Source organism: Ipomoea nil, unplaced genomic scaffold, assembly GCF_001879475.1.
Source record: "Ipomoea nil cultivar Tokyo-kokei standard unplaced genomic scaffold, Asagao_1.1 scaffold0146, whole genome shotgun sequence".
In the NCBI taxonomy this organism is placed as follows: Eukaryota; Viridiplantae; Streptophyta; class Magnoliopsida; order Solanales; family Convolvulaceae; genus Ipomoea; species Ipomoea nil.
The window spans coordinates 3,826,146-3,886,362 of NW_017616574.1; the positions used below are offsets into that span (position 1 = coordinate 3,826,146).

The window sequence follows — 60,217 nt, forward strand, 5'->3', positions numbered from 1 at the left end:
TGAATCAAGTTTTTATTTTTATCGGTCAATTATGTTTATCTTATAATGTGTTAAGATTGTTGTGTTTAGCTTTTTCCAACTTTAACTGTTAATTTGATATTCTGGTTTCTTTGTTTAATTTTATTCCTTAGCTTCCTGAGTTTTATTGATCTTTATTCTTTGACATTTTGAATTCTAATTAGCTTTAGACACCTTAAATTATCAAGTTACATTTTGATTCAGTTACTTCGGATTTAAGTTTATTCTAATCTTAATTATTGATATTATTTGTTTCTAGTACTTTAAATTGTTAATTTAATCAATTTCAATTTATTAAATTGCATCATATCAACTTCCTCTTGGGTTCGACCCTTGCCTTTGCACACTACCACTACACTGACTCGTGCACTTGCGAGGACATTATATATTTAAAATTGTCCAACAAAAATCTTGAACAATGGCCTCCTGACGAATGCCGAAAGAAATAGGAGAGGGCTGACAAACGACGATTTGTGTCCGCGGTGTGGAGAACAAGACGAAACGTTGGACCATATCTTTAGGAGTTGCACTTTCGCGGCAAGCTGCTGGAGCATGTGCCAAACGCCTCCGACATTCAACTCTGCGGCTATCGCTCCTATCCTATGTTGGATCAAAAGCAATTGCAGCATGCTAGGAGACGACTCTAGAAAGGGAAGCTGGACACTTGAATTTCCTTATGTGCTCTGGAATCTTTGGAAAGCACGTAATGATTTTATCTTCAATAACAATTGTATGCAGGCTAAAGATGTGGTCTCTCGGGCTTGCTACGAGGCGGAGGAAGTAGAGAGGCTCATTACCATCCACCACGGTGTTACTCTTGGTCGGCAGCTCTGGATTGGGTGGTCACCACCTGACCGAGGATGGCTCAAATTGAACACGGACGGAGCGCGAAAAGCAGGTTCGGGGCTGGCAAGTGCAGGTGGTGTTATTCGTGATCACACAGGCGCTTGGATTGTGGGCTTCATAACTAAGATTGGGCGTACCTCAAGTTTCATGGCAGAGCTATGGGGGCTGCGGGAAGGTCTAATCCTTGCAATCAACAGAAACGTTTCTCAGCTGGTGGTGGAGGTGGACTCCGAGGCGGTGGCAACAGTGGTTAAGGGAAACACGGTGTCACGTCCAGAAGCCAACACCATCCTCTTGGACTGCAAAACTCTCATGGGCAGGTTCAGTGCTTGTGCCCTCATTCACACCCTTCGTGAGGGAAATCGCTGTGCGGACCACATGGCAAACCTCGGTCAAAGTGGCAACTGGGGGTCCACGATCTTTGAACACCCCCCAGACGACGTTAGGCACATCCTGGAGATGGACAGCCGCGGCGTTGCAACTAGACGAATCTCCTATCCTTTCTGGGACCTACGGTCCCTACCATTCCACCAAAAAAAAACTAAAGAAATTGTATAGAACACATAAAGGTATTTGTGATTTTCAAATTATATTTATTTTTTATTTTTTTTTTGAATTTTTGACAATGTAGAAAATAAAGGAAATTAACAATTTATCATATGCAATATACATACTAAGAGTTGACAAATACATGCATTATTTTCATCATAGGCTATTCAAAAGGCTCATTGGGTAAAAGCTTAAGTTCATACAAATTTATTTTTAAAAGTAAAATAATCTTTTTTTTTTCACATAATGATAACTATTCTAAATATTTTTTTTTAAAGTAAAATAGTTTTGACAGATAGTAAAATAGTTTTGATAAATAATATAAACTAGACATTGTTAGACTATGGTTTTAATATATTATTTGTTATGTAGCTTATAATGTATAGTTGTGTATTTCTGTTAGAGATCTAGTCTTATGCCTTTTAGATAGCTCTCTCTCATGAGAGTATATGTGTAATCTGAATTCAGTTACTGAATGAATTAATCCTTTCCACACTCATCTGGTATCAGTTAGCCAATAGGATCCTGTGATTCAATCCTGTTTTGTTTTCTCTCTCTTCTCTTTTTCGACAATGTCACAGAGTTCAGAGCGTACACTCACCACCACCACCGTATCTTCCCCAAACACCAACCCCAATTCCCTCCCAAGTGCACATCATTTTGTGTCACTCAAACTTATGCACCGAAATTACCTTTATTAGAGAACCCAGATTATCCCGTTTTTACGTGGCCAAAGATTGTGGGATTCATCGATGGATCTCGGTCGTGCCCGTCGCCCGTGCTTGAGGTTTCCGCCGGCGACTCTTCGGACGGCACTCCTACCACCACCATTAACCCGGCTCATGAAGCTTGGATAGAACAAGATGCCTCCATCTTGTCTTTACTGATCTCTTCCATTTCAGAAGAGGCCATGTGGAGAACAACACTCGCAAACAACATGAAAATAAAGGAGATAGGGAAAGAGAATTGGGTTGCCTTCCAATAGCGCTTTAGTTATTGTCAGTAGCTAGACATGAGCATTCAGAGTCCTGCAACTCTACCCGTTCAACAATATGGGCTGAGGGTTCACCCTCAAGGTACTGCTTTAGTCTTTGCCCATTTACCTTAAATTTGTCACCTGTTTCTGGATTTTCAATCTCACAGGCACCATGAGAAAAATCCTCCCGTACCACAAAAGGTCCTGTCCATCTAGATTTTAACTTACCTGGAAACAATCTCAAACTAGAGTTGAATAACAAAACTTTCATCCCAGGTTCAAAATTTTTCCTCAAAATAAACTTATCCTGATAAACTTTAGTCCTCTCTTTATAGATTTTTTAGTTTTCATAGGCTTCATTCCTTATTTCATTTAATTCATTCAAATTCAATTTTCTTATTCCACCGGCTCTTTGCAAATCAAAATTTAGAAATTTAATAGCCCAATAAGCTTTGTGTTCTAACTCTACTGGCAAATGACAAGCCTTGCCAAATACTAACTTGTACGAGCTCATACCAATCGGGGTTTTGTAGGCTGTGCTATAAGCCCACAGCGCATCATTCAGCTTAATGGCCCAATCCTTCTGGGAAGGATTCACTGTTTTTTTCCAAAATTTCCTTGATTTGTCTGTTACTCACCTCGACTTGGCCAGAGGCTTGCGGATGGTATGGAGTAGCCACTTTATGAGTAATGCCATATTTTTTTAGAAGACCTGCAAAAAGTTTATTACAGAAGTGAAGTGGGTACCTTCATCGCTAATAATAGCTCTGGGTGTCCCAAACCTGGCAAAAATATCTTTCAAAAACTTCAAAACCACTTTACTGTCACTTGTCCTAGTAGCAACAGCCTCAACCCATTTTGACACATAATCAACAGCCACAAGAATATAATTATGACCAAAGGAAGTAGGAAAAGGCCCCATGAAATCAATACCCCAAACATCAAAGAGATCAACAACCAAAATATTTGAAAGGGGCATTTCATGACGCTTACTTATATTGACAGTCCTTTGACACATATCACACTTAGCACAAAATTAAAATGCATCCTTGAACAAAGTGGGCCAATAAAAACCAGACTGCAAAACTTTCAATGCAGTTTTCTTCCCAATAAAATGTCCTCCGCAACTTAAAGTGTGACTGTGATTCAAAATATTTTGCTGTTCAAACTCAGGAATACACCTTCTAATAATAATTTGATCAGGACAAATTTTAAACAAATAAGGCTCATCCCAAAAAAAATATTTTGCTTTGGAAAGAAAATGTTTTTTCTCTTGTGAATTTAAGTCTGGGTGAAACTGACCCGAGACTAAGTAATTATATCAAGGCTCTTTATTATGTAACGAGAGCAACTGTTCACCCGGAAACCTGTCATTGATAGGAATATCAAAATTAGGACACTTATTGGCTGCTTCGGGTAAACGAGACAAATAGTCAGCTACCACATTCTCGCACCCTTTTTTGTCCTTGTAACACCTTCAAATTTAATTCTCAAAACAAACTATAAACAAACTTACTAAAAATAGAAACTGTCAAAAATAGAATTCCCGAAGAGTGCATACCTCAATTTAGAAACTAAGTAACAATTCAACTTACAAAATAAATTAAGTCCTTAATAATAAATGAGGGTGAAACCGCCACATCTAATCTAACACTGACTAGATGTAATAATAGGCTTGGGTTTTATATTTTCAAAAACTCAATAATTTTGATACTTTTCCAAAATACATGTGGAGTTATACTTTTCCTTGTATAGAGAATTAATATTTATAAGTGGAGAATTAGCCAACCTCATCGAAATTCACTTAGAATCTGGACTAAAACCTATGTGCACACCCCCAGGGATTCCAAGCCACTGGGTAGAGTATATGATCCAAGTAGTCAAGCTTTCCTGCCTACCACCACTCAAACATTTTGGAAACTGGATCATAACCTAAGTGATACACCCTCATGGGATTCCAAGCCCAATGAGTAGTAATTAGTAATTAGTCCAAGTGAACAGTACTCACATTTACTGAACACCACACTGTACATTATTTTCTCAAAATTTCATTATTTCTCCACAAATAAATACTTTTCTCCAAAAATAAATTCTTCCTTTTTATAAGATATACTTTTCTCCAAAATATATAATTTCTCTATAATACATTTTTCTCAAAATATACAATTTCCTTCAAAATACATTTTCTCCACATGATTTGTCAAAAATATAATTATAGTACATAATTCAGTGGTAATACAATTTTAACCATACATCACACCAAAAATTTACCAAGCCATGTTCAATTTTAAGCATACATCACACCAAAAATTTACCAAGCCATTTTTCACACACACGGGGCTCGACACGTCGAAGCCCATTCTCGATAGCTCGAGAATCACCCCACACATTATTACAAAGCACTTGTGATCACATGAACATTATAACTCATACCATACAACACATAATTCGCATAAATAGAGCTTTGGAACAAATAGCTTTAGTAAATATAGTCATAGATATCATATTCATCATATTCACATTCACACAACATATACTATTTTCGGGAAAAGTAATTTTGATGAACATGAAATCTTACTTTCGAAGTCCAAAATTCCAATCAACTTAATTATATCCTAGTCATAGGAATCCCAAGATCATCACTGTACGTGTTCATCACCAACCACATCATCCAAATGGAGGTTCAGCAACTACAAATTTCCAGCATCACCGCCAGACTTAATCATCAATCCATTATCATTATAATCAATCATACCCTTAAGATCATCTCGTAATCAACAGAACATCATTAATCCACAATCATCTAATCATTATTATACTAATCATTACCTTATCATCAGAATATCATCATCGTCCATAATTTCTTCAAGATTATTATTCTTCTATTTCACAGACCGCCACCGCCATAATCATCATCAGCAGGATATATTCATCGATTAATGTATCAGGTATATATATATATATATATATATATATATATATATATATATATATATATATATATATATATATAGGCGAGTTCAGGTGTGACAGTGTCTTACGGTGCGGCGGTGCGGCAACACCAATAGTTCAACAAATATGCACCATCAACGTTAGGAAAATACACCACACAAAACAGAGTAAACAGAGCCCCGCATCACCAAACACACACCATTAGGTGTGAGTAAAAACACCATACACTGTTCGGAAATACACCATTGGGGGTGGTGAGTTATATGGTGTATTTTTTTGAGTCTGTTGTGTATTTTGTGATGTTTTATTGCATTTCACTGTGGTGTGTTTTCTTACACTGTTGGTGCATATTGTTAACACTGTTGGTGTATTCTGGAATTCCGTCGCACCGCCGCACGGGAAGACCCCGCCGCATTTGAACTTTATTCTATATATATATATATAGAGAGAGGAGTGATCACATGTGGCCATGTTGTTAGGTGTGGTCATATGGTCAATTATAGACCATTAGATTAGATAGATCTAATGAATCATATTAATCAAGATTTTTTCAGTATTTTCGCGCACATTCTTCTACCCAGCGAACTGTAAGGGTAAACTTGTAATAAAACACCGGAATAAGGAAAATCACATTGTTGTGTGTTTTATTACACTATTGGTGCATGTTGTCAACACTGTTGGTGTATTCTGGAACTCGACCGGTATAAATGGCCACTGTAATTACCATAACACGGGAATACACCATTGGTGTGTTTCACTGTGGTGTGTTTTATTACACTATTGGTGTATGTTGTCAACACTGTTGGTGTATTCTGGAACCCCGCCCGCTATAAATGGTCATTGTAATTACCATAACACCCCCACTTACTAAAACGCGCGAAAATCCTCAGAATTACCACAGCCTTTAGATTAAACTGATTCAACGACACAGATACGACCACACGACCACACCTAATAACATGACCACATATGAGCGTTTTTCTATATATATATATATATATATATATATATATATATATATATATATAACACGTACAGTACATAATATATATAAATCTATACTATCTATACTATAATACTATATATAATAACAAAATCCGTAAATTTTAACTTCCCGCCCAATTCCTAAAAAATCTCTATTCCCAATCAAATACATTGATTTCTACTTTTCCATTCGTACAATAATTCTGGGTTAAAATTATATTCTAAAATTATAAAATAATGTAATACAATTCCCTCTGTACATCTATACTATATATAATAACAAAATCCTGAAATTTTAACTTTTCGCCCAATTCCTAAAAAATCTCTCTTCCCAATAAAATATATTGATTTCTACTTTCTCATTCGTACAATAATTCTGGCTAAAATTCTATTCAAAAATTATAAAATTATGTAATACAATTCCCTAACTTCCCGCCCAATTCCTAAAAAATCTTTCTTTCCAATAAAATATATTGATTTCTACTTTTCCATTCGTACAATAATTCTGGGCTAAAATTCTATTCTAAAATTATAAAATAATGTAATACAATTCCCTTCTATACTATCTATATACATATAAAAGTCACTAATTTTCAGCCAATCAAATAGCTCCATTTTCCCGCCCAAACTAAACTACACCGTTTTGTATTGTTGTTTTTTTACTTAATTTTTATTCTTTAATCAATTGTTTAGCCGAAATATATAGCTCAATACACAGCATTTTGGCCATATTCTAAAAGTCATAGCAATTGCGTGTAATAACAAAATCCTGGAATTTTAACTTCCCGCCCAATTCCTAAAAAATCCTCTCTTGCCAATAAAATATATTGATTTCTAATTCCTCATTCGTACAATAATTCTGGGCTAAAATTCTATTTTAAAATTATAAAATTATGTAATACAATTCCCTTTGCACATCTAACTATACTATATATAATAATAAAATCCGGAAATTTTAACTTCCGCCCAATATTTCCAATAAAATATATTATTTTCTACTTTCCCATTCGTACAATAATTCTGGGCTAAAATTTTATTCAAAAATTATAAAATAATGTAATACAATTCTCTTTGTACATCTATACTATATTTAATAACAAAATCCTTGAAATTTTAACTTTCCCGCCCAATTCCTAAAAAATCTCTCTTCCGAATAAAATATAATGATTTCAACTTTTCCATTCGTACAATAATTATGGGTTAAAATTCTATTCTAAAATTATAAAATAATGTAATACAATTCCCTGTGTACATCTATACTTCTATACTATATATAATAACAAAATCCTGAAATTTTAACTTCCCGCCAAATTCCTAAAAAATCTCTCTTCCCAATAAAATATATTGATTTCTAATTTTCCATTCGTACAATAATTCTAGGTTAAAATTCTATTCTAAAATTATAAAATAATGTAATACAATTCCCTTTGTACATATATACTATCTATACTATATATATAATAAGAAAATCCTGAAATTTTAACTTCCCGCCCAATTCCTAAAAAAACTCTCTTTCCAATAAAATATATTAATTTCTACTTTCCCATTTGTACAATAATTCTGGGCTAAAATTCTATTCTAAAATTATAAAATAATGTATTACAATTCCCTTCTATACTATATATAATAACAAAATCCTGAAATTTTAACATCCCGCCCAATTCCTAAAAAATCTCTATTCCCAATAAAATATATTGATTTCTACTTTCCCATTCGTACAATAATTGTGGGTTAAAATTCTATTCTAAAATTATAAAATAATGTAATACAATTCCCTTTGTACATCTAAACTATATATAATAACAAAATCCTTGAAATTTTAACTTCCAGCCCAATTTCTAAAAAATTTCTCTTTCCAATAAAATATATTGATTTCTACTTTCTCATTCGTACAATAATTCTGGGCTAAAATTCTATTCTAAAATTATAAAATAATGTAATACAATTCCCTTCTATAAAATATATAATAACAAAATTCTGAAATTTTAACTTCCCGCCCAATTCCTAAAAAATCTCTATTCCCAATAAAATATATTGATTTCTACTTTCCCATTCGTACAATAATTCTGGCTAAAATTCTATTCAAAAATTATAAAATTATGTAATACAATTCCCTTTGTACATCTATACTATATATAATAACAAAATCCTTGAAATTTTAACTTCCCGCCCAATTCCTAAAAAATCTCTCTTCCCAATAAAATATATTGATTTCTATTTTTCCATTCGTACAATAATTATGGGTTAAAATTCTATTCTAAAATTATAAAATAATGTAATACAATTTCCTGTGTACATCTATACTTCTATACTATATATAATAACAAAATCCTATAATTTTAACTTCCCGCCCAATTCCTAGAAAATCTCTCTTCCAAATAAAATATATTGATATCTACTTTCCTATTCGTACAATAATTCTGAGCTAAAATTCTATTCTAAAATTCTAAAATTATGTAATACAATTTCCTTTGCACATCTATACAATATATAATAACAAAATCCTGAAATTTTAACTTCCCGCCCAATTCCTAAAAAATCTTCCTTACCAATAAAATATATTGATTTCTACTTTCCCATTCGTACAATAATTCTGGGCTAAAATTATAAAATAATGTAATACAATTCCCTTTGTACATCTATACTATCTATACTATACATAATAAGAAAATTCTGAAATTTTAACTTCCCGCCCAATTCCTAAAAAAACTCTCTTTCCAATAAAATATATTAATTTCTACTTTCCCATTTGTACAATAATTCTGGGCTAAAATTCTATTCTAAAATTATAAAATAATGTATTACAATTCCCTTCTATACTATATATAATAACAAAATCCTGCAATTTTAACATCCCGCCCAATTCCTAAAAAATCTCTATTCCCAATAAAATATATTGATTTCTACTTTCCCATTCGTACAATAATTGTGGGTTAAAATTCTATTCTAAAATTATAAAATAATGTAATACAATTCCCTTTGTACATCTAAACTATATATAATAACAAAATCCTTGAAATTTTAACTTCCAGCCCAATTTCTAAAAAATTTCTCTTTCCAATAAAATATATTGATTTCTACTTTCTCATTCGTACAATAATTCTGGGCTAAAATTCTATTCTAAAATTATAAAATAATGTAATACAATTCCCTTCTATAAAATATATAATAACAAAATTCTGAAATTTTAACTTCCCGCCCAATTCCTAAAAAATCTCTATTCCCAATAAAATATATTGATTTCTACTTTCCCATTCGTACAATAATTCTGGCTAAAATTCTATTCAAAAATTATAAAATTATGTAATACAATTCCCTTTGTACATCTATACTATATATAATAACAAAATCCTTGAAATTTTAACTTCCCACCCAATTCCTAAAAAATCTCTCTTCCCAATAAAATATATTGATTTCTATTTTTCCATTCGTACAATAATTATGGGTTAAAATTCTATTCTAAAATTATAAAATAATGTAATACAATTTCCTGTGTACATCTATACTTCTATACTATATATAATAACAAAATCCTATAATTTTAACTTCCCGCCCAATTCCTAGAAAATCTCTCTTCCAAATAAAATATATTGATATCTACTTTCCTATTCGTACAATAATTCTGAGCTAAAATTCTATTCTAAAATTATAAAATTATGTAATACAATTTCCTTTGCACATCTATACAATATATAATAACAAAATCCTGAAATTTTAACTTCCCGCCCAATTCCTAAAAAATCTTCCTTACCAATAAAATATATTGATTTCTACTTTCCCATTCGTACAATAATTCTGGGCTAAAATTATAAAATAATGTAATACAATTCCCTTTGTACATCTATACTATCTATACTATACATAATAAAAAAATCCTGAAATTTTACCTTCCCGCCCAATTCCTAAAAAATCTCTCTTCCCAATAAAATATATTGATTTCTACTTTCTCATTCGTACAATAATTCTGAGTTAAAATTCTATTCTGAAATTACAAAACTATGTAAGATAATTTCCTTTGCACATCTATATATATATATACTTTACTTTATATAATAACAAAATCCTGAAATTTTAACTTCCTGCCCAATTCCTAAAAAATCTCTCTTGCCAATAAAATATATTAATTTCTACTTTCTCATTCGTACAATAATTCTGGGCTAAAATTCTATTCTTAAATTATAAAATAATGTAATACAATTCTCTTTGTACATCTATACTGTATATATATAATAACAAAATCCTGAAATTTTAACTTGTCGACCAATTCGTAAATAATCTCTCTTTTCAATAAAATATATTGATTTCTACCTTTCCATTCGTACAATAATTCTGGGATAAAATTCTATTTTAAAATTATAAAATAATGTAATACAATTCCCTCTGTACATCTATACTTCTATATTATATATAATAACAAAATTCTGAAATTTTAACTTCCCGCCCAATTCCTAAAAAATCTCTCTTCCCAATAAAATATATTGATTTCTACTTTCCCATTCGTACAATAATTCTGGGCTAAAATTCTATTCTAAAATTATAAAATTATGTAATACAATTCCCTTTGCACATCTATACTATATATAATAACAAAATACTGAAATTTTACCTTCCCGCTCAATTCCTAAAAAACTCTATTCCCAATAAAATATATTGATTTCTACTTTCCCATTCGTACAATAATTATGAACAAAAGTTCTATTTTAAAATTATAAAATTACGTAATACAATTACCTTTGCACATCTATCCATACTATATAATAACAAAATTCTGAAATTTTAACTTTCCGCCCAATTTCTAAAAAATTTCTCTTGCCAATAAAATATATTGATTTCTACTTTCCCATTCGTACAATAATTGTGAGCTAAAATTTTATTCTAAAATTATAAAATTATGTAATACAATTCCCTTTGCACATCTATATCTATACTATATATAATAACAAAATCCTGAAATTTTAACTTCCCGCCCAATTCCTAAAAAATCTCTCTTGCCAATAAAATATATTGATTTCTACTTTCCCATTCGTACAATAATTCTTGGCTAAAATTCTATTTTAAAATTATAAAATAATGTAATACAATTCTCTTTGTACATCTATATTATCTATACTATATATAATAACAAAATCCTGAAATTTTAACTTCCCGCCCAATTCCTAAAAAATATCTCTTCCAAATAAAATATATTGATTTCTACTTTTTCATTCGTACAATAATTTTGGACTAAAATTCTATTCTAAAATTAAAAAATTATGTAATACAATTTCCTTTCCGCATCTATATATATATATATATATATATATATATATATATATATATATATATATATATATATATATATGTATGTATATAATTATATATATATGGGTTGTGCTCATTAATACATAATCTCCCGCTCATTAATACATACATATATATATATATATATATATATATATATATATATATAATAACAAAATCTTGAAATTTTACCTTCCCGCCCAATTCTTAAAAAATCTCTCTTCCGAATAAAATATATTGATTTCTACTTTCCCATTCGTACAATAATTCTGAGCAAAAATTCTATTCTAAAATTATAAAATAATATAATACAATTTCCTTTGCGCATCTATACTATATATAATAACAAAATCTTGAAATTTTAACTTTCCGCCCAATTCCTACAAAATCTCTCTTTCTAATAAAATATATTGATTTCTACTTTCCCATTCGTACAATAATTCTGGGTTAAAGTTGTGAAGTGTCAAAAGTTCGGCAATGCATAATTTTTGACTCGGTTGTCCGTTTTGGACATATATTTTTTTGAAATTGCGGTTTGTCCCACCAATTTCTAAAAAAAAATGCTTTATTAAATAGTTTTTAAGAAAATACTATGAGAACCTTCTGTTTTATTAATGAATTTTTAATTAAAAAATTGTCTCGTGCGTTATTTAATAATCTCTCTTTATAATTGGTTAGATTATTTAATTTTGGTGAATATAGAATTGAAGAATATTTAATTATTTTTATATTTTTATTGTGACTCACGAAATACAATACAAGAAAATTTAATTATGGTTATATTGTTATTGTTTGCCTCACGACCATTATATACTATCAAAACTTGAAAAGAAACTAATAATAATAATATTATAATAATAATATAAGTGGTAAAAATAATATCTTCAAATAATTAAGTGTATTAATAATAATAGTAAGAATATTAACGTAAGAATTATAACATAGAATAAATCGTAATAATTAATAACTATAGTCTAGGATTAAATTTGGAATTGTCAGGAAAGATATGCGACCTCTGGTGAAATTAACTCTTAAATAATTATATATCGATTTAAATATTCTTAATATATTACAACAATTTCATTCCGTGCATCGCACGGGTGTAAATACTAGTAATAATAGTAAGAATGTTAACGTAAGAATTATATTATAGAATAAATCGTAATAATTTATAACTATAGTCTAGGATTAAATTTGGAATTGTCAGGAAAGATATGCGACCTTTGGTGAAATTAACTCTTAAATAATTATATATCGATTTAAATATTCTTAATATATTACAACAATTTCATTCCGTGCATCGCATGGGTATAAATACTAGTATATATAATGGATATAATAATAATAATAATAATAATAATAATAATAATAATAATAATAATAATAATAATATAATAATAATAATAATAATAATAATAATAATAATAATAATAATAATAATAATAATAATAATAATAATAACAACGTATGCAAATATACATAATTAGGAATTAATGACATAATTAGTGATTAGGATAACTTACATATATATATATATATATATATATATATATATATATATATATATATATATATACTTATATAATTAGTCATGAAATAATGCAATAATAATAATATATTTAATTATGGATAATAATATATTCGGTAAGCTTTGGTAAGTGGCAATTATACAATATTCACATTAAGTTTAGAAAACTAGTAGGCTCAATATAATAATATGGATTTAGGATAATAGTTGGTCAAATTTGGAGTCCAAGGAATAGATTAAAATTAAGTAACAAGAATAGGACTATTTAATAAAATGAACTCCGTACGCACAAACGGTCCTCGTATAGTACTCAGAAATATGGGGTATCACACTCTACCCCCTTAAAAGATGTTTCGTCCCCGAAACATAACCACATAGTTCTCAAACCAAAATTTAAGCCAAAAGGTTTACTAAGGGTTCATACCACTTTAGAACTCCAATCCCTATATTCCCAAATTCAATACCCAAGCTCTTATTCCAAAATTCATAACTTAGGTTTCCTATATCCCAATGGTTCGTACCGCTCTGATACCAACTTGTAACACCCTCAAATTTAATTCTCAAAACAAACTATAAACAAACTTACTAAAAATAGAAACTGCCAAAAATATAATTCCCGAAGAGTGCATACCTCAATTTAGAAACTAAGTAACAATTCAACTTACAAAATAAATTTAAGTCCTTAATAATAAATGAGGGTGAAATCGCCACATCTAATCTAACACTGACTAGATGTAAGGCTCTAAACCATGACATTCAATCACCAACTTAATCCAAAAATTAAAGAAAGAAATACAATCTGGATCAACCACTCTAAAACATCATAAATGGAACAACTACTAAGTTCTATCGCGCGCTCTCATCCAACAACTTATTCATTCACCTGGATTCGTACAATCAATCACACACCAAATCGAGGCCTACGTTTACTCCTCCGCAAACTCTCCTTCTAACCAGGTTGAAGGTTCATATACACAAAGAAATCACATATAAACATATAATAATCATAGAAAATTTTACCCCAAGACAATTAAATAAACTTGAATTGATGACTCTAGATAGAAGAACGGAAATTGACGTGCATAAATTCTCTTTCGCTGAAGCCGGAAGTGGGAAAAAAAAACAAGAATGATTCGGCTCAAGATGATGATGAAGGATGGGCGGGTTTAACGAATTGGCTATTGATGAGGACGATGGGAACAATTAGATTACTACTTAAATACTCAACTAATAATTTGTGTTATAAATAATAATTCTAGTTGTAAGGAACTAAAATACTTAAAAGCTTAAATATAACATTAACATACATACATATATATACGAACTAATATGGATATACGTAACATATATATATATATATATATATATATATATATATATATATATATATATATATATATACTTTTAGCTGTACGGGACTAACCTATATTATACTAAAACTTTAAGTTTATTTACTATAATATAACACTTTAGTTTTAGGATTTAAAGATTAGTTTATTATATCATATAAGTATTATGGGTTTAGGAATAGTAATATGTAAGATTTTCCCTAATAATATATATTATATATTATATATTAGGGCCTTAATTAAGTGGTGCAAGTTGACTAGGCTTATTAAATGGTCTGGTTGGACTTAATAACTAGTAGTTGTTAGTCAACCAAACTCTGTGCCTAATATAACCTGGATTGATGGGATACAGGATTATGGATGAGATAGCACATTCAGTTACGGTACTCAGACCGCTTAGTAGATACCGATACACCATCTAGGGTTCTGAGTCAGGTCTGAGACAAAACAGGGTTAACGGTCTACCGTTAAGAGGCAACACAACAGAAACATCAACTATGGCTGGAGATCAACACGGCTACGCTTCCGCTATCATACGAGGTCAGGTTTCTCGTATACTAATATTCAGTATAGTTAGATTATTGTATATCTAACATTTGGTATCAGAGCCTATATAATCTCTGCCTGGTTAATTGTTTTGCCTAAAAACAATATTAATTTAATATACATCATAGTTTTTGTATATGATTTTTTGGACTGTTGAAAATTATTTTTCAGCATAATTAAACACAATTTTTAATTTCCTTTGGATTTCTAAATTATATACATACATCGTGACTTTTACTGTTTTTCTTTTCGCCGCCAATTTTTTGGCCGGGAAAAATGGGGGCCGAGACACTGGTTCGAGATGCACTTCGCCGGCGACCGGTTTTCTGGTGAGGACGGTGCGATGACGGCGACAAGTGAACGATTCTCCAGGCGCTCGTCGGCCGGTTGTGGCGTTGCGATGAAGACGCCGGCGACGGCCTGATGTTGCTGTCTTGGTGTCGGCTCTCTCTCTCTCTCCCTCCTTCAGTAACACCGGATTCCGTTGGGTGTTTCGTGGAAGCTAGCCGGCCGGAGATGCTATAAAAGATACGGCGGCTTTGGAAACTTGATGCAGTCTTCCTGCTTCCTAATTTCGTTGGGTCTTTGCCGGCCAAAGATGCGTACAGATTGGTATGCTTCTTGCAATTACCTTTATTTTTATTTTTTTCTTACCATATATTTTATTTGCCAATCATTTAGTAATTGCATATTAATTTGGTAAATGGTATTATTTACTTTATTATTACCATATTAATATTACCTAATTTAATATTGTATATTATTAGCAAATGGTAAGTGTATGGTAATTGCTTGTTTTTGAATGATGCCCTTCAGTTTTCTTAATTTTGGCATTGAATTCATAACTAAATTATTATTCAATTTTTAGCAAATATTAAGTTTTAAATTTGCTATTTAAATTTTAATTTAATATTGAGGTTATATTAAATTGCTTTAAGTATATTGCAATTTATGTATGATATATGTGTTAATATGCAAAATTCTAGCATGCTATGTATATTCATAAATTATTATTGTTATAATTATACATTCATAAAAACATGCATTAAGGTTGAATTTGTCATATTATTAACTCATAAATTCATTATTAAAATATCATTCAATTTTGGATCCTTAGGTCAATTTTAGATATTATGACCTACTAAAGTAGCTTGTTTGGTTTCCCTTTAATTTGAGCACATTTTAGTTTTATGTGTCTCTGGGACTTTAGAACCTATTTTGAACAAGCTATTTGGGACCTATCTTGGGTCATTAAAGTATGAATCCCATCTTGATTTATATTTAAATAATAATTGTAGCACTTTTATTTGATTATAACATGTTTATTAAGTTTTAATTATTACTAACTACCATATTTTGGTATTACTCGTTGATAATAATATTAAGTTTGGGCCTATTTCAGTACTTTGACCATTTTTATTCATGTTATAATTCACTTGGGTCATTGAGGTTTATGAGCCTAATTTGAATGATTAAGTGCTATAATTATTGTCTCGACCTGTTTAGAGACATTAATGATTTGAGGATTTAATTCTTATTTTGGCCATTAAGAATAATTACAAACTATTATTTAAGTTGATTAATTTTTTAATCTATCAATAGTTTTTCAGGGCCTTAATAATAATATTAAGTCTTTAATTTTATGGCAAAAGCAATATAGTTGGTATATTGTCTGTAAAAGTGGTAATTTGGTTATTACCTTAACTTCAGTCTCCCTAAGTATCATAATGTCATTGTTAATTATTATGTGGTAAATTGAGATTTGTATTTGACATCCCTTAATTACAGTTTTTCCTTTATTGTAGTTATTATTAATTGGCATTATTAATTACTGTTATTAAGTTTAGGGGCTAATCTCATTTTATTACCTTCAATAATAATTATTATTTCATGGTAATCTGCTATATTTGGTACATTGGCATGATTACCACTTCATTTTACATGACTATTAATGTTGGTAATTAAGTCCTACCAATAAATTTTTTAACGTACCATTGGACGCTGCATCGATTTTATCGACACCGATAGTGAAGATTGGGAGAATTCTGGAGTCTTTTCTTCTCTTGTGGATCGTCATCGTTGTTAGCGCAATGGGCAGATGCAATTTGCATCATTAAGGTTAGCCATTAATTATCTTTTATGGTTATTATTGATAATTAGTGCTATAGTTACACTTAACCGCTATTTTGGACTAGTCACATATTTTATTTTTTTAGAAAAATGGAAACATTAAAAAGTGCATTACCATACTTTAGTTTGTCGTTATTATTAGTGTTAATAGTGATTATAATGTTACTTATTGCTATTAATAATTAATTAATTAATGATGACATTAATATTCTTATGGTATTCAGTTATGCACAATGAACTGTTTCCAAATAAATTTATGTGACAATACTCCAGTTCAGAAAATAATTTTCTGGACATTAATATTTTCCGGACTTCAAATTTTATTAAGTTTTCAAAATTTTATCCGAAAACATTTATAAGTGTTAGCGGTTTTGACCATTATTTTTCCATATTTAGTCTCCTACTTAATGTGATAATATTATTATGGCTATTTATTGCTATTTTGGTTATTTGCAATTTTGCCATTAATAATAATAATATTATCAACTGGGTTATGGAGAGTAATTTTGAATCAATTTAGTAATCTTGAAAAAACATATTTTCTAGGCAATTGACTTTTGCCATTAATTCCGTAATTCATTTAGTTCTTGGAATTATGATTTTAGTTCTGATTGTCCATGTTTGGTTAAGTATGAATATTTGGTATAAATTCATATTCTTTAGTTGGTTCATACTTTTTAGATTGTGTTATGCATTCGATCACTTTAAGTGCATAATATTAAGTTTAATTATGCAATTAGGGTTTGTGAGATTTTAATTTACAAATGCTACCATATCCTTTTAGTTTGATATTGTTTGAATTTGTAAATTCAGTTATTTTTCATAAATTTGATCTTTATGCATTAAAACATTTTCCTATGGGCTTACAGTTAAAAAAAAAAAAATTTAAAGTATATATTCAGTACATTATTATTCAAAATGTTGGGTCTCTTTTGGTTTGGACTCATTGGTGTTTGAATATTAAGTTTATACTTTGAAATCTCATATTGTAAGTTTGCCTTCAGTTATGCAATTTATTTGGAATATATGAGTTTAATATTTAATTTTATGCATATTTGTCCTAAGCATAATATTCTGTTTTAAATTATGCAATTTTATTATGCCTTTAGCAATGCATACTTTGAGATGGAATTATATTAGTTCCTATTTAAGTTGGACTTGTGCATAAACTTTAGTCGCGGTAGTGCTTGAATTTAAGCACGTTTAGTCCGCTATTTTTAGTTCACCATTTAAGCTTTAATCATAGGTGAACCCTACAGTTTTTTGGTGTATACCCTACAGTTTTTTGGTGTATACCCCCAAACAGTTATACATTAAGTATATATATGAATCGGGGAGACATACTAGTTTTAATGGCCATGAGTTAAGGACATCTTGAGCCACTAGTCTCCTTAAATTGATACTCTATTTAAGGAATTGGTTTTCAGTGAGACTTAGTCTCTAACCGCCTTTCCTTGGAGTATATTTAGATTTTCCCATCACAATCTGGTATAATCTGTTTGCCAACATTTTAAGCATTCCTTGCCAATGTGATTTTATTTCAGTTCATTAAAGAATAGCCAAAGAATCTTTAATTTACTGAAATATCTTGATTTTTCAATCTTGGTTAATTAAGGAAATGCTACAGCATATTCAGCTACCTAAGATTGTTAAGTTTCAATCACATAAAGTTTAGACAAGAATTTGTAGGGGTGTGCAAACTTCGGATAATTTTCGGTTAACCGACCGAACCGACAAAGTTTGGTTAACCGTTTTCGAACCGAACTTTTTCGGTTCGGTTAATGGTTAAAGGAATTTTAAAACTTCGGTTAACGGTTAATTCGGTTCGAAAGGTCGGTTAACCGAAGTTTTTAATTAATATATAAATAATAATATAAATATAAATACTAATTTGAAGTTATGGATGTTTGGAGATTATAATTCATGTTTTTTATATTTTGTTATGAATTTATTATGATATGTATTTTATTTTAATTGAATTTATTATTTTAGGTGTTATTTTTAGAATTTTAAATTTTAACTTTAAAAAGTTCGGTTAATCGGTTAACCGACCGATTAACCGAAAAAAATTTCGGTTCGGTGAATTCGGTAGAGCAAACTTCGATTCGGTTAATGGTTAAAGAAAAAAAAACTTTAGTTAATTCGGTTCGGTTAAAACGGTTCGGTTAACCGAACGGTTAACCGATTGAACACCCCTAAGAATTTGATAATTGTCTAGTGATCTTATAGTTTTAATTTGGTTTTGGAGTAGCCACAGCATCCTTAATCTGTTAAAATTATATATTAAGCGGTTTATTTTGATCACATATAGTTTTGGACATATCTTTTGTGATTAATTGTATGTAATATGATGAAATTTAGCCCACAGGCAATTTCGTTATATTTGTATAATTAATCAGGATGAAATACTGGACTACGGTCATAATTTAGCCCACAGGCAATTATGTATCGGAATGTAGTTTAGTAGTTTTATCAGTGACGATAGACATAAATCAATTTATTTACATTATGGTTATTTGTAAACAATTTCCAATTCTATCATGAAGTTTAATTTTATGATGTAAATTTAGGTCATATTTCTTAATTTGCCCACAGGGATTAAGAAAAGGAACATGATCTTTAAGTTTTTTTTATCATAATGATAGCAACGAATCTTATTGACTAAAACTTTAGCCTACAGGCAAGTTTTATGTCATTTGATTCTTCAACTCATTTGATAATGGTTTCATCATAAATAAATTTTTCAGTTGAATCTAATTGAGTAAAACTTTAGCCCACAGGCAAGTTTTATGTCACTAGATTCTTCTGGCTCTTTAGTAATTGTGAAAAATATTATCATAAGGGTTTCTTAATTGGATTTAATAGAATTAAAACTTTAGCCCACAGGCAAGTTTTATGTCAATAAATCCCTCAACCTATTAGATAATAATTTTATCACAATTTCTTAGAATTTATAAATTTAGTTCAATTATCATTCTAAGTTTCATGATTTGCATTGGCAAAACATGTTTTTTCAGTCACTTCCCAAAATTTAGTCACTTCTATTAATTAATCCACGAATCTTGCTCGGTTCTTCGGACTAACTGTAGTAAGTTATGTGATTTGACATACCTCTTGGATTCCAATAATGTTAAAATGTATCTTTTGAGCCAAATTCTAACTTGGTTTTGAAAGATGTATTTTATTTTCTTTTAGTATGTCCAACTATGGTGGGGAATTATATCTTCATTATTTAGTTGGACTTTAATTGGAACCAAAAATTGATTATTTAGTATGCCCAACTAATGGTGGGGAATTGTGTCTTCATTTGTTAGTTGGTCAATAAATCGATTATGAGTATGTATATTATTAAGTTCACTTTATTAATTTCGCTGAAGAATGTTTTAATCAGTGGGAGTGATCATTTTTAGAAAAAGATCATTAAGATGCTCCACTAAAGTTTATGGATTTAATTGGCTTCATACATCCTAAATTTGATTGTATGTTAAACAATAAGTCCAAAATATTCCACAAGTATTAATCTTGTATTTGTTCATATAAATTCATAAGTTCAAATTATTGAACATTTGGTTGTGCAACATATTTATGAAAATGTTGTAACCAAGGAATTTATTAGAACAAAAACATTTAATTTGTGGTGCACTGTCATTTAATAAATTCTTCAGTGATTAATAGAGTCTTTAGTTTCTTCAAAATTGATCTTGGGTCATTTCAGTTGTAAGGCTCAAAACAATTTTGTGAGACATATTAGTAAGACTCATTATGTCCAGTTCATTTAAAATGAACATTGAAGTTATTTGGGAAGTTATGGTGTATGATTAAGATTCCAAATTTATAGACTTAGATGTTTGGTTTATTGTCTAAGTTATTGGAATGCTTCTGTGACTTGATTATCTTTTGGCTATTTTTGATGAGTAGGAGTGACAGACGTGTCAACTCCAAGCTCTTAGCTGTTAGAGATAGTACTTAAAGTTAACTTATAAAGAAGTCATAGAATATAGTTAGCATTATGCTAACATTAAGAGATCTCTACTTAAGGCATGCTTATAAAGTTTTAGAGATCATACAGTGTACTCTTTTGTACAATTTGGATGTGTTTTCTCCTTCAGTTGTGCACATAATGTATTTTGAGAAACATCCCTTAAGGTACCGAGAATAAACATAGAGTTTGTTCATTAAGGACCTAAGTTGGAGAATTAAAATGCATGTGATCATAATGGATACTACTCTGGTTAAATAGAGGACATATCACTATGATTCGTGTGTTTTGTTCTTTGATGATGGTTGTGCTAGTACTTGCACCAAGTGGGAGAATGTAAGATTTTCCCTAATAATATATATTATATATTATATATTAGAGCCTTAATTAAGTGGTGCAAGTTGACTAGGCTTATTAAGTGGTCTGGTTGGACTTAATAACTAGTAGTTGTTAGTCAACCAAACTCTGTGCCTAATATAACCTGGATTGATGGGATACAGGATTATGGATGAGATAGCACATTCAGTTACGGTACTCAGACCGCTCAGTAGATACCGATACACCATCTAGGGTTCTGAGTCAGGTCTGAGACAAAACAGGGCTAACGGTCTACCGTTAAGAGGCAACACAACAGAAACATCAACTATGGCTGGAGATCAACACGGCTACGCTTCCGCTATCATACGAGGTCAGGTTTCTCGTATACTAATATTCAGTATAGTTAGATTATTGTATATCTAACATAATAACCATAAAATAATATTAGTAGACTAATTTCAAATAGTTTTGTGTCTCATAAAATAATACAATTATGGATCATACAATAAAAATATTATATTTCACATAACGATTATATTGTAAAATTTTATTTAGCATAATAATATTTATAACAAAATACTCAAATAACCGGGGTATCACAGTCCTTGATATTCAAATCAAATTCTTGCAACAACAGAATCCATCTTATTAGTCTAGGTTTGACATCTTTTTTAGCTAGCAAAAATTTTTAGAGCAGAATGATTAGAAAACACAATCACTTTAGAACCAATTAAGTAAGAACGAAATTTTTCTAATGCAAAGACTATAGCCAACAACTCCTTTTCAGTAGTTGTGTAGTTAACCTGAGCATTATCTAAAGTTCTACTTGCATAATGAATCAAACAAGGCATTTTATTAATGGCCGAACAAAGGCACCAACGAACTTGAGGACGGACGGCGTCGATAGAGAAACCCCAGAAGACACGGTCTTCCTCAATTTTTGGTCGACAATTGAGGAAGACCGTGTCTTCTGGGGCTTCTCTATCCACGCTGCCCGTCCTCAAGTTCGCTGGTGTCTCTGTTCGCTTCTTGTTCGGCCATTCACGCGTTTGAATATGTAAGAAATAATAATAATAATAATAATAATAATAATAATAATAATAATAATAATAATAATCTAAAGGCAATAAACTATTAAACTGACAATTATAATAATAAAACAAACTTAATAACCAAAAATAACCCAAAATTAAACAATATTAGTAAAGCTAAAAATACAAAATTAATAAATAAAATTGATATAAAATAAATAAATTATTGCAACTTAATAATAAAAATAATGTTTATCAGTTATGTCTCTAATTCAGAAGCTCAAAGCATATCTTGATGATGCCTTCAAGATAAAAGATTTAGGTGAATTAGGTTATTTCCTTGGGATTGAAGCACGAAGGAATGAGGCTGGTCTGAATCTATGCCAGCGTAAATATGCTCTAGACATTTTAACAGAAACAGGCTTCCTTGAGTGCAAGCCTGCATCCTCCCCTATGGTACCTGGTCTTCGCTTATATCACGGGGATGGCGAGCTGCTTACTGACATCGGCTCCTACAGAAGACTTGTTAGCCGCCTTCTATATCTCACGGCCACAAGGCCGGACATTGCATACGTCGTACAACAATTGAGTCAATTTGTAGACGCTCCTACTAACAAACATATCAGTGCTGCTCACCATGTTCTGCGATGCATCAAACGAGCACCCGGCCAAGGGATATTCTATCCAAAAGGTGAAGCTTTGCAGCTCAATATGTTTTCAGATTCCGACTGGGCAACATGTTCGGAAACTCGTCGCTCCATCACTGGATTCTGCATATTTTTCGGCGATGCCCTGATTTCTTGGAAATCTAAGAAGCAAACGACGGTTTCCAGGTCATCTTCCCAGGCCGAATATAGGGTGTTAGTGTTGAGAAACCTCAAGGACTAGAAGAAAAACAGTATGCATTCCATTGAAGAAGATGAAGAGAGTTTACGTGTTTACAGGCTGAAAGAAGAGATGATTGTATCAACTTGTCTACAGCTTACACATCATAGGCTATATAGACAAGCTGTTATAACTGCCAAGGGAAAAAGGAAAAGACTAATAAACCCCTGACTTATTAAGCTAAGAAAGAAAGCAAAAAGCAGAGAAGAGCTGAACTGGACTGCTGCAAGCTGCAAGTTTGGTGCATTATTTGAGATGTTTGAGAGGATTGAAGATATGACTGAGTTGTGCATTACTTCATCAACCCCCCGTAAGCTGGAGCATGAAGATCTTGAAGGCCCAGCTTATCATGGAACTTGTCAAACAAGGGCTTAGGCAAGGCTTTTGTGAAGCCATCTGCAGTCTGATTCTGGGAAGAAACAACAAGAAGTTTGACAACCCCTTCATTGATCTTTTGTCTAACCACATGACAATCAATCTCAATGTGTTTAGTGCGTTCATGGAAGACAAAATTTTCACCAATAGCAATGGCAGAGTTGTTATCACAATACAAAGTTACTGGAGTAGAGAATGTTGCCTTCAAATCTGCTAACAGAAATAACAACCACTGTACCTCACAAGTTGTGGATGCTAGGGCCCTGTACTCTGCCTCAGAAGATGATCTAGAGATGGTAGCTTGCTTCTTGGTTTTCCATGAAATCAAAGAATTGCCAAGATAAATACAATATCCTGTCACAGATTTCCTACTATCCACACAAGTTGCCCAGTTTGAGTCTGAAAATCCTTGCAATTTCATAAGAGAATTAGAAGGGTAGAACAAGCCTTTTCCAGGTGCCCCTTTTAGGTACCTTAACACCCTATGAGCTGCTACCATATGAGTGTTTCTTGGCTTCTCCACAAATTGACTTAGTTGCTGGACTGCATAAGAGATGTCAGGTCCAGTATTGGTTAGGTACAAGAGTTTCCCAACTAACCTTCTGAAAACTTCAGGTTGTGTGATGGGAATCCCATCAGTGTTGTTCAGTTTCTGTCTTGTGACAGCAGGAGTCTTAGCTGGCTTGGCTTCCAAAAAACCATGTTCTTTTAGGATCTCCAAAGCATATTTCCTTTGGCAAATGTTAATTCCAGCATCAGTTCTAACAGTCTTAATTTTGGCATCAAAGTGTGTGAGGACATAATTATAGAAGTTATGAAATGTGGATCTGACCTCTGACTTATGTTTCATTAAGTGTAGCCAAGTGTATCTGCTATAATCATCAACAATTGTTAAGAAATAATGTTCTCCATTAAGGGAAGCCATAGAAAATGGTCCTCAAATATCCATATGGATCAGATCAAAACATTTCTCAGATTTATTATTGCTAAGAGAAAAAGGGGCTTTCTTATGTTTGGCAAAATAACATGTGTCACAAGCTGATCCAGAGGCAGTACATGGTGAGATTTTCACCCCTTTCAACATTTGCATCTTATTCATTGGGAAATGACCCAGCCTATTGTGCCATATCTCAGCAGAAAGACTACTACAATTCATTACATTGGAGTCATTAGCAGACTGAACAGAATGGACCTTCTTCCTGATAGGAGGGTTGGAGAGCAGATAATCCTCCCTTTTCTTTAGCAAAACCATCCACCCTCCCAAGATGGCCCTGAACATCACAGCAATCAGCCCCAATAATAATTTCACATCCTGATTCTCTTACCAGCTTGCTAGCAGAAACAATATTAAAGGAAAAAGATGGAATAAACAACACATTTTTCAACATCATATCCATGTGAAGTTTAATATTCCCAATGTGAGTAACATCAACTGTTTCCCCATTAGGCAGCCTTACTGATACTCCATGAACAGCATAATGAGATTCAAAGTAGTCCAAAGAACTAGTGATATGGTCAGTTGCACCAGAATCTAAAATCCAAACATCAAGAGAATTTAACACAGTATTGATATGAGGATTAAAGATGAACTTGCCTTCATTATGTTTCTCTGCAACCTTCCTGGAATCTGAATTGATTCCAGTGTTAGACAATGTCACAGTATTATTAGATGAATGACTCCCTTGGCTTTGGCTCTGCAACAGACTCACAAGCCTTTGAAACTGCTCAGCAGTAAGGCCTACATCTCCAACTTAGTTCACAGAAGCAGGCTGAGTCTCTTGAGCTTGTTTATCCTTAGACTTATAACCTGGAATCCACCCTGGTGGGAAACCATGCTTCTTGTAACACTTTTCAATCGTGTGCCCTAATTTCCCACAGAACACACACTTAGGAACATTCTTTCCAGAATTATTGCTGAACTTCTTTTTGTTAAAGGAAGTTGCAACAGCCACAGTGGACTGGTCATCTGAATTCTGTATTGTTATGTTCTGCACAGAATTAGATTGAATCAAATCGGGATTCTTCATGATGCCAGAGTTTCTAAGCTTCCTTTCCATCTTGAGGGCCATGTTAAGGACATTCTCCATAGCAGGGATGGGATCCATAACCAAAATTCCGGACTTAATGTTCTCATATTCTTCATTAAGCCCTTCCAGGAAACGTATAATCTGATCTTCCTGTTTTTCCTTCTGAATCTTGCTAATGAGTGCGCATGAGCACCTCGGCACACATTCACATTTAGGAATTGGTCTCATAGCGTTCATCTGGACCCATAGAGCATTAGATTTAGTGAAATATTCATTAATCGAAAGGTTACCTTGAGTGCTCCTGTAGATTTCGTTTTGCAGTTCCGCAATCCTGTGAGCATCAACCTGGGAGTATCTTTTCTTAAGAACACTCCAAATTTCAGCCGCAACTTCGAAATACAGCACTCCTTCTGCAATCATAGGGCTAAGAGCCTTGAAGATCCAGGAGCATACAATATTGTTGCATCTCCTCCAGATCGGAAATCTCGGATCGGACTCTGCAGGACTTGCTATGCTTCCATCAACGAATCCGAATTTGTTTTTAACTTCGAGAGCAATTCTCATCGATCTACTCCACGTTGCGTAATTAACTTCTGACAAAGGAGGAGAAACGAGCACGAGGTTAGGATTTTCCGTCACATGCAAGTACATAGGATCGTGAAGCTCATCCACGAGCTGAACAGGGCTGGAGTTCATCGGAATGCGATCGGATGACGTAGCTTGCTCGCCACCATTTTCATCACCGGTTTCAGTCTCCGCCGTGACTGCCGCGGCGTAGCTCCGGTAACGCTCTGATACCATGTTGAGAAACCTCAAGGACTAGAAGAAAAACAGTATGCATTCCATTGAAGAAGATGAAGAGAGTTTACGTGTTTACAGGCTGAAAGAAGAGATGATTGTATCAACTTGTCTACAGCTTACACATCATAGGCTATATAGACAAGCCGTTATAACTGCCAAGGGAAAAAGGAAAAGACTAATAAACCCCTGACTTATTAAGCTAAGAAAGAAAGCAAAAAGCAGAGAAGAGCTGAACTGGACTGCTGCAAGCTGCAAGTTTGGTGCATTATTTGAGATGTTTGAGAGGATTGAAGATATGACTGAGCTGTGCATTACTTCATCAGTTAGCAGCCCTGTGTGCGAAGTCCAGTGGCTCATGTTCCTTCTTGATGATTTACAGGCACAATTGAAGAAGCCTGCAGCGGTATTCTGTGACAACAAATCCGCAATTGCTATAGCCGAAAATGCATTCTTTCATGAGTGCACGAAACATATAGAGATCGATTGTCATCTCGTGCGGGGGAAGGTATCACAAGAAGTCATCAAGCTATTATATGTGTCCTCTTCCAATCAAATCGCAGATGGATTCACTAAACTGCTTCCCACGTTGCAGTTCCAATCCTTCACTTCTAAGTTGGGCACACAAAATTTGTATGCGCCAACTTACGGGGGTATTAGAGGAAGAAGCATGCAGTGATTCAAGAAGAAGAGCTTAATCAGGGCCTTCTTGTCCTTTCCATTTGTAACTGCTTTTCCCGCTCCTTCTTCATTCATATATTGTAATCTGTCTCCCAGAAATCACAATCGAAAATATCTTTACCAAAACTTCCAGCCTTTTTTCCTTTCCGCCATTGTTGTTCCTTAGCTTGCATGTAGCTTCACTCCATTACAATCTGAGGTTTATATTAAATCTAGACTTTGAGACAACTATGGCTATCCTTATTTAGTTTTTGAACAACTGTTAGGTTGTTGCCTGTCAACAACGACAACCATCAATTGTTTCCTCCCACAGTAGTAGGTGGTCGTCCTTAAAAAAAAGTTTAAAAAATTAATTAATTAATTGTACAATGAGGTCCACGTAAGTATATATAAAAACGCCACATATTTGTATAATATGATTTACATAAATATAAAAATGCTAAATATTTTTCAAAATAGGAAAAATTGTATTTTCATCCCTAAGTTATACGATAATAGTAAAATTTGTCACTAAGTGTTGATCATGCTCACTTTTCGTCCCTAAGTTATCATTGGTGTTGCACTTTTTGTCTCTTTACTAACAAAACATTAGGGACAAATTTTGCAACTTTAGTATAGCTCAGGGACACAATTCAAAGTGAGCATGAAAAGTTAATAAAAGGATGAAAAGTGCAATGCCAATAATAACTTAGGGACGAAAAGTGAGCACTACTAACACTTAGGGACGAATTCTACAATTATCATATAACTTATGGACGAAAAGTGCAATTTTCCCATAATAATAAAAAGACTCAATTGTAATTTTTTTCAATATTGAAACTCAATTAAAATGTTTAGTTGTTGGTATGTAGCTTGTAGCTCAATGACATCTTTGTTGCTTTTCTAAATAGAAGATCACAGAATCCATCGAACCCTAGCGGGGGTGTTGACTCTTCTTTGTGCTCTTTATGGAAAAAAGGGCACAACTAGGACGATGCTCCTCTTCAACTGCCCCAACTTTTCTTGCAAACCATATCAAATAAAGATTCTGCAGAGGATAATTAACTTTCCGCATTTCCATGCATATCATAATTGCTTTCTCGCTACAGAAAGTAATTATGATTTTGGATCACCACCTCGTGATGTTGATTCATGGATACGTACAGGAGATTAATCTAGTTGAATTTTAGTTTGATCTTAACAGCCATAACTATTAAAATGACAAACAATACAACATTAAAGCTCCATTCTATATATGTTAGGTAAAATATAACTCCAACTGAGTTGGTCGGTTGTTAGCTTGATAATCACAAGTTCTAAGTTTGACTCGCTATAAGAGCCGCCTATTCATCTTCTCGATCTTAGCTAGCTATAGACAAATTGAGCTCATTTAATTCTTTGTTGTCATTTGCCTGCTACGCTTCACCCAAAATTTACCTTGATTTACATCTTTATGGCTTCACCCAAATCGCACTATGAGGTGACGTGACGTGTGCCAACTTTCCCGTAGTTTAAAGCTTTCATTCTATGTTATGTTGATGTAAAAAATCTATGTATATTGAATGTTTTGTCTTGTCGCATTACATTAAGGGAGGGGGTGACAGATCAGTTTCTCCGATCACCCCCGACGTAATATAACGTAAAGAATAAAAATCTTAAAAGAATGATATAAAACTGTAGGTAGATCGAACAACATAACCACGATTTTTAGAATCTCGCACAGTGTGAAGGAAGGCCGGTGTGGTGATGAACGACGACAACCTCTGTAGCGTCGCATTTAAGGACGTCCTGTTTCAGCTTTGCGCCGGCGGACTTCAACCCCTTGAGCGAAACCGCCTGGTTGAAGAGGTTGAGCGACGGTAGTTTCGGCGCTGGCGGCATTTTCCCATTGGGGAGAAGATCCTTGAAGTCCTGTTTCAACAGTGGCACCTCAAAATCATCCTTGTTGTGCTTAACAACGTTGTCCTTTGCCGCAATATGCGCCCCGGGCTCCATGTGATTGGTGGAGAAGCTCGCCTGGTTAGGGAAGTTTGGGTAGAGGCTCACGTAACCTCTCAGATACATCATGTCGATCAAGAATTTCTTCCACGAAGCTTGCCAGCCGTTGGTTCTGGACTTAGGAATCTGGACAGGATTCTGCTTAGCATCCTCGGTGAATCGCATGTTCATGTAAACATAAAACTCCCTCCATTGTTTCGGGAAGAACACTGCTCCCCAACTGCATGGAAGTTGGTGGAGGTAGGGCGTGTTTGGGTGGATCCGTTTGAAGAACTCAGTGGCATTCCATTTGGGCCGCTCCTTCACCACCTCAACCAAACGCGGCGTGTAAAGGGAGATTGTTGAGAGCTCAGGGAGTGAGACTTGGGGGTCATAATGGTATGACAAAAGAGCGTACTTAATCCAGAGGTAATAGTAAGGGGAGACTTCGATGTCATCCTCAAGAAGGAGCCCGAAGTCATCGTCTGACGAAGGATACCAACTTTCACTCACTGCCCGAATCAGCCCGCCCTGGATGATACGCCTTCGCAGAGTTTTCGGCCCGTGAGGCCAGCTGAATGAGTTCACCAGCTTTATGGTTGCCTCGTCCACCTTGCTGTCCATGTTGAATGTAATGGAAACTTCATCTCCTACATAGAATGCACTGCTCAGAGACCTCAGTAGCCTTGCCAATGAATTTGCCCTGTTTTGAGTGATAATGCTGATGGATACTCTCATCTTGTTCCAATCTGAAAATACATACAACACATTATATTGATTGTTTAGAGTTGAGATGACATATATATATATATATATATATATATATATATATATATATATATATAAAGTAGGGAAAATGGTCAAATACATCCTATGAAATTAATATGAAAAGTCAATTAGATATTGAACTTTTAAAAGTTATAATCAAGCACATCAACATGTCATATACCAGTTAATGACTTGTAATAGCAGTCATTAGAGTTTCAATGATTCTCCGACTAGCTTTTGCGACAAAAATTGACGACGGGCAATCGACAAAGGCTTTTGTCATTAAAGAAAGCGATCGGCAATTGCCTTCTCTTCAAAGGAGGCGATCACCGGTCACGTCATTCATTGACGAAGAAGGTGACTTTCTTGTCACCTTTTTATTGTAAGAAGGCGATCGACGGTTGCTTCATTTGGGGGAAAAGGCGATTGCCAATTACCTCCTTTAGAGAATAGGCAATCACCGGTTGCCAACCATTGGTTTTTGTTCCAAGAGCTAGCCGAAATATTAGTGACATGCTATTATTTGTCACTAACCAATTTTTGGGTTTTAATGCACTAAAATGACATGTTCTTTAATTATAGCTTTTAAAAGTTTAAGTGTTTTCGCTTTTATAATAAAGCTCATATGCCTATTTAACCCATTTCCCTATAAAGTATAAACCTATAGTTCAATTATCTATACATTTATACTTTTATTTCAATTTGGTATTAGAGTGAGAGCATAGTATGTGAAACAAAGAGCAGAATTCTTACTTGGCAATGCAGTGGGGCGAAGATCGGGCATCCAGAGAACTTTGGGCACAGATGGTCTTGGCAGAAGAACAAGTGTAGAGTTGTTTGTGTTAGTCTCTACAGCCATTTTCAGAGCCTTCTTGATGTTAGAGTCTGCATCAGCTACTGTGATCACTACACTGGGGTTATGAATCTTGATTAGCCCTTTCATGCTAGCATACACAGCCTGCAGAACAGGAACTTCTGAATTTGAAATCCTTGACAGAGCCCCAATCCCCAAATCCATGATCTTGAATCTCCTCTCCCTGCAGACTGCTTTCGGCCAATTCAAAGCCATGGCAGCATCCTCACAGCCCAAAAACTTGCCCCCAGAGACAACAATGTAGGCCTTTCTCCCCACAGTTGTCCTGAATTTCTCGAGTAGTGGAGCGAGCGCCTTCACATCGTCCATCGAGTGGGCGTAGAAGAGGGCGTCGATCTTCTGGGGATTCATTGCAGCCCATTGTGTCACATAGCCAGTGGAAAGCGCCTTCCACCATTGGTCATCCCTGACCTGAACAATGTCCTTGAAGATCACAGTTGTTTCTGAGACATATGCTAGCCTGTGCTCACTGTCACCCCATGTTTCTTTGTCATTTGGATCAACTGGCAGGACAAATGAGCCAGCATTCCTGTACTTCTGAAGTTGATAGCTACAATTTTATAGCAAAACACAAAAATTAAGATAAGACATATCATGATCAAAGTATCAAACCTTAATTGGAGATAAATTAAATGTCATACCTTAAGTGCAGGTCTTCTCCTGTCATGAAAGTGAAAGGGGTTTCAGTGAAGAGAGTCTTGATAAGCTCTGCAGAGAGGAACCAAGAACTCGAGAGAAAATCGACCTGGACAATTCTATCGACAAGGATGTCGTAAGCAGGATCAGGCAAATACAACCCTGCCTCCTTGGACCTGAACTTTCTGTAGCTAGGGAAGCTGAAATCCTTCTGTCTGAAAGGCAAGATCCTCCCGATGCTTCCCAGTACCGAATTTTGGTACTTCTCGGTCCCTGCAACGTGCGCTAGAATCTGTAGCATTTTCTTCCCGGGGATCATGTCATCATCCACAATGTACACAAGATCTGCCTCAGTCTGCAAGGCCATTTGGAACCTGCCATAGTACTTGAAATCATAGCCGGAGCTAATGAAACTTATTCTCGTGTCGTTGTAGCTTTCCACGATTCGTCTCAGGGTCTGCTCGTTAGGGCTCCCAAATGACAGCACCCAAACATGGTGGAAAGGGAGGGTCTGGTTGAGTAGAGAATCTAGTTGTGCACAAAGAGTCTTCCTCTTGAAATGGTTCAAAATCACAGTGATTTTGGGCCTGTTTGGACCACGCAAATCCCACTTAGACTTCATTGCCATCAGCTCAGACAGAGTCTCAGTGCCAAAACTACTCTTCTGGAAATCTAACACCTGCTGATAAAGCTCCCTCTTCAGCTTGATCATCACTGCATCATTCGACTTCTTCTGCTCAAAATCAATCTTTTCGAGCTCACAAACCTCAGAAGGGCTAAACACCATCATCGGTTGTGCCGTCTCACCTCTCACCACTGAATTGGATTCTTGGTATTTGCTCACTACATGTGGGGGGATGATCAAATACTGCTTCCATTGCTGAGCCATTCTTGTAGCCCAAGAAAAATCTGGCTTCATCCTTAAATCCACGGAAGGGCTCATGTAGTATAGAAGAAATGTTGCATAAACAGCAAAAGTGAATTGCAGGAAAGTGAGCACTGCAACAAGCTTAGTGGATCCAGTCTTTGTTGATCTTATCTTATTGTTATTGCCACCTTTCCTTCCTCCCATGTAATCACTCAACATTCCTTCTAAGTAATCCCCACTCCTATTTATGCTCCTCCCTAACCCCATTTCCCCTAACCTGCAAAACCATCAGAAAAACAAAGAAACATCAATATTCATGCATGGATTTTATACAACCAAGAAGCTCTTGGCCCGCCCTTATCCCCGAGCAAGAGTCAAACTCTGCACCAGACACAACTTAGGACCAAATATCCGAGCAAGAGTCAAACTCTGCAGTGGGCACAACCTAGGCCAAATCCAGGTCTTATCCTCGAGCCAGAGTCAAACTATGCAACGGACACAACCCAGGCCAAATCCAGGTCTTATCTCAAGCAAGAGTTAAACTCTGCAACGGGCACAACTCAATCTGAATCCAAATTAGTTTTACAGTAGTTGGGATATACGTACACATCAAACTTCATATCAATAAAACTACTGAAAATGCATCGTCAAGTATAAACCAATGAACCATGTCAAAAACATACAATCTAGCTTGCAAGTTCCTTTTCGATTCTTGGAATTCTGTTAGCTTGGTGGTGGTGATATCACGGCGGCGGTGGTGGTGGCTGAGATTAGAGTATACATATATGTGTAGGATGTAGCTAGATATATATAGGGACATGAACATAGATATGTGTTAGAAGGAGTGAAGTGAGTTGGTAGAAGAAGCCATGTGAGATGGCAACAAAGGTCACATGGGGTTTGACATCTCTACACTCGCAAAAACAATTAAGCAATGCAGAAATTTAAGTAAAGCCCGATTTGTTGCCTGAAAAGGTGGTCGGTCGCCAGTGCGTTTCTACCACTCCAAATCTATCACGGAGCACATTTTTTTCACTTCTTTAATAATAATAATAATAATAATAATAATAATAATAAGTGACTATCTTGTCTGACCGTCTCACGAATCCTTATTCGTGAGGGGAGTCATGTCAAAATGAAATGTAATACTTATACTGAAAAATACAATATTAATCTCAAATAAAAATTTTATTACTTATAAGAGAAAATGTAACACTTTTGAAAAAAAATGTAATACTTTAAATCAAAATGTAAAAATATTACATTTTTCTTAAAAAGTATTACACTTTTACTTCTAAGTAACAAATACTTTATTCCCAATTAGTATTATATTTTTCAATATAAACATTACATTTGTCAGTTTAAATATTACATTTTCATATTGACTCGACCGCCTCACGAATACGATTCGACGGTTTCACAATAGTTTTTCCCATAATAGTATATATACTCGTTTCACACAAGTTACGAGTTAATTAAATATAAAATATTGAACAAATTAATTAATAAAGATTAAAAAAGGTGAAGAGGAAACAAGAATTTGATGCTATGAACTAAGTACCTATGATACTTTAACGCCCATGTAAAGAAGAGTAAATCTTCGTATTCAAGAAATTAGGCGACGCTAGGCGGGCACCCAAAAAATTTTAAAAAATAGTGACAAACTTATAGTTTGACAATTTTAATGAGACTGTTTTCAACATTCAATCAAATAACACATCCAAATAAATGAAATATGGATAATTTATAAGTCATAACATCATAATAATATTAAAATCAATAATTAATGAAAGACAACATGGGGTGAAATCGGTCAAAATCAGACGAAATCGGTCAAAATCGGACGAAATTGATTGACTCAGCCGAGTTGGCCGACTCGGCCGAGTTAGCCGAGTTTGGCCGAGTTGGCCGCCTAGGCGGCCAGCCGAGTAATGGCCGACTATAATCAAAAGCGGCACGGCACGGCGCCGCCTAGCTTCGAGGAGTCCGCCTAGGCGCCGAGGAGGCCGAGTTTTACAACACTGGTTATAATATATTAAGAATATTTGGTTCAATATACAATTATTTAAATTATAACATCAAATACTCAATATTATATAGTGCAAGAGAATTAACGGAGAATTATAAAACTAATAATGAAGATTATAATTTTTAACGGGAAAATGAATAATATAATCTATATCTATACTATATATAAAAACAAAATCCTAAAATTTTAACTTCCCGCCCAATTCCTAAAAAATCTCTTTTCCTAATAAAATATATTGATTTCTACTTTCGCATTCGTACAATAATTATGGGTTAAAATTCTATTCTAATTATATAAATCTATCTATATCTATACTATATATAAAAACAAAATCCTAAAATTTTAACTTCCCGCCCAATTCCTAAAAAATCTCTCTTCCTAAAAAAAATATATTGATTTCTACTTTCCCATTCATACAATAATTCTGGGTTAAAATTCTATTGTAATATTATAAAATATTGTAATACAATTCCTATTGTAATCTATACTATATATAAAAACAAAATTCTGAACTTTTAACTTCCCGCCCAATTCCTAAAAATCTCCCTTTCCTAATAAAATATATTGATATCTACTGGGTTAAAATTCTATTCTAATATTATAAAATTGTGCAATACTATTCCTATTCTAATCTATATCTATACTATATATTAGTGTTGCAAAAATCGCGATGCTGGCCGCGGCGAGGAAGGCCGGAATCGGCCTCCTTCGCGGCCGCCTCGCCGGCTGAACCGACGATTAATTTTTTTATTTTTTTTTTAAGTTGTAAAGTGTCAAAAGTTCGGCAAGGCATAACTTTTGACTCGGTTGTCCATTTTGGACAGATGTTTTTTTTGAAATCGCGTATTTTTTTGAGATCTACCCACCGCAAACTGCCATAGGCAGTTTGGCCCACCAATTTCTAAAAAAAAAAGCTTTATAATTGGTCAAATTATTTAATTATGATAAATTAGGAAATAATTAATGATGGTAATAGAAATCCTTGAAGAATATTTAATTATTGTTATATTATTATTGTGACTCACGAAATACAATACAAGAATATTTAATTATGGTTATATTATTATTGTGCCTCACGTCCATTATATACTAACAGAACTTGAAAAGAAACTAATAATAAATAATAATAATAATAATAATAATAATAATAATAATAATAATAATAATAATAATAATATAATAATAATAATAATAATAATAATAATAATATAAGTGGTAATAATAATATCTAAAAGTAATTAAGTGTTAATAATAATAGTAAGAATATTAAGTAAGAATTATAACATAGAATAAATCGTAATAATTAATAAGTATAGTCTAAGATTAAATTTGAAATTGTCAGGAAAGACAAGTGACCTCTGGTGAAATTAATTCAATTTAAATATTTTTAATATATTACAACAATTTCATTCCGCGCATCGCACGGGTGAAAATACTAGTATTGTTGAATAGAAATATGAATTTTAATATTGTTGTATTGTATTACGAATAGGAAAGTATGAAAGAATATATTATAAGGGAAATGAGATACCCACATATACAAGCTACTACATCAAATGTTACCATAATCACCTCTACCAAAGCTTTGAACCCACCACCTCCCACACAAGGGAACAATTTGGTACCATTGGACAAGTATGAAATAATATATTTTATTAGGAATTCTATCATATTATTTTATAATATTAGAATAGGAATTTTAATGTAGAATTATAGTACGAGTAGAAAGGTAGGAAACAATATATTCTATTAGGAATTGTATTACATTATTTTACAATATTAGGTAAATTTTAATAGTATAAGACTGTTTCGGGCGTGAAGTTAAAATAAAAGATTTTGTTTTTTATATATATAATAGAGAATAGAGATTAGGTTATCGAGCTTATGATACTTTAATTAACGTCCATGAAATGAAGAGCAAACTTGGTACTCAACAAATTAAAGGGAACAACTCTATTTTGTTTTAAAACGGAGCCCGTAATAAAAGCAATAAATAAATAAATGAAAAGAGAAAACTCCATCTACCTCATCTTAAAAAGGAATTCGGTAATAAAAGCAAACAAATAGAAAAAGAATTTACTTTTGCAATAATTCTAGGGGTGGGTCTTATACTGTGAATTTTAAATTAGTTCGTCAAAATTGGGTTCACCTAAACTAAATAAAAAAAAAAGAAATTAAAATAAATTTTTAAAAATTATTATTATTATTATTATTATTACTATTACTATTACTATTACTATTACTATTACTATTACTATTCTTAAAGAAGAATGGTTGCTGAAAATATACTATACGGTGCCACGGCACAGCATTACTTAAGGGAAGGAATAAGGAATGAATTGATGAATAAAAAGAAAATTAATACGGAGTATCAATTAACATTTGGACACATTAAGTGCCTGCATATGCATATGCATATATGGTTGTTACTTTGCACGGGGAGGGAGTCAGAATTATATGATGAGGGAAGTTAATCACGATTTAAAAGTAGATAATTAAATACATTAAGGGTGTGTTTGGAAACCTGGAAAATGAGTTCTGGAAATCATTTTCCAAGTTTTCATTGTTTGGATGTGCTTGGAAAATCAAGTCAACGGAAATCATTTTCCGTTGACTTTGGAAAATAAGCTTGTTTTGGAGGAAAATGACTTCCCCTTTTTTTTGGGGGAAGTCATTTTCCAACTTTTACACCAACATCACACCACCACCAACATCATCAACACCATACCACCACCACCTCACTACCACCATCACCACCACTACTGCATCACACCACCACCGCCGCCGCCACCACCACCACTACCACCATCGTCGTCGTCGCCGCCACCACCACCGTCGCCGCCACCACCATACCACCGCCACCACCACCACCATCACCATCACACCACCGCCGCCGCCACCACACCACCACCATCACATCACCGCCACTACCACCACCATACCACCGCAACCACCATCGTCGCCACCACCACCATACCACTGCAACCACCACCACCGCCGCCGCCGCCACCAACACCACCACCATCACACCACCGCCACTACCACCGTCGTCGCCGCCACCACCACCACCATCACACCACCGCCACTACCACCACCGCCGCCACTACCACCACCATACCACCGCAACCACCATCGCCGCCACCACCACCATACCACTGCAACCACCGCCACCACCACCACACCACCATCACACCACCACCGCCACCGCCACCACCACCACACCACCGCCGCTGCCACCACCACCATACCACCGCCACCACCACTACCACTGCACCACCGCCGCCGCCGCCACCACCACCATACCACCGCAACCACCGCCACCACCACCACACCACCACCATCACACCACCGACGCCGCCACCACCACGACCATACCACCGCAACCATCGCCGTCACCACCACCACCATACCACCGCAACCACCGCCGCCGCCGCCACCGCCACCACCACCACCACCACCGTACCACTGCAACTACCGCCACCACACCATCACCACCACCACCACTGCTACCACCGTCATACCACCACCAGTTATTATTATTATTGTTATTATTATTATTATTATTATTATTATTATTATTATTATTATTATTATTATTATTATTATTATTATTATTATTATTATTATATAACAAATAACACCACTACCACTACACCACCACCATAATATTTTTGATATATTATTAGTTATTTTTTTAATATATTTAAAATTATTATTATATTATTATACATGTTGTAATATTCTAAATAAAATAATTAAAATGGTTAATTATACAATTCTACTCATTTTCCAGAAAATGAACCAAACACACAAAAGCAGTTTTCCAGAATGCAACCAAACACTGGAAAGGAAATTGTTTTCCGGAAAATGACTCATTTTCCAGAAAACATTTTCCAAAAGTCATTTTCCTGCTTTCCAAACGGACCCTTAATATTCATTTAATATATATACCAAAATATATCATTAAATTATAAATTTACTAAAATTTAGTTATTTACCGTGTATCTTTTGCATATCATAAAAATCATTTATAATTGAATATATATATATATATATATATATATATATATATATATATATATATATATACTAAATTATTTTGCAATTTGCTTTTTAATATACACTAACAAACAAATACAAATAATAGGACAATACCAAAAGATAGATTGAAATAAATATAAACTGACCTTCAAAATATTTGATGAAAAAGATAGCATCTAGGAACTTAGGCAAACCCACGGCATGCAGGAGCAAGACAAAAATGAGGTCTGACCAAAAATGGAGAATGAAGCAAAATGGTTTTCTTTGCTTCTCTGACGATCGAACGAAAGAAAGAAAGAAGAAGAAAAATGGGTTTTCTCCTCTTTTAATTTTCTGCCTGCTGCTTATTGAGAGTTGAGGAGGAGTAAGTGGGTCTTGAGAATAGAGATATATGTGTGTGTGTGTGTGTGTTGGAAGGAGTGAAGTTAGGTGGTAGAAGAAGCCATGAGAGATGGCAGCAAAGGTCCGGATCACATGGGGTTTGACATCTCTACACTTACAAAAACAAATTAAGCTATGCAGAAATTTAATTAAAGCCAGATTTGTTGGCTGAAAAGGTGGTCGCCACTGCGTTTCCGGCACTCCAAACAATTAAGCAAGCTAGGGTTGACTTTGATGGGTTTAATGTAATGTAATGTGTACATACATGCATATGTCTGTGAAGAAATATATACCCAGAATTGAATTAACGTTTCGGCAATTTTAATTTTTATGGATATATTGGCTTTTTGCCAAACGTTTTGGTGAGTTGAATGCAAGGGAGAATTCAATGCAGTGTGGCTCTTTTCATCTTCATAAGAAATTTTAATTGCAAGTTTCTTTACTTTTTCCTTCGTTTTAGTATATTACAAATCATCTTCCTAAAGTATATGATTAAGAATAAATAGTATAGCCGCAGCGGTAGTGCGATGATTTTGTTTAAAGTGGACAGATTTAGTGGGTAGATTCCTTGTGTGTATTGCTATTTAGTTCTGTCTACAAAGTCACTAAGTTATATTACCCTGATTTACCTCCTCTCATATGTTCTGTTTTGCCAGAGCATGGAGACCCTTAGAATTAGAGTTTCAAACTTTGAGAAGAAGAATTAACAATAGTATAATGGGGTGACTTTAGTCAAGTTGGTTTGACTGTTACTTTAATTTGTTAACCACTAGCCGATCAACACTATGATCATTAGGTGGGTGTGACGTACCTTGTGCATGCAAACCCACGCCCATTTTTTTAATGTGCAACAAAAATTTCTTACAAAGTCTTCTTAATTTGATCTACTTTTCTAACTCAAATGGATGCACTTTGATAATTAATTTTTGTATAATATATCAAATTAAATATCTTGCTTAAGATCATACCGGTCGTGAATCAGAATCCACTTTGTCAATTTGACCAAATCCAAACCGGTGGTGTATCCACTCAAAGCTTTGCCTCAAAATGATCATTTTACATGTCAATTTTAGCTAATTAATTTTTCAACATAACCCATAGTGTAACGATTGACCGACTGATAACTTTTTCTTGGGATTATATTTAAATGCTAGGCATTTTATTATGGCCTCCTCCACCATGGCAACAACGTTACCGAATTAGAGTACATTATTAAGATAACCATGATGACGCGCTTGAGCCCGCATGTATGATCAACTCAGTTGGTCATAGAGTAAAATTTAGGAAGAATGATGACAGGCTGTAATTAATAACATGACGACACGCTTGTAATTAATGTTCCATGAAACGCGTTGGATCTCATTCACGTGAGGTATAATAACGGTAATACAGAATGAAACATCATAGCGCAATTATGGGATTGTTGATTATTAGTAATTAGCAGAAACTAATAATGAACCTAAATCATCCCATATTAATTTATTTGAAATCAACTTTTAATCCACTTGGTCAAATTTTTTAAAGCTTTAGAAAGTCAACCATCTAAGCCCATTATCTAACCCAATTCGGATTCAAATCGGGTGGCGGAGTATTGTCTACATGCAACCCGACTTTGACTCTACTAATGTTGGCCACCAAGCACTTGCATTGCATTATCTTTATCTTTTACTTTTTTGGAGAAAAATGTAATTTTAATTTTTGAATTATAGAATAATACCGAGTAACTAATTGGATCTATGTTATAGAGTATGTTATCACTTTTAGTTTATAATAAATTATTAGTCTCTTTATTAATGATTTTGTCAAAATTTACCATTACTTCTCAAAAACACTTATTGACCAGATTAATAATGAATTTCATTTTTGTTTTTAAATTTATTTTCTTCAAATTAACACTTTAATTCAGTAACTTAGCCCCAGCCATAAATGCGACCTCCATTGTACTGCATGCTATAAAAAGATTAGTATAATGAAAGTTATTAATTTGTTTTTTTAGTCACTAGGCCATGAAATATGAATGCAATATAATTCGAGAGTAAATAGAGAAATAGGAAGCGAAATTCCATTAGTAATTGGAGTTTCTCGTATATTTTGATGGATTAATTAAATATATAAGAAAATAAGTATAGTATATGCTATGTTTGGTAAACCTAGCTGAAAAGGTAGTTGAAAATTAAAAAGTAATAAGCTAGAAGCTAAAAACTGAAGAGCTGTTAACTAGATGATTATGCTTAAAAGTGTTTGGTAAAATTAACTTTTTGATAAGTTGATAAATGTAAAAAGGCTAAAAATGACATTTTCCTAAAATTTAAATGATGTGATTATTATAACTAATTACACTTGCACACACACACACACACACACACACACACACACACACACACACACACACACACACATATATATATATATATATATATATATATATATATATATATATATATATATATTACTTATGTTGAAATCCTACCATTATTCATGTCTCATGGATCGTCTAAATGGAGTAGTTAAACCATTCAAATTTACATACTAACAATTTTATAATTTTTCATAACTAAAAATAGAAAATGTAAAAGTGGATTTTTGTAGGAAAGTCTTTTTCATATAATTTTGTCCATATATTTATATGGAAGGGGGAAGGACTACATGAGTGGAGAAATGCCTAAAGCCAAGAGGGGCTCCCCGAGGCATTGCACGTGGTTTTGGAGACATTTTTCTACGGCTAAGATTTTTCAAAAGCAGAATTGTAGTCTAGTAGGTATACCCATTAATTCTTTCTATTTCTTAATACACTATAAGTCTATAAATGGAGAGGTGGAATTCTTGGATTCTTGATTTCAATTTTCAACTTGGGCGACGACGACAAATAAAGTTGCCATAATTAGTATAAATAGTGTGCAAATGATCCCCTTTTCTTGGGCTCCAATCGATGACTATTGATACCCTCATTAAATACGATTCCTCCACATCCTCAATCTTGTTCACTTGGTCTCTCAAATTCATAAATTTTGCAATTTTGTACTCAGTATAATAATGTTACTTAGACTACTTTTATCACTTTTAAAAGTGGATCTTACTTTCACATTATCAAATTTGTAAATTCTTTACTATTTTCTCTACATTTGTGCAATACTCTATCAATTTCAAAAGTGACCCCACTTATATTTTATATTACAAATATAATAATAAAGTAATAATAAAATAACAATTAAAAAATAAAAAAGAAATAAAAGTTAATTGCAAACTTGCTATTAAAGCAAGCTTGCAAGCCACATAAGCTAACAAAAAAAAAAAAAAAAAAAAAAAAAATTCACATTACCTTCCACATCATCTTGAAAGGGTTCACTTGTTGGGATGATAATAACTTTATTTTTGTTTTAGATTTATATGTGACAGTTCACTTTTAGTCCGCTTTTAGTCCTTTTTCAGAACATCCCCATCTGGTCATATTATTGTTGTGACATGACTATTTTTGGTCATCCGTCAAGTAAATTGTTAAAATATCGTTAAATATAAGGACATTTCGAATTATTTTTTTAAAAAATACAAAGTGGGTTGACCCCTTTTTTTTTTTTTTTTCTTTTTTTTTAAATACATAGTTGAAGACCTAAATGCTCTTATAGTTTACAAAATTTAAATGGTTTTGTTGATGAAGGATTAAAAATGGTCATGCCACAATAATACAAGGATCAAAGGGTGATTTTTTTTTTTTTTTTTTTAATACTAAAAGTGGATTGACACCTATAAATCTAGGATAAAAATGGAATTAACTCTTTTCATTATTATATTTCATGATATTAACCTCCGAACGTAGTAATAGAATTCTTAGGTGCCGGGGTGCCCGCACAAGCATAGCTTAGCGGTTCAATAAGTAGCATTTGGGAGAAGGGACCAATATTCGAAACTCGATAGCGGCAGTGTAGGGATTATGCCCAAAGTGGGCAAATGTCTTGTGTGCACCGACATTTGGCCCTATCTGCTGAATCACTAAGTTACCGAGATTTACCTCTTCCCACATGCTCTGTCGGGCTGGGGCGTGGGGAGGCCTTTAGGGTTGGGGATTCAACCTTTTGGGAGAAGAAGAACTCTTAGGGGGTGTTTGGCAATTAGTTGATAACTGATTGATTTAGTCGGTAGTTGATAGTTGTTTGTATTTGTTGTTTTGACAAGTCGATAGTAATAACTGATTATAGAAATTTGTTCGGTAAATTAATGGTGTGTTTGGTTCATAGGTTTATACACCAGTATTGTGATTCAAAATCATAGTTATTGTTTGGTTGATAACTTTTTAAAACACAACTATGGATTTGATTACCCCTTCAATTTAAAATCTCTTTCCCTAATTTAAAACGAGTATCATTCCATCTTATTGCTCCTCATCTGTCGCTTCCTCACTATATCTCTCGACGCTTCATCACTACTCACTTAATTGGTACTTCGAAGACTCCATGACTCCATTGCTTCCTTCTACCCAGAGCTTTACTGACTTGAGATAAGTATCACACCCTTTACCTTCATCCTTAAATCTCCATTGTTAATATTTATTTCAAGTAAACATTGCGTTGGAATTTTTAGTTAAAATGTTAATTTTAAGTGGCCATTTTGTGGTACAAATATATGTGGGGTCTACTTCTGATTAGGGTCAGGTCAAAGTAGATTCAAGTTTTTCATAATAGGATGAAGAAATCGATAATGAATGAATGAAGAATTAATTCTCAAAGTAGACCAATTTGAGTTACAAAATGAAAGTGGAAGGACTTGTAAGTAGCCTTTGTCCCACATTTGCAAGGAAAGTGGCTTTGTACCACTATAGATATGTTGGTCCCAAAAGAGGTAAGGTGAAAGTCTAGAGGGGGGGTGAATAAGCTTTCAAACTTTTTCGCACAGCACAACAATTGCTAAGACATAGAGAAACCAAAACTCTTAACTAGATTGTTAGAGTATGGTACGCAGCGGAAATAAATAAAGATAAAGTGTGTGTGAGATTGTGACAGTATATCTCATGTGAAACCAAAACTCTTAACTAGATTGTTAGAGTATGGTACGCAGCGGAAATAAATAAGGATAAAGTGTGTGTCAGATTGTGACAGTATATCTCGTGTGAAGCAAGTAAAGAGCAGTAAGTAAAGAAAGCAGTAAAGAACACAAGACAATTATAGTGGTTCGGATGTGGTGTAATCCTCCTACTCCACTTGCTCTTATCTCCAAGAGCAATTCACTATATCCACCACTTCTTGGTTCCAAGATACAATGAATTCCGTGATCTAGTGCTTTGATCACCAAGCCCGCACTAATCACGCCCAGTGACACCACACTGCTGCTTCGGGTTTCACGTCGCCACGCTACTATCCCAGGATTTCACGACTCCGCGTTACTTTCCCCCCGTCTTCCACACTCCGGTAGAAACGTATCCCATGATCTAGTGCTTTGATCACAAAGCCCGCACTAATCACGCCCAGTGCCTCTGACACTGCTGCTTCGGATCTCACAGCTCCGTGTGACAATCCAGGATTTTACAGCTCCGTGCTACTTTCCTCCCTTCCTACACTCCCGTAGGAATATCACTTGTTCGGGAAAAAGTTTTCTTCTTGCTTCCAACTTCTGAGACTCTGTGGATGATATTCAATATGATGCAGGTCTCTTGTTGATGAAGATTTAACACTCTTGAAAGATTTCTCGTGAAAGCTCTGTATCTCTGAGTGTTTTTCTCTCTTTGAATGTATCAAGTAAAGCTCTTGATTTTTATGCTCTGCTTAGCTCTGCTTTTAGAACTCTCAGAATATTTCTCTTTGAAGCTCTCTGAGTTCTTTTTCTTTTTCTCACTTGAAGATTTCTTTTGGTATGCTCTGTACCAAATGAAACTTTTTCTTTTTGTATTCTTGCTCTTTTTCCCTTGTGTTCGTGTTCTTCAAGTCTTCATATCTTCATCCTTTTATAGCTAGTAATGAGAATCTGCCCGTTGGAAAGAGACGATCTCATTTTTGAATTCTTGTATCTTTTGTCAGAGATCTTATCTTATCTTCTGGCAAAGTGTCAGAAAAGATAATATAGCCGTTTGTAGAGCTTCAACATGCAAATGAGTTCCCAAACTTCATCTGATATTCCTCTGGTGTTCTCATGTTTCTTGGAAATATCTGGGTCTCAGTTTTGTGTAAAATAATAATACTTCAAACTGGCTTTGAACTTGTAGCGCCCAACTCCATCAGGCTTAATAAATTTTGGCTTCTCAAATTTTACCTTGTAAAATTGTTAATGATGAGATTCAAACTTGAACCATTTCGCATAATACATTAGACATCTTCCACTTCATCCGTACAATTTATTAATTACATCTCTAATCTTCTTTGATGTACTCCTCTCTTTCCATAGATGCTTGATTTCCAATTCAAATTCATGCAATCTTCCAATCTTGATTTTCTTCAACGAAAATTCTTCTGGGAAATCTTTTTGAGTAGTAGCGATGTGAATATCATATTATTCATCTTCTTCTTCAATTTGTCATTTTCTCCAGACAAATTCTTGATTTTCGGCTTGATATCTTCTTCTTCTTCTATTTTCATGCATCTTCCTCTCTTTTTCTCTTTTTGCAAATCAAATAATTTCCCGATCATGGTCTAAGACTCTACTAGACCTATATAAATAAAAATGGGGGTTCTACAAATACATATTTGGCATATCAAAACCATTACACTTTATTCCTAACAAGATACAATACCCTTTTAGAGGGAGCTTGAATTGGATAACTTAGATGCTTTCTCTTGCGCGCGTGGGGGGTGTAAATCAAATCCAAGATAGAGCCTGAAAAAAGCTTGACTCGTCTGGGCCGGCACCTGCAGGCACGAATGTCATCTAAAAATAGTTATGTCAAATTTTTGAAATAATTTTCGAACTTATACGAGAAGTCAAATATGCATCCGAAAAGTGCTACTTCAGTACCTCTGAAAAGTTGAAGTAATTACAGCACGTTTGGTTCACGGAATGAATTTGGAGGGAATAGGAATGCTATTCCACATGGAATGGAATAGGTAAGGAATAGAATATGAATTGTATTCTGTTGTTTGGTTTGCTGAAGGAATAGACTTTAGTAATTGTATTCCAGTGTTTGGTTGGTTAAAGTAATAGAAATGGAATAGGTTTTAAAGACATAAATACCCTTATACATAATAATAATAATAATAATAATAATAATAATAATAATAATAAATATGATTATAATATACTGAATGTTATATATATATATATATATATATATATATATATATATATATATATATATATATATATATATATATATATGTATGTATGTATTTATATACATGTATATGTATGTGTGTGTGAGAGAGAATAACAATAACAATAATAATAATAATAATAATAATAATAATAATAATAATAATAATAATAATAATAATAATAATAATAATAATAACAATAATAATAATAATAATAATAATTATTATTATTATTATTATTATTATTATTATTTGAGAATAACAATAACAATAACAATAACAATAATAATAATAATATAATAATAATAATAATAATAATAATAATAATAATAATAATAATTATTATTATTATTATTATTATTATTATACAAATACATATTTATTTTTATATGTATTTTCTCACTTATCCCACATCGGTTGGAGAAGTAAGGAATGGAGCCTCGATGCTCCTATAAAAGAAGTCTCAAGGCTCCATAATTTCAATTGCAATGCTCATCCGCTAGGCAAGCTTGCAATGCCCATCCGCTAGGCAAGTTTGCAATGCCCATCCACTAGGCATGCAGATGAGCAGACTACTTAATTTAGGAGCCAAGACTCCATAATTAAGGAGTCTTATACAATTATTTTTTTTATTTACATATATATATATATATATATATATATATATATATATATATATATATATATAATAATAAACTGTCACGGCTGGTGTTTTGAGAAATTACTTTTTTTTTCTCAAAATGCCAATTACAAATGCTACAAAATGTGTGTGTGTGTGTGTATATATATACAATTTATTTAAATATATATATATATATATATATATATATATATATATATATATATATATATATATATATATATATATATTGATAGATTGATGGATAAAAATTATAATTAATTAAATATATACATTTATATAATACACTATATTTATTAAATATATATAAATATTATATAATGTGCAAAGGGTATTTTTGGTATTTGTGATATAAAAGCTATTCCCAAGGGCATGGGAATAGCTAATACCAAGGCCCCCCCTAGGAATGGCTATTCCCCTTGCGAAGGTAATAGCTCATTCCTAGGCATGTTATTCCCATGACAAAATGATCCAACCAAACGATGGAATAGGTCTATTCCAAGGAATGCTATTCCATTCCTGACCTATTCCATGAACCAAATGTGTCATTAAAGTAATTAGCACCTCCGGAATGTAATTAAAATAGCATCGAGAGGTGCTAGCTATGTCACCTTTCAGAATTTACCTAAAGCTCAATTTGCTTTTCGGTGATTTTTGAAAGGTTATTTACTTTTCTGACGTACAGACTTCTCGACCACTTAGGTATTTTGAAACAAGTTATTAATAGTCGCTACAAATTAATTGTATATTAATTTTGTAATGGTTGATATTATTTTGATAATAAGTATGACCATTTTGAACGTTGTAATCTGATTATTAAATTGAATTTATGTGCCCATTAATGCTAAGATTTAATTCATCCCCTATATATACCTTGTGGTTGGGCAGATTTTTGAAGCTACGAAAATCATTTTTCTTTATACTCCTACGTTGTCTTCTTCCCCAAACTCTGCCCATTCATTTTGAAATAGCTTGTGTTCTAGCCGATTGTTCTAGTTCGCCGAAGGTACAATTGTAACACCCCGTGTTACGGCCTTTAATCCTGGATTAATTATTTAATTAATCCCGCTAATAATAGTTAAATATGATTAATTATGTTAGGTTCCCCTTTAGTTAATTAATAGGGACCACCATGAACCGTGGACCCTTGCCTAAATTAGAGGCTTAAGCCTATTAGGAATAAAGATAGTAAACCTTTTACTATTCAGATCCTAATTGGGAATCCTAGACCTAGTTATCTATTAGGAATAAAGGAAGTAGGCCTTTTACTATTCAGATTGTGATTAGGATCCGCTTTAATTAATATGGACCCTTATCCCTAAAGCAAGTCCCTAAGTCCTATAAGGAATAGAATTAGTAAACCCATACCATTCAGGCCCTAATTAGGAGTCTTAAATATATAAATAGGGAACTTAGGAGACACCCGGAACCCCCCACACGCTTAGACGCCCCATCACCCCAGGAGAGCTCCAAGAATTCCCTTAGGAGAAATCAAGAAAGCAAGAAAGCTTAAAGAAAGATCCTTTATAGCCAAGGAATTAATTAAGGCTAAGAGGTAACCCATGTCTCAACAAAACTATTTTCATAGCTATGATTTCCCCTTAGGGTTTCCCCCATATTATTGTGAATGGCGAAATTATGGTGATTATTATTGATGTTGATTTGATGATTCCATGGGGAATCTTGATAATCTTGATAATTGGGAGTTTCTTGATAATGATGATATTCTTGATGATTAATTCGGGATCCTTGATGATTATGTGTTGTTCTTGATGATTATGATGTTCTTGATGATTAATTGGCATCCTTGATGTTTATGTGTTATTCTTACCGAATCTTGCAATTAGGAGGTGAATCGTATTCTTGTTGATATAAAAGTAATTAGAACCCTAGGTTGTATCGTATGTTATTATTCTTGGATTATCGGGTGGGAAATCGCATGTTTGGGAGTTGATTATGTTTAGAAAAGCATGATAGGATAAGTGTCGCTCGTTTCTCGTATTTGATCCGTTAATTGTCTACGTGTTGCCGTGAATTACGTTGTAAAGTGTCTAAGCATGGTTTCGGGTTCCACAACGGTTCCCGGGGCGAAAAGTTGATGAAAGAGTCAGTGGGGGGTAGGGGACCCGCCACCTACCCACGGCCGAGAACACTGTTCCGGCAGAGGGCAGCCGGCGGGCGGGCAGCTGCCCGCCGGCGACCCGCTGCCCGGAACAGTATTGTCCGGCGGGCAGCCGGCGGGTGGACCCCCACCCACCGGCTACCCGCTGGAAATTCCCCCCCCTCGGGACCCCGGCTTCCCCGTTTGATGTTTCCCCGATCCCCGTGGTGTCCCAACGGACCCCGTTTGTCGTGCCTATGTCTAGTTTGATGTTTCGGGTACCGTTCGTAGGGTTATGAGTCTCATGTATTGCATGCTAGTTGAATTGGTATCCCGTTGACCTAGGAGGAAGAAGTATGATCCCCTTAGGACTATTCTTAGTACGTGATGGATCACGCCTAAGGTTGTTATACGCTTTATTCCCCTTCCCAATGTGTAATGTGGGTTGCATGTGCTTGCTATGTGTTATGTGTGCGTATTGCCCCAATTCGGTTGCGATCGGATTGGTTATCCTGAGCTGCGGTTCAGAAGCCGGCTACAGTCAGATGGGAATTCCTGGCTGCAGTCGGATGACGATATCCTGGGCTGCGGTCCAGAAGCTGGTTGTAGTCAGATGGGAATTCCTGACTGCAATCAGATGACATTTTCCTGAGCTGCGGTTCAGAGGCTGGCTGTAGTCAGATGGGAATTCCTGGCTACAGTCAGATGACACACTCTCTTGGGCTGCGGTCCACTGTTTGGTTGCGATCAAACATTATGATGAGCTGCGGTTCATCGGTCGGTTGCGATCGACCTCCCCGTGTTGCGATACGGGGCATGGTGCTGCGGGGCTGTGTCAGAGCTATATGCGCTGACCCTCATGTATGGGCATGCGATCGGTCCTGTGGCGCCAACAATGTGCGTTATGTGTGTGATATGGGCGAGATTGTGATTATGTGTGCCTTGGGATGTGACTATGGGATTCGTATTGGGGATTGTTTATGATGGGTTGTGATTATTGTTTATGCCTTGCCTTATCTGCCTTATCTATTGTGAACTGCATATGACTGTTATAACTATTGCTTGTGTCTGACCTTATCTGTCGAGTCATTCCCGGTTTTAAAAGCTAGAGTTCGTAGGATATATCTTCATGCTCACAATGGTTTTCGTATATCTATATATATATCTCTATATGTATTGTATTTCAACGCGTTGGAGTGGGTTACCAGCATCTCTCGCTGAACAGATATATTTGGCTTTCAGGCACAGAGGATTAGAGCACTGGAGCGCGCTAGAACTGGAGCGTAGAAGTAGTATAGTTTCCCTTTCGGCCTGCGTGCCATGTTATGCATTTATATTTCGGAGGATAGTAGTTAGACAGCCTGTGCACCTGGGTTCTCTAGCCCAGGTGTGGCATAGCACCCCGTACACTTATGTTACGCTTTGGGATTTAATGAGATGTTACCTTTATTATTAAGTTTTAAATATCTTGAAAATCAGGGGTGTTACAACAATAGTTTGAGTGTTCGAACTATAGTATCGTTAATCCATTTTATCATGGGAGATTGACGCTAGTCTCTACAACGCTCCTAGCTCGCCTAGGAGGTAGTGAATCGATTTTAAGGACAATGTAAGTATCACATGACTTGAAATTATTTTTTTTCAGTTCTTTGGTTTTTGGGATTATTATTTCTAAAATATTCTTAGGTTCTGGTGCGGTTGTGGGGGTTTATGCGCGCCGTTGGTTTTAAATGCATCCAAATATCTCAGTCGTTGATCTTAAAAAGGGAAGTGCGTTGATATTAAAATTATGCATGCATCAAATTAGCTTTAAAGAGAATCAAGGCAAGTTCTAGAGACACAAATCCATGGAAGATATCACACAAGAACAAAACAATTAGACTGAAGTGTCAGTAAAAGGCTCAAAAATATCACAGGTTCACGCTCGCTTAGTTTAGCCACCACCATATCAAACAAAATACTAAACTAAATAATCATAATATGCAAGACCAATTATTCAATTATGTTATGAATTTTAGTAAAAAATATTGCATTTTTTGAAAATTTATTAGTAATTTTTTTTTTGAAGGGAAGAATCAAATAATGAATAATAGTTAAATCCCCTCCCAACACTTATTCTTAACATTGTCCCCAATGTTAAATAGAATGTAAAGATAAGAGAAAAATTAATAAAAATGCAAAACAAATAAAGAAAATAATACAATAAACTCCCATTGGGTTGCCTCCCAAGTAGCGCATTTCTTTATTGTCTTTGGCTAGACACCATCTCATTTCTAACACATCCTCAATGTTAGGATTTCTGTTCAGTGCAACATTCATTTACTCATCACCAATCAAATGAGAATTATCTTCCTGTAATAAAATACCCACAACAAAAACAGATGATATGCCATCCAGATGTTTCATGGAAGTATTAAATATATCAAATTTTACAATTTCACCATCAAACTCCATTGTTAATGTACCATCATGTACATCAATTTTTGATTTAGTTGTTTTTAGAAATGGCCTTCCCAACAGTATTAGGGTTGAATCATAAGAATTATTATTATCTTCCATATCAAATACATAAAAATCAGTAGGAAAAATCAACCCCTGCACCTGTACTAAAATATCTTCCAAAAACACCCCTAGGATACACATTAGATCTATCAGCAGTTGAATAATTATACCCATTTCTTTTAATGGACCAACATTCAAAGATGAATAAACAAACCGGGGCATGACATTAATTGAAGCTCCAAGATCTAACGTTGTTCTTTCAATATTAACATTACCTATCTTGCAAGGGATAACAAACATACCTGGGTCTTTACACTTTGGAGGTAATTTTTTCTGAAGGATGGCTGAAACATTTCCCCCATACTTACCATTTCATTCCCTTTCAACTTTCTTTTATTTGTGCACAACTCTTTTAGAAATTTAGCATACAGAGTAATTTTTTTAATAGCATCAAGTAAAGGAATATTTACCTCAATCTACTAGCTAATCTACTAGGAAAAAGCGAAGGAATTACCAAAGACTTCGGGGGCTCCCCAATAAGATTTTGATCATTTTGAGGCTGAGAGACTTCTTTTTCCGTTTCCTCATCTCAGTTGGGTGTTTTTCTCACTTGAGTAGGTTCTGGCAACTCTTTTCCACTTCTCAATGTAATTGCACTTACATTTTGCTTTGGATTCACCACAGTTTGTGATGGCAATTTACCTTGAGACTCCAATATACTCACGGTAGATGTGAGCCGGCTCATTTGACTTTCCAAGTGTTGAATACTTGTTCTTGTTTCTTGCTGAAATTGTTGTGTGTTAGTAGCAAGTGACTTAACAATATCTTCCAATGACATACCTGAATTAGAAGATGAAGCTTGTTGTTGTGGAATAGGTTGAAATTGTTGAAATTGTGGGTGTGATTTATAGCTGAAATTCGGATGATCCTTCCATCCTGGGTTGTATGTATTTGAGTAGGGATCATAATTCCTTTGGGTGGTCCCGGAAATCCTCCAACTGCATTGACATCCTCACAAGAGTTGTATTGAAGCGTCGGGCACATGTCAGTTGGATGGCCCGTAACAACACAAATCCCACAAGCTTTTACTTGTTGCACTTTTCCTACAACTATCTGTTGAACAAGAGTAGTTAATTGAGATAATTTATTGTCAAGGGAAGAAATATTTACCTCATTCACTCTTCTTGAAGATGCATCTTGTCTACATCCAAACTGTTGTGAATTGGCAGCCATGATGGATATCAAATCTCTAGCTTCATGAAGAGTTTTGTTCACTATAGCACCTCCACTAACTGCATTCATGATATTTCTCTCCATGGGAAGCAATCCTTCATAGAAGTATTGAATGAGGAGTTGTTCAGAAACTCCATGTTGGGGGCAACTTGCACATAGTTACTTGAATCGTTCCCAGTACTCATGGAGGGTCTCTATGTCTCTTTGCTTAATGCCACATATTTCTCTTCTAATGCTAGCTGCTCGTGACGCTGGAAAAAACTTTTCAAGAAACAGTTTTACCGTGTACGCCCATGTGGTTATTAAGCTAGGAGGGAGGTTAAATAACCAATCTTTTGCTCTCTCGACTAATGAAAATGGGAAAGCACGCAATTTATTTTCTCATCCGTCACTCCTTGTGGTTTGAAGCTCAAACACACCACGTGGAACTCCTTTAGATGCTTATGTAGATCTTCATTTTCAAGACCACGAAAAGTTGGAAGTAGTTGAATCAAACCTGACCTTAATTCAAAACCAACCTCTAAGGCAGGATGTTGAATACAAAGTGGTTGTTGATTCACATTTGGTGAAGAAAGCTCCTGCAAGGTCCTTTGTTCTTCGGCCGTTGCATGCTCTACTTCGGGATCGCAACAAGAGGTAGTTGATTCAGTTGTGGTATTTGATTGAAGGGATGTTGATGAAACGGCTTGATTTTTGCGTAATTTAGTTTCCTTCCGCAACCTTTTAGCAGTCTTCTCGATTTTAGGATCGTATTGCAGTCGACCTGTACGAGAAGAATGTCGCATAAAAATAAATCTATTTGACACCAATCCCCGGGAACGGCGCCAAAAATTTGATGGGTGTCGAATCCAAAAAATAATAATTTACTTACTCTAATAAAATTGTAATAGTGATGAGTAAGGTCGTACCCATAGAGATTGGTTCGATTTAATTTTATGCCAAGATTAAATTAAGAATAGAATGGCGATTCAAGTTCAAAATGCAAATAATAAAATGACAAATAATATTAAGTATCAAACTATCAAATAAAATGAATCAATAGAAAACTAGTATCCAACCCAATGCATAATATCACAATTGATTCAAAGAATTGATCATTGAAATAAAGTGTAATACATTGGTTATGGTTATTAACAAGCTCTAACAACCTATCTCTCCTTACTTTATCGGTAATCAAAACAGGCTCTTCAATTACTTCCCTAGATAATTAACAACCCTAAACAAGCTCTTAGGATTTAATTAACTATCAGCATTAAGAATTAGAAAGACTACCAATACTAGCCAACAAACTCGCAAGCTTGGTCCATTTAGACTAGATTATACATCTTCATAACATAGATTGAAAATCTCTTTTATAATCAACTATGTTATTTTACTACTAAGGTTTAAAACACTTTAAACAATTACGGATTTAAAAATTCTAAATAGCAATTTACTGGATTGATAATTGAACAACGGATCCTTATTGCACAATTAATCAAAGCAATAATATCAAGATAATAGAAGACATAAATAGTGTAGCATAAAAGAAAATCAAATTAGATCTCAAAATTCTAAAAGAACCAAAACTTCAATTATTCTTGAGTTGGAAAATAAACATAGCAGAACATCATAAACAAATGTTTACATAGAAATAAAATTGTTCTGAAAACTGACTACTCTATACTGAAAAATTCAGCCCTATTTATACTAGTTCAGGCTCCAAAAAACATCCCTAATTTTCCTGTCATTCACAAATTAAATTCATCTATTCAACCACACAAAATCTGAAAAATAAATAATCTTTAATTTTCTAACCAGAGAAAATTAACAGAGGCTCCAATCTTTGCTTCACCCCTTCATTATTTTGTGGTCATCGCAGCAGCCTACAAAGTTGCGGACGAAATCTTCAATTCGCAGCAGTTCATGGACGCCATTCATCACAAAGGTTGCATTCGCAAATTCCGCTGCAATTCACGAACGCCAATTGAGTCGTCGATCGAGTCTCCATTGCAATAGCCGCAGAAGCCGTTCGTTGTTCCTAATTCCGATGCCGTCGCTGCAGTCGCATGGGAATCGTTCGAAGAAGTCGCCGAAGTGGACTTTGCGTCTCTGCTGTCTATATATTACATATTAAGCTTAAAAGAATGAAAGAACAAATATCTTAGATGAAGTTTGGGCTGCTGAAATTATAAAACAATTGAAGATTTAAGTTGTGCCAAATTAATTAAAATAATAAAAAGGAATGTTAACCCAAATCAACAATTAAGCCTAATTATTCAATTATCATTACATTAGTGTCAAATATAAAATAAAGTTCAAAATAAATATAATGATAAATAAATACAACTAATTTATTATAAAAGCTAATCTAAATTAAATATTAAAATAGTGCTTATCCGAGTAGTTAAGTTTATACTTTGATAATCTCTCTACAATAATCTTAGGATTAGTTTCTTTATATTGCTTTAGTTTGCTTTCCTTATGAATAAATTGATGAAAAAAATCTGAAAATTGAAAATCACAAAAATAGTAACTAGGACTAACCTTCCCATTCCTATTGATTAAGCTCAAGTTGTAATGTATTTCTTATGCCACTAACCGATTTTTCGTGAAGCTTCCTTTGGAATATAAGGACAAAGGCAAATGGTTTGCAAAAATTAAAGGGGATATGCACTATCATTGGTGACAATTCTCTATCCCTTAACTTGTTTTAGCCCTAGTTGTAATTCTAAAGTGTGGAAACCTTGTTTGTTTTTGGCATATGCTTAATTGGTTTTGCTTTATCACAAAGGATTAGTTTTCAAATTCACTCAAGTCCCATAAAAATCCTAAAGTGTGGAAAGGGACAAGCCCTTTTGTTCAAACCTTAACTTTCCTTGTCTACCCTTGAGTAGAGAACATTGAGGGCAATGTTCGTTTTAAAGTGTGGAAAGGGAAGCACCTTGTGCTTATTTGTCTCATGTTACTTAATGATTCTTTGGTGCTTGAGTGACGAGTGTCTTGGATTTGGAGAGTGCGTCGTTGTTCATATTATGTGATGAATGTGAGAGTGATGTGCCCGTCCGAAAATTTTACTCTTGAAATATCCTTTGGAAGCTACTTTCTCTACACCCAAGTGGGGATTTGCATAGATACGCCATCTAGGTTTACATTGGATGCATGCTTGTATGAATTCACCTCCTATCTTGCTTAGACCTTAGCAAACGATCCCTCGAAGTGGGAGTGTGTACTCTCTAACCTTGAAAAGATAAGAAAAGCAAGGTCGGGAATGAATCTAATCTTGGCAAGGTATGGGGAAAAAGGTGAAGCCTTGAGGTGAGAAGTGAGAAGGAAAAATTCCCTAAATTCAAAGAAAGAAAAGAAAAAAAAATGAGTGAAAAAGAAGGGGAATATAAAAGAAAAAAGGCAAGACAAAAACAATGGCCAAACAAAAGAAAAAAGAGCAAAAGAGGGAGCCATTGCTTATGTCGGGATCATAAAAGACCTCCTCGGGTAAAAACATAGAGATCTATGCTGTGGGAAGTCGATCCTTGGCATAAGGGTGGAAGTGTGTGAGAACCAACGCTTAAGTCGGGACCATAAAAGGTTTCCCCGGGTCAAAACGCGGAGCTCCGTGACGTAGGAGATTGGACCTTTGCTTAAGGTTGGTGAGAGGCCCATGCCAAACCATCCACTTAATTTCTTGTAAAGGACCTTAACGGTATAAGGTTGAGTTCGGTTGGTTAGTACACATCGTTCCCACTAGTGTGGCTCGGCTATAGGCCTTCGCAAGATGAGAGGTGAATACCACTTTTGGATTGCATGTTTGACGTGTTGTGTGAGAGGATACCCATTGTTTTCATTTGCTTTGAAGCTTCCTTAGTATATTCCTTGAGTAGTTTAGTAGGGGTGCATCACTAGCTTATTTATCACATAATGTGGGGGACATCACCCACTCCGTTGGCATAACACTTATCTTGATTGACCGGAGAATGAATTAAGTTAGCATTGAGTAAGGTTAGGTGTATCTTTGACACTTATGTGATCTTGGGTTTGATTGAAACTTAATTGGGGACAATCAAGGCTAAAGTGTGGAAACTTGTGATAAGTGTCAAAGACACACACTTTTAAGGTCCTTTTATAGTGAATTCTAGGCTTAAAGTAATCCTTTGTGTAGCAATTATGTGCCAAATAGCTATGTTTTACATTATTTTTGAAATTACCACTACATTTTATGTTTTACAAGTTTTCAGGTAAGTTTCAGGCTTAAACGAGGCGAAGTGGCACAACCGGGAACAAAGCGGAATAAGGAGACAAGCCGGGGCCAAGCAACGCAGCCACAACGTGTGTTGCAGTGCACGTTGTGGATAAATGAAATAGGGCTGATTTCCAGTAAGTTTAATGCACCGGATAACGTGCGTTGCGATGGGCGTTGGGCAGAATAAGTTCCCGAGCAACGCACGTTGCCCTGGCATTGGAGGCTGCGTTGGACGAGCTGCGGAAGGAATTGAAAGGGGATGCTATTTAAAGTGTTTTAGATCAGATTTTTAAAGAGGACACCAATTTTAGAGAGAGAAATAGATAGCTTTGCATTTAGATTGGGAGAGAAAACACTTTGTAGAAGGATTTCTAGAGAGATTGCTTGAAGGAAGAGCTTGACAAACTCCATTTCAAGGGATCTTGCAAGACTTAATTTCAATTCCTAGTCTACTTTGGTATAATTTCTACTCTTTTCTATTTTCTATTTTGCTTTGCTATGTTTAGATCTATGAATGCTATTCTGTTTGATTTGAATATGGTAGGCTAGATTAGCTAGGGTTTGGATTGTGTAAGTGTGTGTTGATGATGCTTTCTTGACTTATTTCTTGAATTAGGGATTGATTGATGCCATTGCTTCTATGTCTTGTTGTTGAGGATTGACTTGTTTGAATCCTAGGAACTTGATCACCTCCTATGGTGTTTGAGGGATTGATCTATGCTAGATCAATCCAAGCTCCTATCTTTAGCATTTCTTAGCTCAAGGAACCCTACGGGGCTTGACTATGAAAGAGTTGAAGGCAAGGTGTTTGAGGAAAGGTTTAGGTGAATCCTAAACAAAGTCTTAGTAGTCTATGTTACGAACGGACGTAAGCCACTCTCTTGACTTAGCAATGGAATCCTCTTTCCCTATGTCAAATGATCCCTTAAGCATCTTCATCCACACTAAGCAATGCAACCCCTACTTGTTTTCTATTGTTGCCTAATTGATAGTTTTAATCTTGTTAAACCACTACGACGTTATCCATTTGTGTGCGCGTGACATGCTTGCAAATTTTGGCCATGTTGTTACTTTCCAACATTAGCAACTTATGGCTAACTCCGAGCGGCCATCCCTTGAGAACGATAAAATCCGGGTTCATCCCCACAAGTTTGATGCTATCTCCCGTTTGAAAAAGCGTAAAAGAGAAAACAAAAATCATCATCAAAAGTCCAAAAAATGGATATGTTGGGCCATAGTTTTTACAGTTGTTGGATGGTGTGTCCAACATTCGTCGTTTCAACTGGTGTCAATTTGTTCTTCGCATGTTGAGTAATATAGCATTGGTTTGGCGGAATGCAGTAACTGAATATTTTCCCGGTTCTCTTTTGATTTTGTTTGTAAGTTTTAATACATATTTAATTTATGGAAAAGGCAATAGATAGCAGGTTATGTTGCTAACACTTTTCATTTGTATTCAGGCCCATTATGTTGATCGTGTTGTTCTGCAATTTCAGCGATTTGTTCGTAGGGGTCTTCCAGCTTTGTTAGTTTAGACATCTAAACATCTTAAGGATCGAGAGATGAAAGAATTTATGGCTGGTCGCCGTAACCCCGATTATGTGCCCCATCTAGATGAGTTGGAAGTAGTAGCTGAGGATGTTCAACGAGCTTCCCTAACCGTTCCTGAGGTTGAAATGCAGAGTCAACCTGAAGTCCAACAGGGCCACTTGATGATGTGTAGGTGTGTTCCTCAATCTCAAATGTTTAATTTTATTAAAAGTACCTTAAGTTTTATTAGCACTCACCTTAAGTGTTATCAGCACACACCTTAAGTTTTATTAGCACGCACCTAATGTTTTAATAGCGCGCACCTTCAGTTTTATTATCTCGCACCTATGTTTTACTGTTTTAGTAGCTCACACCTTATGTTTGATTAGCTCGCACCTTATGTTTTAATGGCTCGCACCTTACGTCTCATTCGGACGCACCTTAAATTTCATTTTCTCGCACCTTATGTTTTATTTGCACGCACCTTATGTTTTATTTGACTCGCACCTTATGTATTAAAAGCAGACACCTTATGTTTTTTTTAGCACTCACCTTAAGTGTTATTAGCACGCACCTGATGTTTTAATAGCACACACCTTCATTTTTATTATCTCGCACCATATGTTTTAGTAGCTTGCACTTTATGTTTGATTAGCTCGCACCTTATGTTTTATTGGCTCGCACCTTACGTTTCATTTGGACGCACCTTATGTTTTATTTGCACGCACCTTATGTTTTATTTGGCTCGCACCTTATGTGTTAAAAGCAAGCACCTCATGTTTTATTAGCGCGCCCCTTAAGCTCCAAAACCACTCACAGTCTAAAATCTTTGAAGTGTGATTGTACAACATGCATATGTTACTGAATTTACACAGACTCTGCAATCGTTTGGTGCAAACATGCTAAAGATCATTGATTTCTCCAAGAGAGCACCGTCAATGTTTGAACAAAATGAGAATGTGAAGAACTTGCAGTCTATGGCTCACAAGGCGCTTTGTGCTGGAATAGCGTCACCGGAACCATCTCTTTCACAGGAAGAGCTTGAAGTATTTAGCAGTCAATCTCATTATGGGGAAATCCGGACACTTTTGTTGCCATTGACCTCGCTTTAGAAAAGAGGCTAGTGTATCTCAAGGAGGTTTTCGAGATTCTAAGTTTCAGTCTTGGAATGACCCCCCCCCCCTCCCCCCTCCACCAGAAGCAAACATTAACCCCTAGTCCACTCGTAATTGGGAAACCCTAATTTGTGCGAACTCGTCTTTCATCTATAAATTGGGAGTTAAGGTAACCCTAATTTTGTGTGGTCTTTGATTCTTCTTCCAGGTAACAATGGATTCAAGGAAGAAGTCTGGAAAAAGCATGGAGAGACGCTTTTCAAAGCGGCTGGCCGAAAAGGCGAGACATAAGGAACTGAGTGAGAGACGTGCAACCCATGGAGGTCATTTGGTTGGTGACACTTCCAGTGATCCTCTTAGTCTATCTTTCGAAGAAGAAGAGATACAACCACCACATGTGGCCACGGAACCTGGATCCTCTATGTATCTGTGTCTGCGGTATGTGTTTGACTCGCCTCCACACATACCTAGGTTCATTTACGATTCACCACCATATTGTGCATCATCACCTCCTAAATATGATTTAGATTGGTATGGTCCACCATATGTTCCACCACCATGCGACCAATACCATGTCTGTGATGGGCAATGCGACCACGAGGAGTATGACCTCACGCAGGACCATACCTACCAAATGTTCATGAGGTCGCGTCAGGTGACATGTCCATCCCCACAACATGTTCCACAACAACCTCATCAAGCGCCAAACAATCCCGACTTTGACAGGGACTATATTGATTACTTGGGGGAACTCTTACCTTCGAATTCGGCGCCTCCATGCATACCTGGATGGGATCTTATTTCCAGCAAGTGCATTGGAGAACATTCGAAGAAGTGGTG

The 60,217-nt window shown here is 34.5% G+C and overlaps 4 protein-coding genes across 4 annotated transcripts; 1 reads left to right on the plus strand and 3 right to left on the minus strand.

Annotated features, from left to right (window-relative positions):
- The first annotated feature begins 22,747 nt into the window (after positions 1 to 22,747).
- LOC109174435 (uncharacterized mitochondrial protein AtMg00810-like) lies at positions 22,748 to 23,374 on the plus strand. Its single transcript, XM_019323673.1, has one exon. It carries the CDS (start codon positions 22,748 to 22,750, stop codon positions 23,372 to 23,374), a length of 627 nt encoding a protein of 208 aa, XP_019179218.1.
- A 289-nt stretch (positions 23,375 to 23,663) lies between these two features.
- LOC109174442 (uncharacterized mitochondrial protein AtMg00810-like) lies at positions 23,664 to 24,671 on the minus strand. The gene has a single exon (XM_019323680.1). It carries the CDS (start codon positions 24,669 to 24,671, stop codon positions 23,664 to 23,666), a length of 1,008 nt encoding a protein of 335 aa, XP_019179225.1.
- Positions 24,672 to 24,915: 244 nt separating this feature from the next.
- LOC109174448 lies at positions 24,916 to 26,574 on the minus strand. The gene is made up of 3 exons (XM_019323687.1): positions 25,507 to 26,574; positions 25,341 to 25,440; positions 24,916 to 25,277 (listed from the first exon to the last, which is right to left on the minus strand). Exons 1-3 carry the CDS (start codon positions 26,572 to 26,574, stop codon positions 24,916 to 24,918), a joined length of 1,530 nt encoding a protein of 509 aa, XP_019179232.1.
- Positions 26,575 to 28,766: 2,192 nt separating this feature from the next.
- LOC109173525 lies at positions 28,767 to 38,697 on the minus strand. Its single transcript, XM_019322768.1, has 4 exons — positions 38,571 to 38,697; positions 31,492 to 32,631; positions 30,730 to 31,400; positions 28,767 to 29,957 (listed from the first exon to the last, which is right to left on the minus strand). Exons 2-4 carry the CDS (start codon positions 32,619 to 32,621, stop codon positions 28,939 to 28,941), a joined length of 2,820 nt encoding a protein of 939 aa, XP_019178313.1. The 5' UTR covers positions 32,622 to 32,631; positions 38,571 to 38,697; the 3' UTR covers positions 28,767 to 28,938.
- Positions 38,698 to 60,217: the final 21,520 nt, after the last annotated feature.

Excerpts from the sequence above, each read along its gene's own strand:
- LOC109174448 (XM_019323687.1), bottom strand. The coding sequence starts at position 26,574 with ATGGTATCAGAGCGTTACCGGAGCTACGCCGCGGCAGTCACGGCGGAG. Across the intron at positions 25,441-25,506 it reads AAGAGACTCAGCCTGCTTCT|AGCCAAAGCCAAGGGAGTCA; the intron begins GTGAACTAAGTT and ends AGTCTGTTGCAG. Across the intron at positions 25,278-25,340 it reads TGCAGAGAAACATAATGAAG|ATTCTGGTGCAACTGACCAT; the intron begins GCAAGTTCATCT and ends TTTGGATTTTAG.
- LOC109173525 (XM_019322768.1), bottom strand. The coding sequence starts at position 32,621 with ATGGGGTTAGGGAGGAGCATAAATAGGAGTGGGGATTACTTAGAAGGA. Across the intron at positions 31,401-31,491 it reads GGAGAAGACCTGCACTTAAG|CTATCAACTTCAGAAGTACA; the intron begins GTATGACATTTA and ends ATAAAATTGTAG. Across the intron at positions 29,958-30,729 it reads TCGCCCCACTGCATTGCCAA|ATTGGAACAAGATGAGAGTA; the intron begins GTAAGAATTCTG and ends ATGTATTTTCAG.
- LOC109174442 (XM_019323680.1), bottom strand. The coding sequence starts at position 24,671 with ATGGCTTCCCTTAATGGAGAACATTATTTCTTAACAATTGTTGATGAT.
- LOC109174435 (XM_019323673.1), top strand. The coding sequence starts at position 22,748 with ATGTCTCTAATTCAGAAGCTCAAAGCATATCTTGATGATGCCTTCAAG.